This window comes from Salvelinus namaycush, chromosome 5 (assembly GCF_016432855.1).
Source record: "Salvelinus namaycush isolate Seneca chromosome 5, SaNama_1.0, whole genome shotgun sequence".
NCBI lineage: Eukaryota > Metazoa > Chordata > Actinopteri > Salmoniformes > Salmonidae > Salvelinus > Salvelinus namaycush.
The window spans coordinates 55983336-56042792 of record NC_052311.1 but is presented as its reverse complement, the minus strand read 5'-3'; the positions used below and the strand labels follow the sequence as shown (position 1 = coordinate 56042792).

At 44.8% G+C, this 59457-nt stretch overlaps 2 protein-coding genes across 2 annotated transcripts; one reads left to right on the top strand and one right to left on the bottom strand.

The window, feature by feature from the left end:
• Positions 1-649: 649 nt before the first annotated feature.
• lars2 (leucyl-tRNA synthetase 2, mitochondrial) lies at positions 650-42748 on the bottom strand. Its single transcript, XM_038994580.1, has 21 exons — positions 42605-42748; positions 38104-38366; positions 34785-34916; positions 28841-28932; positions 28683-28743; positions 28455-28544; positions 27740-27883; positions 25075-25182; positions 23927-24086; positions 20797-20901; positions 19797-19912; positions 19289-19572; positions 16075-16173; positions 12815-12952; positions 12458-12561; positions 9414-9596; positions 9037-9206; positions 6417-6494; positions 6232-6343; positions 3645-3772; positions 650-1035 (listed from the first exon to the last, which is right to left on the bottom strand). The coding sequence occupies exons 2-21, from the start codon at positions 38353-38355 to the stop codon at positions 856-858; spliced, it is 2736 nt and encodes a 911-aa protein (XP_038850508.1). The 5' UTR covers positions 38356-38366; positions 42605-42748; the 3' UTR covers positions 650-855.
• Positions 42749-57591: 14843 nt separating this feature from the next.
• LOC120047200 (transmembrane protein 158) lies at positions 57592-58287 on the top strand. The gene has a single exon (XM_038992732.1). It carries the CDS (start codon positions 57592-57594, stop codon positions 58285-58287), a length of 696 nt encoding a protein of 231 aa, XP_038848660.1.
• Positions 58288-59457: the final 1170 nt, after the last annotated feature.

The window sequence follows — 59457 nt, the reverse complement described above, 5'->3', positions numbered from 1 at the left end:
CTCTGGTCTGGCTGACTCACCCTGTCCTGATCCCTGTCCCTGTCCCTGCTGCAGTCTGTCTCAACAACATACATGAAGTTCTGTGTGGTTATGGAATTAGTGTTCTGAATGGAACGTGATTGTGTTCCCACTGAGGCCAGAGGTCCTGGTTCTGGAATGCTCATCAGCACTTCTGTTCGAACTGGAAGCCACTGATGGAGAGGCCAACATGAGTGGGACCTAATCACATCACAATATCAGTATTTATCAGTGGACTCTCCGTGGCTTAACCCTCACTCACCTGTTGAATAGCTGGGGAGAGATACACTGAGACACACTGGAGCCATATCACCTCGTAACTATGCATGACCGTATATTAACAAGGTGACTTCAGATTGCAAAACAACCCTCTGCACTGGAGTAGAGTCTGGTGTCACCATGGTGACAAGGGGAAAGTGATACACATGTCATCCAGTCTGAAAACACTTCTAGATTCATTGTATGATTCCTGGTATCACAACTGACAGGCGGATGTCCCATTTCACTCATCAGCTTTTCATGATGCTAGTTTCAGCACTATGTTCTGTAGGCTCTATAGCACATACTGTGTGAGCACAAACACCACACTTTCATCTTCAGCTTTATACATTTCACAAAAGATCAGACCAAATGCAAAATATATCATTTTATTCACATCCTAAAGATGTTTTTCTTTTTTAAACAAAAATGTCTGTTCATACTAGTTATTGTTTTAATTTTCAAATAAATAGTCTTTCATCCCTCCGTTCACATGATTTCCCCGCCTTCAAGTCTGTGAGTGGCTGCGGTCTTCTGATTGACACGACAGTCCACCAATCAGCATCCAGGATTGAGTGGTCACTCCTCTATGAGGAAGTTGATGAGGGCGGTCCTAGGGGACAGAATGGCCTTCTTGATGGTCCGGTCTCCTAGGAGACGCTGTCCCAGCTCGCTCCCCAGAACCAGCGCCTGTACATGCTCCGTATCCTGGGCCACCTGTCGAGGCACCAACACCGTCCCACACACCTTGTTGTTGATCTGAGAGGTGAAAGGGAGAGATGGAAGGGAGGAGGAGAGAAAACCCAAAAGGTTAAGAGCACAAACCTGATTACTTTGACCTCCTCCCATAAAATATTCCACATCACTAGTTAACATTGAGTGAGAGCAAACTTTGGTCCAGACACATTAAATAATGTACACTGACTGAGACAACTCTTAGTGGAGGCTGTGGCTGCATCGAAAGCACTCTAATTACATCAGGGACTATAGAACATGCATATGCCTTTCCTCCACTCCTTTCAGTAAACTGTGTGTGTAACCTGAGCTGTCTAAAAACAACCAGCTTGTGGTGAAAATGGGCTGGGCAGTCACAGCTGAGTAGGATGAACCTTTATTCCTCATTTCCAGTCTTTGTATGTTTGTGTATCAGTGTGTGTCTGTTTGGGTCAAGCCTAAGCTTTCTCCCAATTATGAGTGTGTGTATTATGTGTGTGTGTGTGTATGGTATCTGTATATTTGTGTGTGTTAAGATAAGCTCATAATTAATCAGTGCATGTGTGCACTTTTGTGTGTGTGTGAGAGAGAGCGAAAGAGAGAGTGCACGTGTGTGTGTGTTGGCCTGCTCTGTGGGCCAAACCCAGGCCTTAGTCTGTCATTAGAGTCCCAGTGAGATGGAGGTTAGCGCTGCTAGGCTGGGGAAACACACATCAAGGCCTCAGTCTGTCAGAGTCCCAGTGAGATGGAGGTTAGCAGCGCTAGGCTGGGGAAACACATCAAGGCCTCAGTCTGTCAGAGTCCCAGTGAGATGGAGGTTAGCGCTGCTAGGCTGGGGAAACACATCAAGGCCTCAGTCTGTCAGAGTCCCAGTGAGATGGAGGTTAGCGCTGCTAGGCTGGGGAAACACACATCAAGGCCTCAGATTGTCAGAGTCCCAGTGAGATGGAGGTTAGCAGCGCTAGGCTGGGGAAACACATCAAGGCCTCAGTCTGTCAGAGTCCCAGTGAGATGGAGGTTAGCAGCGCTAGGCTGGGGAAACACATCAAGGCCTCAGTCTGTCAGAGTCCCAGTGAGATGGAGGTTAGCAGCGCTAGGCTGGGGAAACACATCAAGGCCTCAGTCTGTCAGAGTCCCAGTGAGATTGAGGTTAGCACCGCTAGGCTGGGGAAACACATCAGGGCCTCAGACCAGATCCCAACCAACACCAGCATCATCATACAGGTGCCAAAGGATCAATGGGAGAAATAGTATACGTTTGTGTGTCTGTGTGTGGGGGATGATCGTGTACCGTGGAAAGGTAAACGGTTGTGTGTCCTTAATGTGTGTTTGAAAGGATTACAGCTCCCTCATGGGACAGGCCATGAGAGGAGGAAACCATCTACTTCAGATGAGCGCAGTCTTTAGCTGGCTATTATCCATTATCGGAGTCAATGTTTAGACATGTGTGTGTGTGTGTGTGTGTGTGTGTGTGTGTGTGTGTGTGTGTGTGTGTGTGTGTGTGTGTGTGTGTGTGTGAGGACTCCGATTCCCCCCAGCAGGGCTCTCTCAGAGACTTTGATCTTTGAGCAGCTGGCTCTGTGACCCCGCCCATCACAGCTGGACTGCCTGCTGATTGCCTAGGCATCCTGGGCTGCACGCACACACACACACACTTTCCCTCTCAAGCCATATGATCATAGGCTCTGTGTAAATTACAGACAGTGAGCGCATGAATGGGGCTATGGCTGTTTTGGTTCAAGGGAGTGCGAGTGCAATTTTGAGTATTTACACAAGAGTATGCCTGTGAGTGTGTGGGAGTTCTATTTTCTTTCAGTCTGTATCATTTTCTGTAGGGGTGTATGCCTTGGCATGTGTATGGGCATGTGTGAGAGTGAAAGGGGATTGAGTGTGTGAGAGGTGTGTGTGTGTGTCAAATCAAATCGATGTTTATTTGTTGCGTACACAGATCAGCAGATGTTAAAGCAGGTGCAGGGAAATGCTTGTGTTTCTAGCTCCAGAAGTGGAGTAAGTTTCTAACAGTACAACACTAACACACAAACACACAAATAATCCCCCCCAACAAGAAGAAACGAGCATGTCATAGTTCGCAATATAAACACGTGATGTGCATAGACAGTATGAACAACATACAATGTATAAGTAGGAAGGTATGTACAGCAGTAGTTATATGGATGAGCTATGTTGAGAATACAGTATGTACCTATAAAGTAAGTCATCAACTAGCTTTATTTCTCAGCGATCCAAATAAATGATTTCGGAGCAATACGATTTCAGAACAATAAACATTATAGTGACCAGTGTTCAATGACTATGTACATAGGGCAGAAGTCTCTAAGGTGCAAGGTAAAAATCTGTCGTTCTGTCCCTGAGCAAGGCAGTTAATCCACTGTTCCCCGGACGCCGAAGTCGATTAAGGCAGCCCCCCGCACCTCTCTGATTCAGAGGGGTTGGGTTAAAAAAAATGTTTTATTTTATTTGACCTTTGTTTAACGAGGTAGGCAAGTTGAGAACAAGTTCTCATTTACAACTGCGACCTGGCCAAGATAAAGTGCGGAAGACACAGTTCAGTTGAAGGCATTCAGTTGTACAACTGACTAGGTATGCCCCTTTCCCTTGAGTACCGGGTGGTAGTGTGCGTTTGACAGCCTCACCCGTACAACCAGCTCCAGGGTGTCAGGGGTCTCCAGGTACAGAGGGTCTGGGGTGGGCCAGGGCTGCTGCAGCACGTCTCCTCCGTGGGAGAGGAGAGGGCTCAGGGGGTTCCTCACCTGGCTCAGCCCTGAATGGAGGGGAAGACAACAAGTTACAAACTAGCAATCAACCAATCAAATTCGATTTTTATAGCCCTTTATTGTACTTTACAGACACCCAGCCTAGACGCTCCAAGTGTCAGCCACTACAAAACTTCACTTCACTGACTGACCATCTCACCACTGTGAGCTCTATGGTCATGCCTCAAGTAATAGGGGACATTAATACTTTTGAAAACTCTATGGAGCATTACAGGAAAGCTGTCAAGAGCTCCCTACAGATTGAGGATTAACAACAGTCCTTCTGTTTGCCCACCCACCGCCTCCTTACGCTAATGTGGGGGGGATCCACAGGGGGCTTCCATGAAGGATATTAACTTACTCTAGTCCTTTCTGTCTATGAGGGAGAGATAAAGAGAGAGAAAGCGAGCGAGCGAGAACCACACACACATAATTTATCTTGTCAATGTTCATCCCTCAGATTCCCTGTGGGTATCAGCTGGAGGATTGCCTTTTCCTGCCTTTTCCCAAAAAGCCTCACTCCTCCATCCCCCTACTCCCAGTCCCCCACTCCTCCCAGCCCCCTAGCCCCTACTCCCAGTCCCCCACTCCTCCCAGCCCCCTAGCCCCTACTCCCAGTCCCCCACTCCCCCCCCTAGCCCCTACTCCCAGTCCCCCACTCCTCCCAGCCCCCTAGCCCCTACTCCCAGCCCCTACTCCCAGTCCCTGCCCCCCACTCATCCCAGCCCCCTAGCCCCTACTCCCAGTCCCCCACTCCTCCCAGCCCCCCACTCCCAGTCCCAGCCCCCCACTCCTCCCAGCCCCCTAGCCCCTACTCCCAGTCCCAGCCCCCCACTCCTCCCAGCCCCCTAGCCCCTACTCCCAGTCCCCCACTCCTCCCAGCCCCCTAGTCCCTACTCCCAGTCTGAGTGTTGGAGTGTGCCCCTGGCTAACCGTACATTAAAAAAAATACACACACACACACACACACACACACACACACACACACACACACACACACACACACACACACACACACACACACACACACACAATATATATATTGTGTGGTTTGCTTAATATAAGGAATTTGAAATTATTTATACTTTTGATACTTAAGTATGATTTTGCAATTATATTTACTTTGATACTTAAGTATATTTAAAACCAAAAACTTTTACTCAAGTAGTATTTTACTGGGTGACTTTCACTTTTACTTGAGTAATTTTCTATTAGGTCTCTTTACTTTTACTCAAGTATGACAATTGGGTACTTTTTCCCACCACTGCACCCAGCCCCCTAGCTCCTACGCTCAGCCCCCAGTCCCCTAGATCCTACTCCCAGCCCCCCTAGATCCTACTCCCAGCCCCCCTAGATCCTACTCCCAGCCCCCCTAGAACCTACCCCCAGCCCCCCTAGAACCTACTCCCAGCCCCCCTAGATCCTACTCCCAGCCCCCCTAGATCCTACTCCCAGCCCCCCTAGATCCTACTCCCAGCCCCCCTAGATCCTACTCACAGCCCCCCTAGATCCTACTCCCAGCCCCCCTAGATCCTACTCCCAGCCCCCCTAGATCCTACTCTCAGCCCCCTAGATCCTACTCCCAGCCCCCCTAGATCCTACTCTCAGCCCCCAAGCTCCTACTCCCAGCCTTCAAGCTCCTACTCCCAGCCCTCCCAGTCCCCTAGCCCCTACTCCCAGCACGCCAGTCCTCCCAGCCCCAGATTACCAGTCCTACTCCCAGCCCCCACAGCCCCTATTTCCAACCCCCTAGCACCAGCCCCCAGTCCCTCAAGAGAGGGCTTGTTTCTGTGTATTTGACAATAGGGGGATGTTCTACTGGACAGTGCGGGGGCACACTTCCTCTTCTGGCTATTTTTATACCATCAGATCACATGGGTCAACCTTTGTCCTGACTCAGCATCAGCTACATTGTTCATGTGATAGGGCTGGGGTTTCTTAGTTTGGGTCAGGGGATATTTAGTCACAATCACATTCTGGAGGAGATTCCTGTGAAATTACTATGTACTGAACTCATAGACCTCGACTTTGCATAGCTTTTCATGCCTATTTTGGTTCATCAACTCAGATTCTTGAAGTATTCACATGGGTACACCACACACAAACAAATTATCTCAATGAACTGTGATGACATCACCAGGGTGTTGCAGAGCGTTGTGTGTGTTAGATAAGAGGCCCCATCAACATGACACCCTGAGGTAACTTCCTGTTGGATTCCACATCATCATTCCAGACGGTCCTCTCATCTCCTCTCCAGTCAGTCTCTGTCTCACTAGGAGTGTAGCAGACTATTCCTTTTCCCTCTCTGGAATGGGATCATCATAGCAACACTCACATGACAACACATGTGACACCACATCATGTGACACATCATTCATCTTTTGATGAAAACAAATATTCATATTATTGTCCATTATTAATTAATTAATTCATTCATTCATTCCCACAATGTGTGTGTGTGGCCCACCTGCCCAGAGTTCGGAGGCCAGGTGTGGGGCCATGGGAGCGGTCATCACACACAGCGTGGCGAGAGCCTCCTCAAACTCCACACTGTGCTGCAGCACGCGAGACGACACGTTCTGAGAGTGACAGAGAAAGATGTCAGAGGTCAGATTGAACGCACACGCACACACACACACGGTGTCTACTCACAGAGAGTGTGTTGGTGAGTCCCATGAGTCGAGAGATGGCTGCATTCAGGAGGAAGTCTTCTGTGAAGTGACCTGTGACCTGGAAACACAAGACAGGTTGGTCACAGTGGCATCATATCCAGCCATACTGTCTCTCTGTGTGTGTGTGTGTGTCTCTCTCTCTGTGTGTGTCTCTGTGTGTGTGTGTCGCTCTCTCTGTGTGTCTCTCTCTCTCTTTGTGTCTCTCTCTCGTTCTCTGTGTGTGTGTGTGTGTGTGTCTCACTCGCTCTCTGTGTGTGTGTCTCTCGCTCTCTGTGTGTGTGTGTGTCTCTCTCTCTCCCTCTCTGTGTGTGTGTCTCTCTCGCTCTCTCTCTGTGCGTGTGTGTGTGTGTGTGTGTCTCTCGCTCTTTCTGTGTGTGTGTGTGTGTCTCTCTCGCTCTCTCTCTCTGTGTGTGTGTGTGTGTGTCTCTCTCGCTCTCTGTGTGTGTGTGTGTGTGTGTGTGTCTCTCTCGCTCTCTGTGTGTGTGTGTGTGTCTCTCTCTCGCTCGCTGTGTGTGTGTCTCTCGCTGTGTGTGTGTGTGTGTGTGTGTGTGTGTGTGTGTGTGTGTGTGTCTCGCTCTCTGTGTGTGTGTGTGTCTCTCTCTAGAACAATGTTGCCCTATGGTAAGGGATAGTATCAGGGAGGACCTCCCAGCTGCCTGTGATGGTTCATGTTGATGAATGAAAAACAAAAATAGGACCAGAGGATAAAAGCTTTTTTTCCATGTCATCACTATACATGGTTCTGATAACTGGTTGGCTCACACTGTGTTTAAAAACAAGAAGGCTGTGCATGTGAACATTCCACAGTTAAGTCTTCTGGGAAAGAGAACCCTTTTTGGCACGGGCCTTTGGGAGAAGGTCAAAGTCAGAGGGTGGATCAAAGGATGGCCGTGGCTTTGGGGGGGGCTTAGGGTGTGCCGGGTCATACACACGCGCACACGCACAGGGCCCTTTAACAGCACGGACTCTGAATCAAACCCCACCGGCCACACTGAGGGAGTCGGAACAGAAGACGGCTATTTATAAAGTGTGAAAGCGTCACTATTGGATATCAAATCAATTTCCATTCAGACCTGAGAGTGGTCTCAGGTTACTATATAGATCCCAGGATGAAATGACAACAGCAGCTTCTCCTGTTATGCAACGCTTAGGCTAAAATGCACAGTATGGACGTAGCCTATAATTCCTCATGGAATACGATAAGGTGCTATAGTTAACACAGCGTCATCATCTTTTCTTATTTGTATATTATTTTATAAAAATAAAAATAAACTTTTCCTCCCCAATTTCGTGGTATCTAATTGGTTGTTACAGTCTGGTCTCGTCGCTGCAACTCCTGTACGGACTGGGGAGAGGCGAAGATCGAGAGCTGTACGTCTTCCCCGAAACACAACCCAGCCAAGCTACACTGCTTCTTTTTTTTCTTTTTACATTTTTTTATCCCCTTTACTCCCCAATTTTCGTGGTATCCAATCGCTAGTAATTACTATCTTGTCTCATCGCTACAACTCCCGTACGGGCTCGGGAGAGACGAAGGTCAAAAGCCACGCGTCCTCCGAAGCACAACCCAACCAAGCCGCACTGCTTCTTAACAAGCCAGCCGCACCAATGTGTCGGAGGAAACACCGTGCACCTGGCCCCCTTGGTTAGCGCGCACTGCGCCCGGCCCGCCACAGGAGTCGCTGGAGCGCGATGAGACAAGGATATCCCTACCGGCCAAACCCTCCCTAACCCGGACGACGCTAGCCCAATTGTGCATCGCCCCACGGACCTCCCGGTCGCGGCCGGCTGCGACAGAGCCTGGGCGCGAACCCAGAGACTCTGGTGGCGCAGCTAGCACTGCGATGCAGTGCCCTAGACCACTGCGCCACCCGGGAGGCCCTAAGCTACACTGCTTCTTGACACAATCCCCGCTTAACCCGGAAGTCAGCCGCACCAATGTTTCGGAGGAAACACCGTACACCTGGCTACCGTGTCAGTGTGCACTGCGCCCTGTCCGCCACAGGAGTCGCTAGTGCGCGATGGGACAAGAACATCCCTGCCGGCCAAACACTCCCCTAACCCGGACGACGTTGGGACAATGTGTGCTGCCTTATGGGTCTCACAGTCGCGGCCGGCTGCGACAGAGCCTGGACTTTAGGATCTTTAGCGGCACAGCTAGCACTGTGATGCAGTACCTTAGACCACTGCTCCACTCGGGAGGCCTCCAGTGTCATATTCACACACCACAAATAAAGGTAAAATACGTTTTTGTTTTTTTAAATAAGTGAAACCTGCAGCACTAATTGAACATTTGATGACAAGCTCTGCAGTGGGAACATAAGAGAGAGACTAATACTGGTATGACAAATACCCATTTCAGATGTCACACGTAAGAAGACCTGTATGATACAAATGTTCAATGCATTTACATATTCAGGTATAATGTCTGAGCATGATAAGGCAGTTTCAGTCATCTACAGTGACTGCAGTTAGTGACACCTACTGGTAAAGGTGGGTAGTACAACACAAACAATAGAATAATGAAAACAAGACTTCTCTGCGTTTAGGAATGTTCAGTAACATTCTAAGGGTGTTGATATGTAGCGTGGATATTCTACCTGTTCCACGGCAAAGTTCTTGTTCTCCCAGATTTTCCTGGCGTCTGCCTGCTCCTTCCTCTTCAGCAACGAGGGGTTGGGGACGTCCCCATCCTGCCGAGCACTCCTCAGCTTGGTCACCAGCCCCCACAGACGAGACTGCCATCGCAGTACCCCGGGCAGAGCGTCCGCTGAGGGGACAACACAAATACTCTTTACACCATAGACAAGACTGCCAAAACACATTATAAACATCCGTACTGGACCATTAAAAACCTTTTAATTAAACTCCCCCACAACATACAGTAATTTGACTGCAAAATAAATAATGCTATGCCACAGTCTATTGTTGGTTGGGTAGAGGTGGGGGTTGGGGTCACCAGGTGCGTGTAACTCACTCTTGACGTCCCAGAGGATGTCCTGTTCAGGGGGAGCAGCGTAGAGGATGTAAAGACGGACAGTGTCGATGCCATACTGCTTCACAACCTCCTGAGGGTCCAGGCCGTTGTGTTTCGACTTGGACATCTTCTCCCACGTCACCTGCAGCCCGGCCTTACTACCCACCTGCACCGGCTCCTCACCTGACACAGGGGACAAGGCAATGGTTAGCACTGGACACCTCTATATATCTCTAGCATACTGGCCGTTGTCTGAAATGGCACTCTATTACTACTTTTGATTTGCCTGCAGGTATATGTAAAAAGCAAATACTGACAGTAGAAGATAAATCGTTTTTAAAGAAAGCCTCCTGAGAAACAGACAGATAGAAACAGACAGAACGATCTTTCAGTCAATTCCTTGATCAGTCTGTTTACTCAGAGCTAGAACTCATTTGTGTGTGTGTCCAGTGTGGAAGCCCTCAGAGAGTGATATAAAGCCTCACCTCTATGAACGGAGCCAGTGTCCGTGTTTACCCAGTTGCCAAGCAACGGGAAGAGGAGAAAAGCCACACAAAAAAAGCCACAAAAAAACTCGGAGAAAGATCTGGCTTTTAACCCTCTAGTCTAGGAGTCTAAGCCCCGTCTTAGCCCACGGGGGTGGGGGAATTGTTTTAAGATACCAAGGATCATTTAGCTATTTGATTTAGAATTTTAAGAAGGTATCAAAAAATATTATATATATTTTTTAATGCATTACTGCTATTAGCCAATAGAAACGCAGTGAATGAGTCACTACATGGAACAAGAGATAGTAAAAAAAACAAAAACAAAAAAACAAAAAGGAACTTTGTTCTGATGTGTCTGTCCTATATCTGAGAGATACAAGAAAGATCAGGTATTTACAGTGCCTTCGGAAAGTATTCAGACCCCTTGACTTTTTCCACATTTTGTTAGGTTACAGCCTTATTCTAAAATGTATTAAATTGTTTTTTCCCCCTCATCAAACTACACACAGTACCCCATAATGTTTTTAGAAATATAATTATATTAATAATTATTATTCATACCCTTTAAATCAGGAATTTGTTGCTGCCAAAGGTTACAGCCTTGAGTCTTCTTGGGTATGACACCACAAGCATGGCACACCTGTATTTGGGGAGTTTCTTCAATTCTTCTCTGCAGATGCTCTCAAGCTGTCAGGTTGGATGGGGAGCATTGCTGCACAGCTATTTTCAGGTCTCTCCAGAGAAGTTAGATCGGGTTCAAGTCCTGCCATTCAAGGCCATTGTCCCGAAGCCACTTCTGTGTTGTCTTGGCTGTGTGCCTTGGGTCGTTGTCCTGTTTGAAGGTGAAGCTTCGCCACAGTCTGAGGTCCTGAGCACTCTGGAGAAGGTTTTCATCAAGGATCTCTCTGTACTTTGCTCCGTTCAGCTTTTCCTTTACCCTGACTAGTCTCCTAGTCTCTGCCTCTGAAAAACATCCCCACAGCATGATGCTGACAACACCATGCTTCACGGTAGGGATGGTGCCAGGTTTCCTCCAGACGTGATGCTTGGCATTCAGGCCAAATAGTTCAATCTTGGTTTCATCAGACCAGATAATCTTGTTTCTCACGGTCAGAGTTATTTAGGTGCCTTTTGGCAAACTCCAAGCGGGCTGTCATGTGCCTTTTACTGAGGAGTGGCTTCCGTCTGGCCACTCTACCATAAAGACCTGATTGGTGGAGTGCTGCAGAGATGGTTGTCCTTCTGGAAGATCCACCCATCACCACAGAGGAACTCTAGAGCTCTGTCAGAGTGACCAGAGGGTTATTGGTCACCTCCCTGATCAAGGCCCTTCTCCCCTGATTGTTCAGTTTTTTTGGCCGGGCGGCCAGCTCTAGGAATAGTGTTGGTGATTCCAAACTTCTTCCATTTAAGAATGATGGAGGCCACTGTGGTCTTGGGGACCTTCAATTCTGCAGACATTTTTTGGTACCCTTCCCCAGATCTGTGCCTCGACACAATCCTTTCTCGGAGCTCTAGAGACAATTCCTTCAACCTCATGTCTTGGTTTTTGCTCTGACGTACACTGTCAACAGTGGGACCTTATATGGACAGGTGTGTAGCTTTCCAAATCATGTCCAATGAATAGAATCTACCACAGGTGGACTCCAATCAAGTTCTAGAAACATCTCAAGGATGTTCAATGGAAACAGGATGCACCTGAGCTCAATTTCGAGTCTCATAGTGAAGGGTCTGAATACTTATGTAAATAAGGTTCCTGTTTTTTATTTCTAATACATTTGCTAACATTTCTAAAAACCTGTTTTCACTTTGTCATTATGCGGTTTTGTGTGTAGATTGCTGAGGATTTTAATTTATTTAATCTATTTTAGAATAAGATCTGAATACTTTCCGAAGGCACTGTATCCCCTTATTTTAGGAACTCAACCATCTCCATATACTGTACTTCCAGAAATGTTTTAAACTGGTACCGGGGACCTTCAGACAAATCTGTCTCAGCTTTCCACAGACGTGTTAGCTTTCCACACACGCACACATTAGCGTGTAGCCCAAATCGTTCAGACGCTACAGACAGAAGTTGGCAGAGGAGGCTGTACCGACTTCAGATGAGTCTTGTGAGGCTTGTGGTCGTCCTAGAGCAAAAGGGAGAACACCACTGTGTTCGTGAGAGTCTCATCTTAGAATGGTCATAATAGTTTGTAGGCTTAACTGTTTGGACGCTACAGACGTTTTTGTGAGAAGACTGATTTTCTGGAAGTCTCATGGTCTGACAAACACCGCTGTAGCAAAACCACCTTTCACCATAGATGCAGAAGGACAATATCTCTTGCTTAAACAGAAATATTTTCATGGGTATTTTTTGATTATGTTAATTTGATTTCTACGGGGACGCAGAAATTGTAGGCTAAGGGTTAAGACGGTGCTTCTCCATTCTTTCTTCTAGGACCTGACAAGGAAAAACTTTTGAACAAACCTCAGGAATCCATCTGTGAGGGATGTCTACTAACTCTAACCTGTGACTGCAGGCGTGTAAAGTCCCCACCCTGCTGTGCCCACCTGTGAAGTCGATATCGTCTCTCTTCAGGTACTGTCCGCTGTCTGCAGCTCTAAATGTCTGGCCCTTGATGAGGCCCTGCACCAGCAGCTTCTTGAAAGGCTCCCTGGATTGGACATTCACATACATTTTTTACATTTTATTTCTGCAGGGGATAATTATACAAACGTTACAAAGACGTTTTGGCAATGGTGCCTTCTTCAGTTAGCTTCCACTTACTTTTAAGTGGACATTTTCACTTGATGTCAATGGGAGACTAAGTACAAATTCAGTTTCATTGGAAGTTAGGATTCACCCCTAAGTGGGTACAACCTTTTGGCACAATAGTTCTATTGACAAGTGAACAATAGTTGCTGTACCTGTGTCCCACTAGGCCCTGATCCCTACAGAAGTGACTGAGGAAGCGTGCATAGTACAGGTGCATAACAGCATGCTCCTTCCCCCCAATGTACACGTCCACAGGAAGCCAGTGGTCTGCCAGGGAGCGCTCAAAAGGCCTGGGATGTAGAGAGGGGGCACAAGTTAGTTTGAGTGAAGTAAACTGTTATCACTCCAATTTATATTTGGTGTTTTCTGTCTATCTGTTATTTTTGAAACTTTTTGTTTTTACAGTATAGTGAGAGAATAATAATCATGGGAAGGGATTCACCAATATAGTAGCTCAACTATAGAAGCTGTTATAGTAAATACGACTACATCATGTGTAAGGTGTCTGGTCTTTGATATTATATGTAGATATATCCTCTAGGGGGCAGCCTGGGCCTTATGCAGGCTGCACAGGTAGCTACCATAATAACATCTATCCCACAAGTCAGACGAGGGGCATCCTCCTGAAGGCACACACACACCCACCCACCCACGCACACACACAGACACACACACAGACACAAACATACATGTACATCCTGATGATGAGTAATCAGAGCTCAGAGAGGAGAGGTAACCCTCCCTCTCAGATAGATCCTTCAGATAGGAATTGTCTGGTTGTAGATCTGACCAAGTCACCAGACAACAATGAGGAAGAGGATGGAAGATGTTAGTTTGGCCGGCTGGGAAAACACTGTACCTCGGCTCAAAACTCCTAATGCTCCTTAGATAGTGCTATATCACTCTGAGTGTGTGTGTGTGTGTGTCACCTTACACAGTACACACAGTCCTCTCTGCCAGTGGATGATGTCTCAGGATAATTGAACTGGCTAAGCGAGTTAGACTCACTGGGCAGAAAATGACCTACCCTCCCTGTATCCTGGTGTCAGGCCAAAAAGACATGCACACACACACCCGCGCACACACACACAAACACACTAACCTCTTGGTGGCCCCCACCCTACCAAAACCTCAGCCCAGGCCACAGCAAGCCAACAGGATGCGCAAACAGTTTAATTGCTTTTTCAGTTCTGGTATAATCTGTCCAGCTAAGAAATAAAATAGGGAGAGGCCAGCACCCTCTTAAAGCAGCTTTACAGCAGGGTAAATCCATTTGAATTCAATCCATTTTTGACAGCATCCATTTTGATTTGTTTCTAGCAGACCACCATAGTACCTGTGCGCAAGAAAGTGAAGGTAACCTGCCTAAATTATTTCTACCCCGTAGCACTCACGTCAGTAGCCATGAAGTGCTTTGAAAGGCTGGTCATGGCTCACATCAACACCAAGACCCACTCCACTTCGCATACCACCAACAACAGATCCACAGATGACGCAAATCATTGATTGGATTCCAATCAAGATGCAGAAGCATCTCAAGGATGATCAATGGAAACGGGATGCACCTGAGCTCAATTTCGAATCTCATAGCGAAGGGCCTGAATTCTTATGTAAATAAGGCATCTGTTTTTGATTTTTTTATACATTTGCAAACATTTCTAAACACCTGTTTTTGCTTTGTCATTATGTGGTATTGTTTGTAGATTGATGAGGATTTTTTATTTATTTCATACATTTTAGAATAAGGCTGTAACGTAACAAAATGTGGAAAAAGTCAAAGGGTCTGTATACTTTCCGAAGGCACTGTACGTTGTAGCTCAGAGCATATTTCACATCATCTGAGGTTTTTGTGCTGTGTCAGCCATCGGTTGACCACAACATACTCTTGAATACTACTATAATAATACTAATAAATGGTGGATTTCATTTCAATCATAGAAATAGAATTCATAGAATGGACCAATTTCTTCAGACCACTGCAATTTAGCTGGTACACCATTGAAATTGAATTGAATTTACATTTTAACATGAATTACTACCACAAAGATGACCGCTCATTTTAGTACATTTATCAGCCAAAACATGACACCCATCCTGTATTCAAGAGCATGTTGTGTCTCAACCGATGGCGGGTACAACACAAAAACTTCAGATGATGTCAAACAGGGTCTAAAATACAAAATATGTGAATATCCCAAAAATTATAATAAAAAATAAAAAATAAGAATTCCATAAATTATAAAATAGTTTGACAACCCTGTTTGTAAGCATTAAAATGATATCAATCTCAACTGTTTATCTTTTCCAGTGATGAAGACTTGGATGTATTCTGGTATTGTGCCATATACAACAATGAGTCAACTTTGAGCATCTTTATCGCAACTGTTTGGGCATTCAGATCCAAAATGTCACTTTCTGAGCACTTCTACAAATGGGCTAATATGTATGTAAGGTTTTGTTCGAATCAAAAAGGGTGCTGTCAAAAAGTGATTGAATTTAAATGGATTTACCCAGCAAGGTCATTGAATGAAAGACAAGTCCTGCCTTTGGGAAATTAATCTCTTTTGTTAAAGCTCTGGGTATCGCCACCGCCCCAGCAGCTAACGGCCAGGAGTTTATAATCTCCATCAGCAGGGAATACAAGTTAACGGTATGCGTGCGTGTTTGTATGTGTATGAAATTGACTGTTTGAGAGGAAGTGTAAAATGGTGCGCTGATGTGTGAGTGGAAAAAACATTTGGCAGTGATTAAATGGACAATGCATATTACATTTGTAATATTTGTCTAGATTCTCGTTGTCTACAAAACATTGTAACATATGCATTGTAACATCACTCGTGGAGAGTAGATTACCTAAGGTGACTGTTTTGTAGACAACGAGAATCTAGACAAATATTACAAATGTAATATGCATTGTAACATCACTCGTGGAGAGTAGATTACCTAAGGTGACTGTTTTGTAGACAACGAGAATCTAGACAAATATTACAAATGTAATATGCATTGTAACATCACTCGTGGAGAGTAGATTACCTAAGGTGACTGTTTTGTAGACAACGAGAATCTAGACAAATATTACAAATGTAATATGCATTGTAACATCACTCGTGGAGAGTAGATTACCTAAGGTGACTTTTATCTCTACTGCGGTTTCATTTTGGAACAGTCCCAAAAAATATAATCTCTAATCTTTCCTTTTAAATCAGTCAGTACCAGGTCCTACAACACTCCCTCTCCCGCTCTCTATCCCTCTTTCATGTTGTAGGACCTGGTACTGACTGATTTAAAAGTAGAGATTATATTTTGGGGGGGGATAGGAAGATAGATAAGACAAACAGAGAGCGATACTACAGACAGAGGAAGAGAAAATCCCAGGTCACTTGTCTTGGTTGTGGGGGTCAGTGTATCTCACCTGTCTTGGTTGTGGGGGTCAGTGTATCTGAAATAGTACCAGGATGAGTCCACAAACGTGTCCATGGTGTCGGTCTCCCTTCTGGCCGGCCCTTTACACCTGACAAGACACAACAGGAGAGAGAGGTCAAATAGAATCAGAACAAACTTGATTTAAAGTGCATTTAAACACTGCATCAAATGTAACAGTTAGTGCTTCAACCTAATTTCTGCAGGAAGGAGATATCGCTGGAGGGAGATATGACTCCAAATGTCAAACACAGTATAATGATTGAATATGACACGGCTCAAGTCTTAGTGGATATTTTGTCATGTAGCTACAGTAGCTAGCTGGTTTGAATCACCGTTTCTTATTCGTAGTGACACATGAAAGAGGTAAGAGTGCAGTCATTTTAGAAATGATAAACGTCTACCCCATTGTCCTATTGTGAAATTACTTTTGTTAGTTTCGTTTTGTTAGTTTAGTTTGTAGGCATAAAGTGTCCAGAGGACTGGCCTGTGTAGTGTGTATCTAATGTGAGCTGGAACCATCTGTCTGTGGAGGTCATGTCCCGTAGGAGTTGCCACAGTGAGGCTGGAACCACTACACTACACAGCCATCAGATCCCTGCTCCTGTGCCCTGACTAAAGAGCACTGCCAGAGGGACACAGAACCGGCCAGCACCATGCCAGCTTGGTGGGTGGGTGGGTGTGTGCTCCAGCTTGGTGTGTGTGTGTGTGTGTCTGTTGAAAGTGCCATCCCAGGCCCTTTTCATCCAATCCAAACAGAGCTCTCTGTACACACTGCTCATCTGTCAGCCTCACTGAGAGAGCAAAACAGGACACTGGCAAAGGCGAGTGACAAAAAAATCTACTATTTTTTGTACCTACTTTCAACATGCCCATTGGAACTGAGAATGTGTCTCACTGTTTAATGAGTCTCCATAGAATAGAACCACCCAGTCAGAATCACCATGCCAGGAAGACAATCAGCAACACTAGAGAAGAACACTACAGCATCATACCTGGTCCCCTGTAGTACAATGTTTTTAATAGCGCAAACATGCACAAGTTGTCACACACAAGCATATCAACACACCCTCACACTTTTACTCTGAAGGTGAGATTCCCCCTCTTCACAAACAATCACACACACACACACACACACACACACACACACACACACACACACACACACACACACACACACACACACACACACACACACACACACACACACTATAATAAGGCAGAAGGGTTGCTTAGCAACAAGGCTAAGGTGTAGCAGGTTAATACCCAGGTGCCATTTCATGAGATCAAAATGCACCATCATACCAAAGAGCCTTTCATGACAAAATAGCTGAATAAATGGAAAACCCACACAGAAGAGGCATTATAGTATTCCAAGAATTCCATGTGGCTGCACACCGCTCTCCTGTGGTTTTCCCTCTCTTTTCCAGATCGACCATTCAGGGTACAGATTATTGTCATTTGACAGACAGACAGTTTCAGACTCCTGGGGGGCTGTGATTGCCTGGACACGTGCTATCTATGACTATGGTTCTGTCCTGTCCTGCTGTATATAGGCTGATTTCAGGAATGACTGGGAGTAGCAGAGCTACAATTCCAACCAGATAGTAAAATGAAACTGAAATTGCATTGCAGGTGTGTGTGTGCCAGATTGGGGAAGTATCCCCTCAAACAGATGTGGCATCAGAAGCAAGAACAATTTAGTTCCTTACTGTAATAGTTTTGCATTAATAGCTTTTTTCTCAAGCAAGAATTTATCTAAGACATATGGGAGTGAAGGACCTAATTGGAGGAGCCTAATGGGAGGGATATGTAACATGATAACTAGCTGCTATTGACAGAGAGGTTTGGAACTCTTTGTTATTGGTCTATTAACTTATACCGCCTGGTGATGTCACCAGGCAAGCCAAAACGGGAATCAAAAACACTATCCTGGTGTAGCAAGCTAGCTGGACTAATTACACACAGGGTTCAACTGAGGGTCCAATTCTCAGCAGTAGGCAGACAGGGAGCAGAGACAATATCAGCGGTGGAGGAAATGACTTCTCAAGGGCGAGACAGACAGATAAAACTCCATCTCCCCCACCATCTCTCATCAAACACCTTCTGTACACTCCACCCGACGGTTAATTGGACATGATCGTTGAGTTAAGTGAGTGTTGAGTGAATTTCCTCTGACGCTGTCAACAAGAGATGGAGAGACAAGGAAGAGGAGGAGGAGACCGTCCCTGGATATAGCCGTCAGACCAGACAACCCCATCTCTCTCTCTGTATGACTGTCTGGCTGAGCTGTTGAAACAGTATTTCCTAGTTACTGTACCACAATTCCACGTCCAATCATGGAACTATAATGTTTTTCAAGGAGCAATCTCCCCATGAAGAAATCCTGTTGGTGAGGGTCTTCATCATGAGAAGCTGGGATTGCCCTGTGGACCTTGACCAATAGTAGTGCACTATATAGGAAATAGTGTGCCATCTGGGATGCAACCGCCGTTTAACGAGCAGCAGGGAGCATTTTCACACATTTCATTGACAGTCACCGTCTGCCTGTCTCTGTGTGTGGTGGGGGCATAGACATGCCTGGCATGTAGGCCTCAGCTGGTTTATATAACCACTGTGACATCTGTCACTCATTACATAACCCTGGTGCCATGTGTGTGTGTGTGTGGTGTGGGCATAGACATGCCTGGCATGTAGGCCACAGCTGGTTTATATAACCACTGTGACATCTGTCACTGATTACATAACCCTGGTCCCTGTGTGTTAAAAACTAACCGGTATTCATATCCTCGATACACAGTGGTTGAATCACTTTATCCTGACTTTTAGTACAGGTAGAAAGGGGGAACTGATTGAGTAGAAAACTGAAAACAATGGAAATAATTGCCTGAATCTAAGAGCAAGAGAGAGAGAGTTGCTGACTAATCATTGAGAAAGATATACGACCTTGAAAAAATGATTTGATTTTAATATAAGTGGAATAAAGTGAACTCCATCACTTATGTTTGTGAACTAGCTATGAACTTCCAATCCAACTGACAGCACCAGCATTCATTTCCAAACTGGACATTTGACCGGATGGCATTAGATTCTGACCCAAGCTGATGGGTCCTGGTCAAGTGCAGTGCCCTACGTAGGGAATAGAGTGCCATTTGGTATACAACTGAAGTGTTCTCACACCTCACTCAGTGTCAGTGTGTTCTCACCTGGGACAGGTACAGCTGATCCAGTCATCAGCGTGCTCCAGAGGGGATGCTCCCTTCCCCGTGATGGACGGTAGTTTGGGGAGGGTGACTGGAAGTTGCTCCTCAGGGACTGCCACAGGACCACAAGACCCACAATGCACCATGGGGATGGGCGTGCCCCAGTACCGCTGCCGGGAAATCAGCCAATCCCTGAGCTTGGTGCTGGTCAGGTGGCCGCCCACTTTTCTCTCTCTGGCCTTCTGGGTGATGGAGTCAAAAGCGTCCTCCCTGCTGAGGCCTGTGAACTACACAGAAGAGGGGGATGGACGGAGAGAGAACAGGATAACAGTTTAGAAGCTCAAACACACATGAATTCAACAAAACTCAACTATTTGCCGATACTTCATTCAACCATAAATAAGGGTCTTCCATTAATAGCCATAAAACAATATGTAGAATGACTGAAATGCTGGTTTACTGGTAACGTTGTGTAGAGTGACAGTGTGTGTTGCTGTGTGTCCAGACAGACCTCAGCAGAGTTGAGCAGTGTGTGTCCTCCATCCTCCTGGCCCTTCAGGACTGGGCTCCAGCTCAGACCCAGAGCCCTGGCCACAGAAGCATCCTCCACACGGCTGTCAGGGATACCTGCCAGGGACACACACGATACATTTGTCACACACACTTGCACACCACCATGTCATTTTATAACACTAATTTCCTGCAATTCTACACATTTTGCAATAGAGTGGAGGCAAATGTTTGCAGTTTTGAATATGATAACTGATAAACAATGAGCCCCACCGCGGTCGTTAATTCAACCTTGCTTCCTATAACTTTAGATAGCAGGCCGCAAGACTAACTTACCAACCTACATTTTTTTTGCTGACATGGGCTAATTGAGTGACTGCTGATGCACAACCACATTTCGAAAATACACCTTGTGTATTCTATTATTCTAACTCTCAACAGTAAGTTGAGACCCCGACTGAGTTGAAATTGCTCCAAGGGCCTCCAAAAAAGAGGGGGCCGTGGGTTGCTGAGATATGGCTAGTTCCTCATGGGTATTGCCTCCTTGTGGACTCGTAGAGTGAGACAAACACCCAAAGCACCAAGCAGGGAACTCCTTCTAGAGAGTTAAAGTTACATCATTCCAACAGCAGCCAAACGCCCAGTGTACGACAGAGACACACTGCAGGCTCAAGGACACACTGGCACAGTGGCATCTACAAACATGTACAGGACACAGGGAAAGGCTAAATGTGATTCATTACATTTTCCTAACCACCGTGCTTCTACATCTGCATTGCTTGCTGTTTGGGGTTTTAGGCTGGGTTTCTGTATAGCACTTTGTGACATTGGCTGATGTAAAAAGTGATTTCTAAATACAATTGATTGATTGAAATTTGATTGAAATAGAGAGACGAATAAAAGCACAAGAACAAAAGCTCAGAGGTCAATAAAACACAGTGAGTACATGAGTGTATGTGCAAGCCATGTGGACGTTCAAACCCACAAACACATCCACGTACCTATGACAGAATCTAGATGACCTTCAAACTGCTGCTTGCTGGAGATCACCAGGGGAAGTTCCTGACCGGTAAATAGGTTGTGGGCGGTGACCTCTGTCAGGCAGTCTGGGGGTCAAAGGTCAAGAGTCAGCGAGGGAGAGCTTCTCCCCTGGTGCCTCATTATCAACAATCAGAGAGGGAATAGATAAAGAGAGAGAGAGAGAAAGCGAGAGAGAGAGAGAGAGGGCAAATAGATAGTGAGAGAGGTGGGGGAGTGAGAGAAAGCGAGCGAGACAGATAGATAAAGAGAGCAATTCAGGGGAATCCCAATAAAAACACACAGAGGCAACAGGAGAAGAGCAACACATACAGTTGAAGTGGGAAGTTTACATACACCTTAGCCAAATACATTAAACTCCGTTTTTCACAATGCCTGACACTTAATCCAAGTAAAAATTCCCTGTCTTAGGTCAGTTAGGATCACCACTTTATTTTAAGAATGTGAAATGTCAGAATAATAGTAGAGAGAGTGATTTATTTCAGCTTTAATTTCTTTCATCACATTCTCAGTGGGTCAGAAGTTTACATACACTCAATTAGTATTTGGTAGCATTGCCTTTAAATTGTTTAAATTGGGTCAAATGTGTCGGGCAGCCTTCCACAAGCTTCCCACAATAAGTTGGGTGAATTTTGGCCCATTCCTCCTGACAGAGCTGGTGTAACTAAGTCAGGTTTGTAGGCCTCCTTGCTCAAACACGATTTTTCAGTTCAGCCCACAAATTTTCTATAGGATTGAGGTCAGAGCTTTGTGATGGTAACTCCAATACCTTGACTTTGTTGTCCTTAAGCCATTTTGCCTCAACTTTGGAAGTATGCTTGGGGTCATTGTCCATTTGGAAGACCCATTTACGACCAAGCTATAACTTCCTGACTGATGTCTTGAGATGTTGCTTCAATGTATCCACATCATTTTCCTGCCTCATGATGCCATCTATATTGTGAAGTGCACCAGTCCCTCCTGCAGCAAAGCACCCCCACACAACATGATGCTGCCACCCCCGTGCTTCACGGTTGGGATGGTGTTCTTCGGCTTGCAAGCTTCCCCCTTTTTCCTCCAAACATAACGATGGTCATTATGGCCAACAGTTCTATTTTTGTTTCATCAGAACAGAGGACATTTCTCCAAACAAGTACGATCTTTGTCCCCATGTGCAGTTGCAAACCGTAGTCTGGCTTTTTTATGGAAGTTTTGGAGCAGTGGCTTCTTCCTTGCTGAGCGCCCTTTCAGGTTATGTCAATATAGGACTCGTTTTACTGTGGATATAGATACTTTTGTACCCGTTTCCTCCAGCATCTTCACAAGGTCCTTTGCTGTTGTTCTGGGATTGATTTGCACTTTTCGCACCAAAGTACGTTCATCTCTAGGAGACAGAACGAGTCTCATTCCTGAGCGGTATGACGGCTGCGTGGTCCCATGGTGTTTATACTTGCGTACTATTTTTTATACAGATGAACGTGTTAGCTTCGGGCATTTGGAAATTGCTCCCATGGATGAACCAGACTTGTGGACGTCTACAATTTGTTTTCTGAGGTCTTGGCTGATTTCTTTTGATTTTCCCATGATGTCAAGCAAAGAGGCACTGAGTTTAGAGGTAGGCCTTGAAATACATCCACAGGTACACCTCCAATTGACTCAAATTATGTCAGTTAGCCTATCAGAAGCTTCTAAAGCCATGACATAATTTTCTGGAATTTTCCAAGCTGTTTAAAGGCACAGTCAACTTAGTGTATGTAAACTTCTGACCCACTGGAATTGTGATACAGTGATTTATAAGTGAAATGAATCTGTCTGTAAACAATTGTTGGAAAAATTACTTGTGTCATGCACAAAGTAGATGTCGTAACCGACTTGCCAAAACTATAGTTTGTTAAGAATAAATTTGTGAAGTGGTTGAAAAACAAGTTTTAATGACTCCAACCTAAGTGTATGTAAACTTCCGACTTCAACTGTAACATATCTTGGAGGGTATACCCATGCACAACTGTCTCTTTCTCTCTCTACACACACACACACCTACCTCTATCTGGACATAAAATAAACATTGATATACCTGTGTTGCACTGTGTTTCAGCTTAGCGTCAGCAAGCACTAAACTCAACATCAACATGGACTGCTAACAGCCAGTACTTCTCTATACTACACAGAACAAAAATATAAAAGCCCCATGTGAAGTGTTGGTTCCATGTTTCATGAGCTGAAATAAATAACACAGAAATTTACCATTCACACAAAAACCTTATTTATCTCAAATCTTGTGCACAAATTTGTTTACATCTATGTTAGTGAGCATTTTTCCTTTGTCAAGATAATCCATCCACCTGACAGGTGTGGCATATCAAGAAGCTGATTAAATTTCAACGTCATTACACAGGTGCACCTTGTGCTGGGAACAATAAAAGGCCACTCTAAAATGTGCAGTTTTGTCACACAACACAATGCCACAGATTTTTCAAATTTTGAGGGGTCGTGGAATTGGCATGCTGACTGCAGGGATGTCCACCAGAGCTATTGCCAGAGAATTTATTGTTCATTTCTCTACCATAAGCCACCTCAAATGTTTAATGTTTTAGAGAACCGGCCTCACAAATGCAGGCCACGTGTATGGCGTCCTGTGGGCGAGCGGTTTGCTGATGTCAACATTGTGAACAGAGTGCACCATGGTGACGGTGGGGTTATGTTATGGGCAGGAATAAGCTATAGACAACTAACATAATTGCATTTCATCGATGGCAATTTGAATGCACAGAAATACCATGAAGTGATCCAGAGGCCCATTGTGAGGCCCATTTCTTTTAAGGTATCTGTGACCAAGAGATGCATATCTGTATTCCCAGTCATGTGAAATCCATAAATTAGGGCCTAATAAATGTATTTCAATTGACTGATTTCCTTATATGAACTGTAACTTAGTAAAATCTTTGAAATTGTTGCATGTTGCATTTATAATTTTGTTCAGTAAAACGTGCCATTGCTCTGACAGAGTCACAATGGGCCACATACACTAAATATTTACTGTAAGCCACTTTGGATAAAAGCGGCACTTAAAAAATGACCACAGACTACCAGGTCTGGACAGTGGTTCCTTCCTACCTCTGCCTGTCTGCAGGACTCTCTCCAGGGCTGAGCGGACTGGGCTGGTACCATGCAGCAGTCTGTGGGAGGGGAGGATGGACAGGTAGGCAGCCCCAAACACTGCCTCTGGGCTGGAGGTGTAGCCTGCCAGAGTCTCCCCCGTCTCCTCCCCATTCACCTGCATGGAGGAAAGGATAGAGAGACACACACACAGTTTATGGATAAATACATGACAGGAGAGTAACTTGGTTACATTTGTTGTTGAGCAGGGTAAAGTAGGATAGTTAAAAAACGAAACAACACTAGTTGGTAAGAAAAAAAGAACACTGTAGTACGCAATATTTAGCAATTGATCATGTTTTAACGTTAATCAGTTAACATGCTATCGCCTGACAGAAACTAAATTGGCACCAAAAATACAGAATCCTAATACAGCTACTCTAGGAGTCATTTAGTACAGAACACCCTTGACAATGTTAAAGATGTAACGGGACTGGTTCCTGCTTCCCATCTACAAAACCACCGCGGGCACTACTTTTAATTACCCCACTCTGCCTGGTTCTGACTGATTTATGAGAACCACCCTCACTCTCTCGCGCACACACACACACACACACACACACACACACACACACACACACACACACACACACACACACACACACACACACACACACACACACACACACACACACACACACACACACACACACACACACACACACAGAGAGAGAGAGAGAGAGAAATTCACAACCCCCCCTTTACCAGAAATTTGATTACAATTTTAATAAGGAAGGAAGGCATCAACCGAATACATTTCCTCCGTCTGTTGCAAGGAGTTCTATGACTGGGGTGACTGGAGCTCACAATAGGCTTTTAGCGAAACCATTTTAGAATGTCAATACTCTATTCAACATTCTAAAAGTGCATTTGGATAGTTCAATGGAAATAAACACACAGCCAATATGTTTGATTAAATTGCTGCTTGCAGAGAGACGACTGGTGCTGCTAGCTGAATGAGAATGATGTAGCAGGTGAGAATCTCTGCGCTAATCCTAGTGATAATCCCAGAATACCTTCAAATGTTTATACCTGGAAGACTAGGTAGTCTAAACTAAACCAGGATGGACTGACAAGAAGGAACAGATGAGACATGTGAGTCTAACCTTGAGGTGGAAGTCAAAGTAGCAGCCGGTGCAGTCTCCAATCCAGTTGGCCTGCATGGCCTTGACCCCGTACCACTCTGGCAGCTCCGCCAGGGCGTCCAGGAGGGGCTGGGAGAGAGAAATACATCATAAAAAATGTTAAATCATATTGACGCTAAATAAATCATAAAGACGTGATATCATATTGTAATGTCAGATGTTTAAGTTTAAGTCCCAGATCAGCACATCATTTACTTCTCCTCTTTACCCTGAGAGGCTCTTCCAAAGCTCAGCCAATCTCCTGGCACAACACCAGTCTACCTCGTCTCACATTATGTAGTCAAAGAGGGATTTTAGAAATCCTGACCTCCACACGCCCTACTTATGCGTTTATCGCAAAGCAAATCGCTCATGACTCAACAACAGTTTCATAACGAGAGAGAAAGAGAGAGAGAGAGAGAGAGAGAGAGAGAGAGAGAGAGAGAGAGAGAGAGAGAGAGAGAGAGAGAGAGAGAGGAGAGAGAAAAAGAGAGAAAAAGAGAGAGACACACACACACAGATTTTTAAAAGGAAGCTATGCATAACAACAAGGCGCAGGCCAGAAAGTCCCAGCTGGGTTCCGCTTCTGTCTGAATTGAGAATATAAAAAGGCAGCACCAATTTGATATACCTCTCCCCCACTATCACAACCCATTCCCAAACCACCCTCTGAGATCTCTACCCAACACACTGTAATAACACTAATAACAGCAATACAACCAATACTAACAATGGCGATAAGGATGATTGTAATTGCAGTGTGTATCAATGTTATTTCACTGTTTCTCAAGCATGGATGGAGAGAGAGAATGAAAGACAGAATCGGAGAGAGTGAGAGATTGGTGTCCTGCCATAAATGCTGGTGTCTTTGTGTCAGTCAAGCAGCCTAGCAACAACGCCAGTGTGAGCGTACAGCCTGGCTGCCAGCAGGCTGTGGTGTCTGAGACACCCCGCCTCGAGGTGTCACAGCGATGTCACCAAGAACAAACACCCGCTGAGAGGAACGGAGGTGAGGTGGTACTCAGCTCAAACCATGAGAAGAGAAAAAAACTCAACTAAACAGTGTTTTTGTCTCCAGAAAAGAAGCGACATCAATGGAGCCACATAAACCTGAGGGTTTAACCAGAGACGTAGGCCTATGGCTGGGCCAATTCCAAGGGTTTCCATGGCAACCTAGCAAAGCTATAAAATTCTATATCAATAAAATGAGGATGGCTAAGGTTTTTTGTGTGTCCGTGTCAATGTCCGTGTGGGTGGGCGTGAGTGTGTGTTTCCCTGCATCTTTTGGATACATGAAAGATTTGATGACACATGCATGTGAATATACCTGAGGCTGCCTATGTAGCAATCTAGCAAAGCTTACTAGAGTGTGTATGTTTGTATGCCTGTGTAAAATGATGAATGTATGTGTAAAGTCTGTGTGAGGCTGGTAATTGAAGTGAATGCCATTGTGTTGATTTACATGACACTACAGTGTGATGTGTTCAAATGAGTGAGTCCATCAGTGTGTGTGATTATGCATGAAATAGAAAACATCTATTGTCAATGTAATTATTAACTGTGTTCATCGTGTGTGTGTGTGTGTGTGTGTGTGTGTGTGTGTGTGTGTGTGTGTGTGTGTGTGTGTGTGTGTGTGTGTGTGTGTGTGTGTGTGTGTGTATCTCAGAGATAAGTGGAGTGACAGGGTCATACTGCTGAAGCCTACTGGTTAATGTGTGAGTGACTAGTGTATGTCTTTACCAGGGGAAACTGGAAATGTTAACAGCATGCATGCACACATCAATCAACCCTTATCAATCAAGGCTCTAGCAGCACAGGGAACCTGACCTTCTGGCCCACCAATCAGACCGGTTTGGAAGGCTTCCACTCAGAGCCTCTCAGTACCCACCATTCCTCATCTGGAGAGGTTTGAATCAGCACACCTTCAGTTACTCTCACTCCATGTGCCCAGGTTCAAGCTGCCTCTCTCTCTGTGTGTGTGTGTGTGTGTGTGTGTGTGTGTGTGTGTGTGTGTGTGTGTGTGTGTGTGTGTGTGTGTGTGTGTGCCCATCCCATGGGTGAAATAAATCTCCAGATAGGGTAATTTCAACCCAGAGGGTAGCTGGTAGTGGCTGGTAGTGATTATGAGACCCTGCTGCTGGAGACGTGGAGGTTTCTCATCAGTCAGACTGGCCAGGAACGGCGAGGCCAGCCTGGGAATGACACTCTCAGCAGGCTGCTGATTACACAGCCAGGGCTGGGTTCAAGTAGTATTTATTTTCTTTCAAATACTCTGAGCATTTGATTGACCCAGTCTGAAGTGCCAGATGAGTGGGCTTTGCAGTTTGCACTTTTGGAACTATTACATTGAGTGATCTTACCTGGCACAATGGAACCAATCACAGCTAAAGTATTTGAAAGAAAACAGATCCAACTTGAGCCCAGGTTTGTTCCACAGCCAGGGCTGAAGCGGCTGCCATGGTTTCTGCAGTGATTGACATTAGAGGGGTCTACCCCCCTTCCATTCTCACACAGCCTCTAATGTAGCCAGCCAATCAGATTATGCCAAAAGGCGCAGGTGGTGAGATTGATGTGATAGGACGCCCTTTGACCCTTGACGGGCTTATCACCAATACACCCTCCATGCGCACGAGACACACACACCTACCTTGGCGTAGTTGGTGGTCTTAATGAACCACTGCCTGAGTAATTTCTGCTCCACCAGAGCTCCAGACCTCCAGGAGCGCCCGCTGTCATCCACCTGCTCATCAGCCAACACCGTCTGGTCCACAGGGTCCCAGTTCACCACCGCCTGGAACACACACACACACACACACACACACACACACACACACACACACACACACACACACACACACACACACACAGATTACAATTACTACAAATACACACAGACAAAGACAGACATAAGCCAACATCACAGGAGCTGATCAAATCAGAGAAAGAGACAGATGTCTACTGATACAAGTGCCAAAATACCTTGCATCTGATTAAACTACATGACCCCTCCACTACAGCACAGATTTTCCGATTCTCTGTAATCTACTACACAAAATGTGTTTTCCTCACAAAGCCACAGGAGGCTCCATAGTTACTGAAGACTGTTCCCCAGGCCACTGAGCTTCTGTGGCCTGCCTGAGAGTGTGTCATCCTCCTGGGGTGTGTCTCCCTCATCCTGCCTCCCTGGAGCTCTACACACGGCCCATGACAATACCAGGGGCATGACTGCATCACATTAGTCCAAAGTGTCTTCATCTCCTCGTCAGCAGAGATGGAAAGGAGATGAAGACAGGAAACCACTTTGGACTATTGAGACACAGCCTATGACAAGGATTGGACAGACTCAAGACCCCCGAATCTACCTCTTTCTGATAGGCCAGTCCTGCCTTGAAGAGCTTGACAAACAGCCACTGGGTCCACCTGTAGTAGTCTGGCAGGCAGGTGGTCACCTCCTGGTCAGAGGAGAGGGAAGCAGAGGGATCCACAAGATGATTCATACACACACGCACGAGAGAAAAGAGAGTCATCCACCCACACAGAGCCTCCCACTGGAAGGTTAGAGGTGGTGCTCAGCTCCTCCCATTACTCACCTTGTCCCAATTAAAGCAGAGCCCTAGGCTGTCGAGCTGCTCCCGCATGGACTGGATATTACTGGGGACGGAGACAGACAGGGGAGAGGAGGATGTTAGGGGGAATGAGAGAGAGAGAGCGAGAGAGAAAGAACTTTGTGTCATATCTTGTATTGTACCTCTTAGTCCATTCCTCCGGGTCAAGGCCTCTCTCGATGGCAGCGTTCTCTGCTGGGAGTCCAAAAGCATCCCAGCCCATTGGGTTTAGCACCTAAAAACAGTTACACAGAAATCAGTTACATATCATACCTGGCTGTTCTTCCCTGCCCATTGGGTTTTACACGTTACACACAGCCCCCAAGATAACAGTTCAATTCAATTTAAAATACTTGATTTGTCCCCTTAGGCCGGGCATTTACTAATACAGCTATAGCTGTGCTTCAGACAACAGACCGGCACAGATACCATATCATACCTGACTTTTCAGTATATCCCTTTAACACAGGCCGGTTTGAGAGTGCTTACAAGGCCCGAAGGCTGTACAAGAGCATTTGACCGTAATACTGTCGTGCATGCATCTTTAAACATGCACAACAGTGTCTACCTTTTCCATCTCATTATCCATAATCTCTCTTCTATGCCAACCAGCGTGTAAGGCAGAGAGGTGAGGGAACATAACATCTAATGCATGTAGAGTGGCTGTGCACAGGCCCATAAAGGCCTAATGTTGTAATGTGAGTTATACATTAGAACAGGAGGGGAGGGAACATACTGGCGCTGGTCTGATTGGATGTGTTAAATGGAGGATGGTAATTGGAATCAAGGCCTCTCTGTTTGCATCATCATCATCATCATCTATATTTCATTCACACTAGAATGGGGATGTTGTGTTGTAAGGCATTGTACTTTGCAGCACTAACAGATGTGATCAGAGGTTTATACAGGCTTCCAGCTTTTGCTTGCTTGCAGTCAGTCAGTCAGTCAGTCAGTCAGTCAGTCAGTCAGTCAGTCAGTCAGTCAGTCAGTCAGTCAGTCAGTCAGTCAGTCAGTCAGTCCCACCCTTCTCCTCCTCATAATGTGTTTTCTCACTTATTTCCACTTCTTCATACCAGTGTCTCCCTCCTTCCCTCCGCTTCTCACAACACTATTAAGAATTGATAACCTCTTTTCACCCTTCACTATTCCTTCTTGATCCTTCACGTTTCTTCCACCCATACCCTTACTGAAGAGAAAGAAAACAGAGGAGAGGCAATGAAGGCAGGAGTGGAGAAGAGAATGGAAGAGCAGTGGAGAGAGAGAGAGAGCGAGAGAGAGGTGAGGGGGACAGGAGAGTGGAGAGGGAGTGTGTATCGACTAACGAGTCTGGCGCTTCAGACAAATCGGTATCCTTGGTAACTGCCTGGGCCTAATTTGTAAAGCCGAGTGATGGATGATATCAGTCTAAGTGAGCGCCTTCGTGCCGAGGTAAAATATACAGACATTGACTAGAGAAATGAGTACCTGTAGATCTAGAAATATAAAGAAGTCCCTACGGTCATTAAAATAGATGTGCTTGCCGTGTTAATACACTGTTTTTTCATTTTAAATGTGTCCACTATCTATTGTAGTGAGGAGAACCTTTGGCAGACCTGTTGTTGAGAAGAGATGAACTCCTGACGGACAGGACAGTCTGCCTCGGTTCATTTCTCAAAGTTACATCAGCACAAAGAGACTGTCAGAGGCAAACCATCATCCCTTTTTAACAGTCGATGCTCCACAACAACCCCAGGGCCAAAGTCAAGTCTCTAACTCCCCCACTACGACTGTATTGCCTACATTTAACCTATGGATAACCTATGGATAGAGGAGGAACTAAGAGAGAAACCTGCCCACAGAGTGGACTAAGATGTATATTAGGGAGTGACTTGTCCATCCAGGCCAGCAGGACAGCCTGACAGACAGGAGTCCCAGGGGAGGGGGCTGATTTTGGGCATGCAACACATTGGCATGGCTATGCTAAAGTGTATGTGTGTCCACCCACACACAAATCCCAAAAGCTCTGGTTCCATCTGTGAAGAGATGAGCTGCAGGCTGAAAGCAGAGCAGAGCCAGAGGCAGTATAACCACTAAACATCACACCACAACTAGACTACAGGGAAGGGATTTTACTAAACATCACACCACAACTCGGCTACAGGGAAGGGATTTTACTAAACATCACACCACAACTAGGCTGCAGGGAAGAGATTTTACTAAACATCACACCACAACTAGACTACAGGGAAGGGATTTTACTAAACATCACACCACAACTAGGCTACAGGGAAGAGATTTTACTAAACATCACACCACAACTAGGCTACAGGGAAGGGATTTTACTAAACATCACACCACAACTAGGCTGCAGGGAAGAGATTTTACTAAACATCACACCACAACTAGGCTACAGGGAAGAGATTTTACTAAACATCACACCACAACTAGGCTACAGGGAAGGGATTTTACTAAACATCACACCACAACTAGGCTACAGGGAAGGGATTTTACTAAACATCACACCACAACTAGGCTACAGGGAAGGGATTTTACTAAACATCACACCACAACTAGGCTGCAGGGAAGAGATTTTACTAAACATCACACCACAACTAGGCTACAGGGAAGAGATTTTACTAAACATCACACCACAACTAGGCTACAGGGAAGGGATTTTACTAAACATCACAACTAGGCTACAGGGAAGGGATTTTACTAAACATCACACCACAACTAGGCTACAGGGAAGGGATTTTACTAAACATCACAACTAGGCTACAGGGAAGGGATTTTACTAAACATCACACCACAACTAGGCTGCAGGGAAGGGATTTTACTAAACATCACACCACAACTAGGCTACAGTGAAGGGATTTTACTAAACATCACAATTAGGCTACAGGGAAGGGATTTTACTAAACATCACACCACAACTAGGCTGCAGGGAAGGGATTTTACTAAACATCACAACTAGGCTACAGGGAAGGGATTTTACTAAACATCACACCACAACTAGGCTACAGGGAAGGGATTTTACTAAACATCACAACACAACTAGGCTGCAGGGAAGGGATTTTACTAAACATCACACCACAACTAGGCTACAGGGAAGAGATTTTACTAAACATCACACCACAACTAGGCTACAGGGAAGGGATTTTACTAAACATCACACCACAACTAGGCTGCAGGGAAGAGATTTTACTAAACATCACACCACAACTAGGCTACAGGGAAGAGATTTTACTAAACATCACACCACAACTAGGCTACAGGGAAGGGATTTTACTAAACATCACACCACAACTAGGCTACAGGGAAGGGATTTGACTAAACATCACACCACAACTAGGCTACAGGGAAGGGATTTTACTAAACATCACAACTAGGCTACAGGGAAGAGATTTTACTAAACATCACACCACAACTAGACTACAGGGAAGGGATTTTACTAAATATCACAACTAGGCTACAGGGAAGGGATTTTACTAAACATCACACCACAACTAGACTACAGGGAAGGGATTTTACTAAACATCACAACTAGGCTACAGGGAAGGGATTTTACTAAACATCACAACTAGGCTACAGGGAAGGGATTTTACTAAACATCACAACTAGGCTACAGGGAAGGGATTTTACTAAACATCACATCACAACTAGGCTACAGGGAAGGGATTTTACTAAACATCACAACTAGGCTACAGGGAAGGGATTTTACTAAACACCACAACCAGGCTACAGGGAAGGGATTTTACTAAACATCACACCACAACTAGGCTGCAGGGAAGAGATTTTACTAAACATCACACCACAACTAGGCTACAGGGAAGGGATTTTACTAAACATCACACCACAACTAGGCTGCAGGGAAGGGATTTTACTAAACATCACACCACAACTAGGCTACAGGGAAGGGATTTTACTAAACATCACACCACAACTAGGCTACAGGGAAGGGATTTTACTAAACATCACACCACAACTAGGCTACAGGGAAGGGATTTTACTGAACATCACACCACAACTAGGCTACAGGGAAGAGATTTTACTAAACATCACACCACAACTCGGCTACAGGGAAGGGATTTTACTGAACATCACACCACAACTAGGCTACAGGGAAGGGATTTTACTAAACATCACACCACAACTAGGCTACAGGGAAGGGATTTTACTAAACATCACACCACAACTCGGCTACAGGGAAGGGATTTTACTAAACATCACAACTCGGCTACAGGGAAGGGATTTTGTCTCTACAAGTGTAATCTCCTTGAACGAATGAACTAGTTGAAGACAACTTGTTCTCTCTCTGGTGTGTGTGTGTGTGTGTGTGTGTGTGTGTGTGTGTGTGTGTGTGTGTGTGTGTGTGTGTGTGTGTGTGTGTGTATGTGTGTTCACAGTAAATGGATTATCTTTCTCTCTGACAGATGCTGACAGACAGATATCGCCTTGGGCAGCAGCGTGTAGCTGTCAATCCACGACGGTCCATACGACAACTAAAATAGTGGTTAGGAAGACAGCATTATAGCCTTACTGCTGGTAGCCCAGATACAGCCTACCTGCTAAGAAAAACCATATGAAGACAGAAATGTAGCCATTTCTCTCTGAGTGGGAGGGAACAAAACCCTGCTGCTTACAAAACAATGACAGGCATGTTGTGCCACACTCACACAACACTGACATCACTTTGTCAGGCTCCATTAAAATAAACCCCTGAGGATTCATCCAAAATGGCACCCTATTCCCTATATAGTGCACTACTTTGGACCAGAGCCTATGGACCCTGGTAAAAAAAATAATGCACTATAAATGGAATCTGGTGTCATTTGGGACGTAGCCTGAGAGAGGAGGGCCTACAACACAACACACACCAAACGGGGGGGGGGGGGGGGGGGGTTGTTATTGTGACAAAGGAGAATGGCTGGAGTAATGGTTTAGAACAGTATACAGTACAGAGGAAGGGAGGGTAAGAGAGGGGGGAGAGAGAGAGAAAGAGTGGGAGGAGGGGAGAGGGAGAGAAAGAGAGAGAGAAGAAAAGAGAGAAAGAGTGAGGTAAATGAGTGAGGGTCACAGTGAATTATTTAGTAACCATTTCAAGCTATGGGTGACTGGATGCATTAGGGGACACAGTGACAGACAGCCCCTGGTCCCGAATGGTGTCTCTGGGGAGTCATTTGTCACCACTGGTTTGTAGGACACCAACGGTCTGATCATCATATCTCTTAAACACCAACACACATCTTTCACACGTTTCTATGAGGAGGAGAGTCGTCAACACATTAGAATGGATAGTGGGAGCTTGCTTCCCTCCCTGTCTTACCCCTGCAGAAACACTTAAAGGCACATGTCTTAGAGGGGCTCACCAACTGAAAGAGTCATTGTTTTGACATTAAACCTTTTTATGCCGTAATCATGTCTGGTAATGTGCCATGCGTAGGTAGTCCCACTGAAAAGTGGTCTTGTGGCTAAGAGCACTTAGATAAGCACAGTGTAGCGTAGGGCCAGGGAGAATGGGGGCACTCTCAAAGCTACAATATGCAAATCCTTTTTCAGAAAAATGGCAGCCCCACCAGTTGATGCTGGTGAAATGTCCTTTGAAATGACAATTGAACTCATTCCCAGATCCCAGTTCGACCTTTTAAGAGCGGCGTTAGAAGGCAAAGGCAGAGCAGCATCTCTCTCAGTTTAAACAGCCTCCACACACACACCTCCTGCAGAACAGATGCCAACTGTGATTCAGACTAGACAGAACATCAAGGCCGTAATGACGATGGATCAGGGCTTCCATTACAGAGAAGATGTAAAGAGAGCGAGAACGGACGGTGACCTTGTGGACTGCACACAAAGTGCTTCACAGCTGTATGCTTCTACGTGACTCACCTGGAATCGTGGCAGTACAGTTTGTGTGCATGCATAGAGAGCGAGCGAGAGAGAGAGAAAGAGAAAGCCATAGAGACAGACATGCATAGAGGGGTGGAAAGGAGAAATGCTAAAAGTTACCAGTATGGGCAGCTTAGCTTTTCACAGTTGTATCTCCAGCTACTAATCAGGACCAGTCGCTTTGGCTAAAAGAATCTGCTAAATGGTATATATTATTATTACCTGGTGGCCCCTCATCCTCTGGAAGTGTCCGATGGTGTCACTGATTGTGTAGACCCGTACATGGCCCAGGTGGAGACGGCCGGAGGGGTACGGGAACATAGACAGGACATAAAACTTCTTCCTACGGGAACTCTGGGGAATACAACAAACACATGCTCAGGGAAATAGATTTCATGAGGCTTGTGAGAGCCTCACAATCAATAATTATACAAAATGTTTGACAGGAACTAGCCCTACAAATCTGTGTCTGGCAACATGTGATTAGCGCAACGAACACTGTAGGAATACCAGTCGTATAGTTTATGCATTGTGGGTTTGTAACAATGTCATGACAACATTGGATGTCAGGGTCAGCTGCAGTACTATTTGCCTTGGAGGACTGTTGATGGTACATGCCAGTGTTATAAAAATTATTGAAAACAAAAATGTGCTTTTTGGTCTTAATTTAGGGTTAGGCATTAGGATTAGCAGTGTGGGTGAGGTTAGCGTTAGGATTAGGTTTAAAATCAGATTTTAGGATTTTGTGGTTAAGCCCCTAAGGGTTATACAGCCTGGGTCAGTGCTAGACTACACTTCTAGCTCCTGGATTCTTCTGTCTGTATGTCTGGGTGCAGCTGCAGCAGGTTTCCAGAGTGTGTGAGGCAGCACTGATTCCCAGTGTCTTTGAGAAAGGCCAGCCAGGCCAGATAGCCCCTCACTCTGCCATCACTCTGCCATCAATCTGGACTACACACAGTCTCCGTCCCAAATGGCACCCTATTGCCTACAAGCCCTGGTCAAAAGTAGTCCAATACATGCAGGTTAGCATTTTTCATCATGAATCTTGTTCTGGAGGCAGCTCTGCATAGTGGTCACTAGCTGGCACAGCCACACAAAGCCATAAAATCTGATTTCAAACTTAATCTTAACCCTTACCTCACCCACACAGCTAATCCTAATGCCTAACCCTAAATTTAAGACCAAAAAGCACATTTTTGTTTTCATACATTTTTACAATATAGCCAATTTTGACTTTGCAGCTGGCCTATCTAAGGGGCAATCGCTCAGTTCTGCCTCCATGACAAGACTCATGACAATAAACATTAACCTGCGCAAAAAATAGGAAATAGGTTGCCATTTGGGACTTCACTCTGTATGAATCACCCAAGGCCAAGAGGGGCCTGAATAACTCAATGAGCTCAGACTGACTAAACAACCTTTACATGGGCAAAAACAACAGCTCAAATTATCTTGAAGGAGCTCATTGATGGACTGAAGACTTTTTGTGTGGAAAGCCTGGGCTGAATGATGATGCATTGTGGGTTTGTAACAATGTCGTGACAACATTGGATGTCAGGGTCAGCTGCAGTACTATCTGCCTTGGAGGACTGTTGATGGTCGTGACAACAGTAACCAAAAACAGAGACAGACAAACAGGAGACTGTGAAAAGGTTACTTCATTACTAAGCATATTACGCCTATGAGTCAAGAATATTAGACAGTAAGAGAATGATTTAATGAATGTTTGAGTCTACGCAAACCAGAAGGCCTCCCAATGGGAACACTAAGCAGGGTTCAACCAGACAGACACACACAAACTCAAAAAAATAAATGTCCTCTCACTGTCAACTGCATTTATTTTCAGCAAACTTAACATGTGTAAATACTTGTATGAACATTAGATTCAACAACAGACATAAACTGAACAAGTTCCACAGACATGTGACTAACAGAAATTTAATAATGTGTCCCTGATGAAAGGGGGGGTCAAAATCAAAAGTAACAGTCAGTATGTGGTGTGGCCACCAGCTGCATTAAGTACTGCAGTGCATCTCCTCCTCATGGACTGCACCAGATTTGACAGTTCTTGATGTGATATGTTACCCCACTCTTCCACCAAGGCACCTGCAAGTTCCCGGACATTTCTGTGGGGAATGGCCCTATCCCTCACCCTCCAATCCAATGGGATTGGAGGGTGAGGGATAGGGCCATTCCCCCCAGAATCCAATGAGTGCTCAATGGGATTGAGATCCGGGTTCTTCGCTTGCCATGGCAGAACACTGACATTCCTGTCTTGCAGGAAATCACGCACAGAACGAGCAGAATGCCTGATGGCATTGTCATGCTGGAGGGTCATGTCAGGATGAGCCTGCAGGAAGGGTACCACATGAGGGAGGAGGATGTCTTCCCTGTAACACACAGCGTTGAGATAGCCTGCAATGACAACAAGCTCAGTCCGATGATGCTGTGACACACCACCGCAGACCATGACAGACCCTCCACCTCCAAATTGATCCCACTCCAGAGTACAGGCCTCTGTGTAATGCTCATTCCTTCAACGAGAAACGCGAATCCGACCATCACCCCTGGTGAGACAAAACCACGACTCGTCAGTGAAGAGCACTTTTTGCCAGTCCTGTCTGGTCCAGCGATGGTGGGTTTGTGCCCATAGGCGACGTTGTTGCTAGTGATGTCTGGTGAGAACCTGCCTTACAACAGGCCTACAAGCTCTCAGTCCAACCTCTCTCAGCCTATTGCAGACAGTCTGAGCACTGATAGAGGGATTGTGCGTTCCTGGTGTAACTCGGGCAGTTGTTGTTGCCGCCATCCTGTACCTGTCCCACAGGTGTGATGTTCGGATGTACCGATCCTGTGCAGGTGTCGTTACACGTGGTCTGCCACTGCGAGGATGATCAGCTGTCCGTCCTGTCTCCTTGTGGCGCTGTCTTAGGCGTCTCACAGTACGGATATTGCAATTTATTGCCCTGGCTACATTTGCAGTCCTCATGCCTCCTTGCAGCATGCCTAGGGCACATTCACGCAGATGAGCAGGGACCCTGGGCATCTTTCTTTTGGTGTTTTTCAGAGTCAGTTGAAAGGCCTCTTTAGTGTCCTAACTTTTCATAACTGTGACCTTAATTACCTACCGTCTGTAAGCTGTTAGTGTCTTAACGACCGTTCCACAGGTGCATGTTCATTAATTGTTTATGGTTCTTTGAACAAGCATGGGAAAGTGTTAAAACCCTTTACACTGATGATCTGTGAAGTTATTTGGATTTTTACGAATTATCTTTGAAAGACAGGTTCCTGAAAAAGGGATGTGTCTTTTTTTGCTGAGTTTATAAACATAGCAATAGGCCCAGGTACTAATGTCCCATAATGACTATGGTTATTCTGAAGGATGCTTAATTACCAGAGTATGGTTGAATATTAGGCTAGATTATAATTGGAACTAAAGCCAGGGGTGTTTTAAAATATTCATCTGACAATCTTTCCCAGAAGCCTCTACTAAGGGCCAACAGAAAGCAAAGAGAGAACTTAAGAATTGCTGCCAACTCACCTCCTCCAGCGTATCCCTCCGCCACTGCTCCATGATACGGGGGTGCCACCACTGCTCCACCCTACGTCTGGTGTCCGCTTTATAGTCCCTGTCCCAGACCCCTGTCTCGCTGAACAGGGTCCGAGCCCCGTCTCTGGGGCAGGGGGAGAGGAGGAGGGGCAGGGGGGCACGGTCAGCCCTGGACCTGGGTCGCCCCAACCCCAACAGGATACTGCCACGCGGGCAGAGAGACACTCTGGCTGCCATCTGCATGGCTCTGTTACCTAGGTAACAGGACAAGGTTCTATTAGTCAGTGCTCTGCTCACAAGAAAAGACAGCAGAGCACACAGAAGCTGCAGCCAAAGCCTCAGTCAGCTCGTACCCATTCTTAAGGAAAATAGGCTGCTAGGAACAGGATGAAAATAACAGTCTGGAGTTTGATTCTGGTTAACAATAGTTGTTGAGTAATACCTGTTCATTAGCACAGTAATAGATGTTCAATAACACCTGAAGGCATCAGGTCACATAAGACTTTCACGCAAAAACTTTGCTGAAAAAAGGCACACACACACACACAGTCGCCAAGGTAACCCAATAAGATATTATAGGGTAAATCCATTTGAATTCAATCACTTTTTGACAGCACTCCTTTTGATTTGAACGATATCTTCCATACATATTTGCCCATTGTAGAAGTGCTCAGAAAGTTACTTTTTGCACCTGAATGTACTCAAAGTTGACTCATTTTGCATACCCCACCATACCATGAGAAATCCATGTCTGCGTCACTGTAAAAGATAAACGAGGTTGATCAAATTTAAAAGCTTACAAACAGGGTTGTCAAACTATTTTATAATGTCTGGGATTTTCGTAATTTTATATGTATTATTTATTATTCATATTCACATATGTTGTAACTTAGACCCTATTTTACATAATCTTAGGTTTTTGTGTTGTGCCTGCTATCGGTTGAGAAAACATTCTCTTGGATAAAGGGGTGGGTGTCATGTTTTGGCTGATACATTTACTAAAATGGGTATAAAATCTATTTTAAACTTTCAAATGGTACCACAGAGATGGTTGGAGGTCCACACATCAGAGAATGTTGACTTGAAATATCAGTTGTTTTATATTATACTGTCAATCCTCCATAGAAAACCTATTGAACTCATAGAAATATAGACAACAGAATAGCCATGACCATTTAAGTTGACATTCGACGGTGGGTGGACTGGCAGTCATCACTGTGGTAGTAATAAGATGTTAACATTTGTATTTCATTTAAAATGTCAATGGTGTACCAGTCAAATTGCAGTGGTCTGAAGGGATAGGTCCATTCTAGGAATACTATTTATATGATTGAAATGAGACCCACCGTGTATTCTAAGGCATTTTGTGTCTAAACAGATGGCAAGAATAACACAAAATCCTCAGGATGGTGTGAAATAGGGTGTAAGCTTCAACATATGCAATTATAATTTGTTGAAATCTGAGTTTACGTGTTTTATTACAATTGACGTTCAATTTGTATATGTATATATATACAGTACTAGTCAAACGTTTGGACACACCTACTCATTCAAGGGTTTTTCTTAATTTTTTACTATTTTCAAAATTGTAGAATAATAGTGAAGACATCAAACTATGAAATAACACACATGGAATCACGTAGTAACCAAAAAAGTGTTAAACAAATTATTCAATGTAGCCACCTTTTGCCTTGATGACAGCTTGGCATTCTCTCAACCAGATTCACCTGGAATGCTTTTCCAACAGTCTTGAAGGAGTTCCCACATATGCTGATCACTTGTTGGCTGCTTTTCCTTCACTCCAACTCATCCCAAACCATCTCAATTGGGTTGAGGTTGGGTGATTGTGGAGGCCAGGTCATCTGATGCAGCACTCCATCACTCTCCTTCTTGGTCAAATAGCCCTTACACAGCCTGGAGGTGTGTTTTGGGTCATTGTCCTGTTGAAAAACAAATGATAGTCCCACTAGGCGCAAACTAGATGGGATGGCGTATCGCTGCAGAATGCTGTGGTAGCCATGCTGGTTAAGTGTGCCTTGAACTTGAAATAAATCACAGATAGTGTCACCAGCAAAGCACCCCCACACCATCACACCTCCTCCTCCATGCTTCACGGCAGGACCCACACATGCGGAGATCATCCGTTCACCTACTCTACATCTCACAAAGACACAGCGGTTGGAACCAAAAATCTAAAATTTGGACTCATCAGACCAAAAGACAGATTTCCACCGGTCTAATGTCCATTGCTCATGTTTCTTTGCCCAAACAGGTCTCTTCTTCTTATTGGTGTCCTTTAGTAGTGGTTTATTTGCAGCAGATCGACCATGAAGGCCTGATTCACACAGTCTCCTCTGAACAGTTGATGTTGAGATGTGTCCGTTACTTGAACTCTGTGAAGCATTTATTTGGGCTGCAATTTCTGAGCTGCAGTTAACTAATGAACTTCTCCTCTGCAGCAGAGGTAACTCTGGGTCTTCCTTTCCTGTGGCGGTCCTCATGAGAGCCAGTTTCATCATAGTGATTGAAGGTTTTTGCGACTGTACTTGGAAGAAACTTTCAATGTTCTTGAAATTTTCCGCATGAACTGACCTTCATGTCTTAAAGTAATGATGGACTGTCGTTTTTCTTTGCTTAGTTGAGCTGTTCTTGCCATAATATGGACTTAGTCTTTTACCAAATAGGGCTATCTTCTGTATACCAGTACCAGTCAAACTTTTGACTGGTACTGTATATATCTAAAAATAAACGTATATCCCCTACCTTGTCACAACACAAATGATTGGCTCAAACACATTAAAGGAAGAAATTCCACTGTTTAACAAGGAACACCTGTTAATTGAAACGCATTCCAGGTGACTACCTCATGAAGCTGGTTGCGAGAATGCCAAGAGTGTGCAAAGCTGTCATCAAGGCAAAGCGTGGCTACTTTGAAGAATCTCAATACAAATATTGATTTGTTTAACACTTTTTTGGTTACCACATGATTCCATATGTTTTATTTCATAGTTTTGATGTCTTCACTATTATTATACAATGTAGAAAATAGTAAAAATAAAGAAAAAACCTGGAATGAGTAGTTGTGTCCAAACTTTTGACTGGTACTGTATATATCTAAAAAAAAAAAAAAAAACGTATATCCCAGGGTGAGAGAAGGACAATATGAAAATCTGGATACTGCCCAACACTACTTTCTATCCACTTCTGCCATGCTGGGCAAACAAGTATAGAAAGTTGTTGAAATCCAAAGGGATGCAGTCAAAAGGTGATTTAGATAGATTTAGCCTACATTATTATAATAATAACACAACAACCTAGGGAACAGAGGCCACACTCACACATAGACAGTCAAGTGACACAGATGCTGCTGACATGACACGTCATGAAAATATTTACCAAGAAGTGTTCCATCCCACACAGCATATAAGTCAAGGCCCTTGGTAACACAAGGCCCTTGGTAACACACATTATTATAATAATAACACAACAACCTAGGGAACAGACGTGTCAACCTACACCTGCCTCTAGTAATAGGGTATTTTCCTGGTCACTAAATCATCATTGCAAGACTGCCATAGAAGACATCGAGTGGTTCTCACTCTATACAGTATGCTAGACTATATCCCTGAGCTGGTGGGCTGTGCCTATGAAGGGACCCCTGGGAACTTCTCTAAAGAGCCTATAGCCTAGTGGTAGTTAGCTCGTACATATCTATACAGAAGGTGGCACACTGATAAACTCAATTAATCTGTAAGCCTACTGATATGGATAACTTGAAGGAGTTGGTTTCACATAAGTTATCTATCTTTGAGAATTCAACAAAATGTTTAGTACCTCCAAATATATCAAACAAATCACAAAATAATCACTACATGCACAAACAGTATATGTCAGTTTCTTTCATGCACGACCAAGTCAATAATATTGAAACATTTGAAATTATGATTGTCTGCAGACTGTAGAGCAAGTGTTGCTTGCTCACCAGCCAGCAGCATTCATTCTCCTCAAACACCCACTCAAACCATAGATAGAGACATCTGCTCTGCTGTAGCCGAGCTACTATAGTCTCTATGGGACAATAAACAAGGTTGTGTCTGTGCATATGAGAGTGTGTAGGAGAGAGAGATAGAGGATGAGATGTTTCTATGGTTACATTGACCCTTGTGAATGCCATATCTTTACCATGGAGAGCCTTGCATACACCTTGAGAGATTCAGGCGATGCAAATCACGTTGTTCCAAGTTCACATAGGGTAAATACATTAGCATTTGTGTAAGATATTAATGTTATGTGCTTGTTAGTTATTCAAGAAATGAATCACGAATACAGTTAATAAGAAACATAGCTAGCTAAGTTAGATCGCGACTCGAGTTATCCATTCTTGACATGACACTGACAGCCACATTAGCTAGCTAGTGACATTTGTAAGCTAGATGCATTGTTGAACGTCTGTGAAAAAAATGCTTTGATCACAGGGTTTGAAGTTACTCACTGTGTTCAATTTCCAAATCCTTGCATTAAGCGATATGACTTTTATCATGATCCATTATCTATATCAGATTAAAAATGTTATTGTGCACGTAAAGTCGTGCCCCTGTTGCCATAGCTCACACCTCCAAGTGCGCCGCCATGTTTGTTTTTAAAAGCTTTATTGACAACTTCCTCTTAGAACATTGTAACAGGCGGGTTCCAAAGTACTTTACTGATAAACACTAATGTGTTTACAAACACTTTTTTTTATTTTTTATTACTATGAATGTTAAATTAAGAGGTTAAATATACATTTGATATATCATTATGTGTTTTTTTTATACATGTAGGGATTAATGGGTTCTTCAGTTGTCCCCATAGGATATCCCTTTGAAGAACCCTTTTTGGTTCCAGGTAGTACTCTTTTGGTATTAGGTGGAACTATTTTGGGTTCCATGTAAAAACCCTTTCCACAGAGAGTTCTACATGGAACCCAAAAGGGTTCTACCTGGAACCAAAAAGGGTTCTCCTATGGGGACAGCCGAAGAACCCTTTTGGAACCCTTTTTTTCTGAGTGTAGAATGTTACGTGTCATCTGTGTGGCAAATCAAATCAAATGTATTTATATAGCCCTTCTTACATCAGCTGATATCTCAAAGTGCTGTACAGAAACCCAGCCTAAAACCCTTTTGCAGGACCCTAGACTTTATTTTATACCCAACAGTCATCCAAAACGGGTCTGGTCTGTTCCACAACTCAACTGTATGGGCAACCTGGTGAGTTAGGGGATCTCTCTTACAGTGTGTGGCTATATTTTTCTGCAGGTGTGCTCATATATTGATTTTGTGTGTGACTGTGTGTGTGTGTGTGTGTGCGCGTACGTGCGTGTGTGCGTGTGTGTGCATGCGGGCGGGCATGTGAGTTCATCTGAGTTCCTGTGTGTGCCTACCTGACAAGACATCTTGTTATTATTCCCAAAATAAAAACATATCAGTTAACTGAAACCAATCAAACATGACGGATAAATGTATATGCAAATGTGAGCATTTTGGATACTAAGAAATATAAAAGTCTATTTGAAGTTTTGGATGAAGTTAGATGGGATAGGAGTGAGACTATTTTCTCAAGGTCAGCACGTCCTAGTTTCACAGTCAGCTCTACTTCTTGTTTGTTCATTGTTGTCAATGTGCTGTGAATCTCCTTCAAACAACAAAACTTTTCTCTGTTTCACTGTCATAACAGACACCATACCCACTGATACAAATTCAGTATAGGCATTCTCAGTGTCGCCTTGATGCAATTTTTCCCATAGTTGTGATCTCAAAGGGAAAAGCTTGCAGTTGCATTCTCAAATGACATGGTTTCTGCCCACATTGTCAACCTGTTTTATTGCATGATGATATCCTCAGAAACCAACTGAAAGAAATACATAGTCACTTTGACAATAACAGTCAGCAATGACCAAGATATATTGTGTAGTCAACCACAACTTCTGTCTTCTAATTTAGTCTAATTTACATTCAGTGAGTCTGTATTACATTCAGTGAGTCTGTATTACACTCAGTGAGTCTGTATTACATTCAGCGAGTCTGTGTTACATTCAGTGAGTCTATATTACATTCAGTGAGTCTGTATTACATTCTGTGAGTCTGTATTACATTCAGTGACTTTGTATTACATAGGTTATGGAGTATTTTGTGTCAATAAAGGGAAATTGTTGACTTTAGGCTACACATAAGTTATTGTTCTCATTCAAATTAAATAACTTGGATCTAACAGCTAAATATTGAGCTATACATGTTAAAAGTTCAAACTTTACACTACAGCATTTGCTTTATTTTATTAATTGCAATGTTTGGCAGGCACGAGACGGTTCTGCTGGTTACCTTAGCAACCCTTTTATCTCCACGCCAGATTATTTTCAGTTAAAGGATTTAGATTTGTGGAACGGGGAGTTAGGCGAACCAACAAACACACACACTCACACACACATACACACACACACACATAAAGGCTCTCCTCAAACTTGTTACAGAGTGAACGATACAAAATCACTAACAACTACACAAAAACTGAAAGGCCTTCTGTTATGTCTTGCAGTAGCACGTGCCTCTTTGATGTCGACTTCCATGGTAATATGATGACTGTACAGAGTACGGACTAGTGTTTCCATGCACTCCATCTCCATTACAGAAGAGATAGATCCAACGTGGAGGAGGATGCCTCGTCTAATCAGAGGCATTTCTCTATGAGCGATCCCCTGAGCATGCACCTTTGATCTGACTGACTCGCATACAGAGGGAAGGAACACAGAAAAAGGGAAAAAGAAGTGAAAGATGGAGACGGGTGGGTGGTGGAGGTCTGGTGTGGTGTGGTGGGAAGGATAGCGAGCGGCAGAGAAACAGCACAGAACAGAAAGGCTCTGCACTATCCATAGTCTGACGTCAGTGTGCTAAACTAAACCTGGGGTGCCGTGGCTGCTCTCCTTTCATGTTGTATATCAGAGTCAAGAGGACTGCGTCCCTGCCCAGGGCACAACTCACAGGATGGGGTTATGAGGAGAAAAAGATGGAAGCGGAAAATGGGGTTTTGACACTATTTAAACAGTTTTCTCCTACTGCCCTTTGAAAGAATAAGCTTCCTTCAACTGATCACTGATGAATGAATGAATGAACGAACAGGACACTGGGCACATAAGTACAGTACTTATGTACTTGATACATTCATGAAGGTCAAAATTCTCCTTCGATTCAAGGTGGATTGAGTACTATTCTATCATCTGATCATAAAAACAAAGAAAAGAGGCCAATATGAGGATTGTTATGAAACTATAACAGGATTGCCTATGAGTTGTATAGATAGACAATGGATTGTATTTAGAATATTGAGAATAGGATGGGTTTGTCTGAGGGTCACTAATCCTGATGTCAATCTCCATTGATGTGCTTTGATGTTGTGGTTCAATACAGACCCTTAGCTAAAGACACAAGGTGAAACAGCCTGGGAGTTAACATCACAGGTTGAGGGAGTTCTCTGTGTGGGCAAGGGATTTATCTTCCTGGACTCTGTACTGTTAAAATAGAAAGCCTCAAAACACTATCATTGGGTAGTAAAACCATAAATAGTGCACTTGAACTGAGATCTGGTGTTTGGAGGGTGTTTGAATGTAAACTCAATGTAACTGTTCTGATAGACTGAATGGATTTCAAAACAGAATGGAAGGACCCTGAAACACCAAAGTGGTTCTACAATCTGAATAATTGTGTTTTTAAGAGGGTGGTGTTGTATTTTTAGGAGTGTTGTGAAAACCCTTTTTGTGTTTCAGTGCATGTAAAAGGCAGCATCAAAACACAGAAATAATGTTTTGTTAGACTGTTTCTCTCATTCAATCAAATGGTTTTACATTTCTAATTGGTTTCTAGCATAAATATTGATTGATCATTTTCAGTCAATATTTTGATTAACATTTTAAAGAAGACTATGAAATGAAAATTGTTCCTATATGGTAGACTTTGGGACTTGTTATAGGCCACAGTTGCCAGGACCATTGTGAGATTATAAATAATGTTACAATCAAAATGATTTAAATTATAGCAGAGGTAACACTGGTATTCATGTGAGAAGGTACAGTTGAAGTCGGAGGTTTACATACACCTTAGCCAAATACATTTAAACTCAGTTTTTCACAATTCCTGACATTTAATCCTAGTAAACAGTCCCTGTCTTAGGTCAGTTAGAATCATTACTTTATTTCAAGAATGTGAAATGTCAGAATAATAGTAGAGAGAATTATTTATTTCAGCTTTTATTTATTTCATCACATTCCCAGTGGGTCAGAAGTTTACATACACTCAATTAGGATTTGGTAGCATTGCCTTTAAATTGTTTTACTTGGGTCAAACGTTTCGGGTAGCTTTCCACAAGCTTCCCACAATAAGTTGGGTGAATTTTGGCCCATTACTCCTGACAGAGCTGGTGTAACTGAGTCAGGATTGTAGGCCTCCTTGCTTGCACAAGATTTTTCAGTTCAGCCCACAAATTGTCTATGGGATTGAGGTCAGAGCTTTGTTTTGGCCACTCCAATACCTTGACTTTGTTGTCCTTAAGCCATTTTGCCACAACTTTGGAAGTATGCTTGGAGTCATTGTTAATTTGGAAGATCCATCTGCGACCAAGATTTAACTTCCTAACTGATGTCTTGAGATGTTGCTTCAATGTATCCACATAATTTTCCTCCCTCATGATGCCATCTATTTTGTGAAGTGCACCAGTCCCTCCTGCAGCAAAGCACCCCCACAACATGATGCTGCCACTCCCGTGCTTCACGGTTGGAATAGGATTCTTCGGCTTGCAAGCGTCATCTCTAGGAGACAGAACGCGTTTCCTTCCTGAGCGGTATGACGGCTGCGTGGTCCCATGGTGTTTATACTTGCGTACTATTGTTTGTACAGATGAACGTGGTACCTTCAGGCGTTTGGAAATTGCTCCCATGGATGAACCAGACTTAGAGGTCTACAATTGTTTTTCTGAGGTCTTGGCTGAATTCTTTTCATTTTCCCATGATGTCAAGCAAAGAGGCACTGAGTTGGAAGGTAGGCCTTGAAATACATCCACAGGTACACCTCCAATTGACTCAAATGATGTCAATTAGCCTATTAGAAGCTTCTAAAGCCATGACATCATTTTCTGGAATTTTCCAAGCTGTTTAAAGGCACAGTCAACTTAGTGTATGTAAACTTCTGACCCACTGGAATTGTGATACAGTGAATTATGAGTGAAATAATCTGTCTGTAATCAATTGTTGGAAAAATTACTTGTGTCATGCACAAAGTACATGTCCTAACCGACTTGACAAACCTATAGTTTGTTGACAAGAAATTTGTGGAGTGGTTGAAAAACGAGTTTTAATGACTCCAACCTAAGTGTATGTAAACTTCCGACTTCAACTGTAGATGTGAACACCACCTTAGTTCATTTGAACAGTGTGGGGGGTTATATGAGATCAAAGCAGGAGGACTGTGGGTTCTTTCAATGGCTGCAATGAACCAGGAATGTCATTTTATTGTGGTTGTTGGAAGGTTGGTTTTGGTTTGGAGGGAACACACAGGATAACTGACTCAGTGGTTGGGACTCTCTTTTACCCTTCATTTATTTTTCTCTCATTCTCTCCATCTTAGTTTCACAATTATTACATGATTCCACTTCTTTAATTTGCAATTTAAGTAATAGATCTCAAACCAATATAGTAAAATAACACAGCTATCTATTCATCAACAATTACTCTGGGATGAGCTAATGACTGACAGATTTGATCCACTCCCTCTTTGCCTTTGAATGTCATTTCAAACACTGATGCCTGTTTTCAAACTAAAGTAATCTCTCCTGCAAGCAGAAGTCTACCTCCACCCACACCCCTCCTCCCTCCCTCCCACCCACCTCTCAGGATCAACCATGACAAACAACCCATGTTAATCACACCCTCTCGCCATGTTTCGGAGGGTGGTTACAGTTCACACACACACACACACACACACACACACACACACACACACACACACACACACACACACACACACACACACACACACACGTGCACAGAACCAGAAGACAACCGATCACACAGCATCAGAGAGAGAACGTTCCTCCTCTGTGTGACTGGATAGAGGAGAGGATGCGTTGGGGTGGTGGGTGGAAGGTGATGGGGGGGGACTGGTCGGTTCCAACCTATCAAAAGGTGACCTTTTGGGGGACGGCCGTGTGATTCACGTCCACGTCGGCCACACTGAGAAGTGGCAGCATCGGCACAGGCAAGAAGCAATCTCACACCATCTTGGCTCCCAGAATCCAATGAGGAAGGGCCTGATCAGCCTCTGGCTGTGACCATTGTTCAGAGGGTTTGATAAGTGTGATGTTATTTCCAGGGCCTATTTCACGTCGACAGCCCCTCAGCAGGCGCCCGGCCGGTCGTGCACTGTGTCCTTCATTGATCTTTTCCCAGAGAAGACAAAGATAGATAAAGAAGAGGAACACCGTGGTATGGTGAAGATGGACGGTTCTGAAAGGCAGAAGGAGTAGAATTGTTAGTTAGAGACCATAGAAACGTCGGGGACACCGACATCCAAGCTCATTACCATGTCAACTGTAACATTTCCCTTGGTTTTCAAGCAAGTGTGTTAAGTATGACCCCGGTGTTCTTATTTGTCAGGTGGAACAGCAAGATCAGTTCTATTTTGAGAACAATTACTTCTCAGAAGCATTGTTATACAGTTTCTTACTTTTCATTAACAGTGGTATGCATTCTGACAAACCATCATAGTACTGTATTAAGAAACTGCATAACAATAAACTCAGATACAAAACTGAACAAAAAAGTAGTTTGGTACTAGTGCCTATACGTCACATGCCAGTACATGAGAAGTTTCTAATCAAATCCATAATTTACCCCAAACTATATTGCCCCATACTAACCCTTTCAGCCCACAACAACCACTGAATCTCCTGAGAGGGCCTTATTAAGAAACACAGAGACATTATAGTTGGTATCGTTCCTCTGATCTTGCCCAGTGCTATTATAACAGGTCGACACGGGAGTAGAGATTCACATCGTCTTGTTTTAATCAGAGTTTTGATGTTGAGTGTCTAATAAACTGTGTTGCTTTGCCTCATCAAGACTGGTAGTTCTGTTTCCTGTGAGAGAAATGAGCACCTCCACATACAGTACATAACAACACAACGCTTCCTTCCTTCCTCCGCCCGCCATCCCGCACGGCTCCTAACAGGACTCCTCGGTAGTTAACGCTACTAATTAGTGCTCCTCTCTGCTATGGATCCATCTGCAGTCTCACAGACACAGGGGGAGGAGGAGGAGGGAAGATTGTGTGTACCCCGATTTCTGCAGATCGAAACATTTTGCTACTCACCACAATCACGGTATATGTTGGGGGCATTTGAGTCCGCCTGTCCAACTTCTCAATCTAAATAGTAATCCTTTTGATTTGATTGGTTTATTTGAATCCCCATTAGCTTTCACAGGGGCAGCAGTATTCTTCCTGGGGTCCACAAAAAAAAAATACTGATAGACAGTCACACAAGGACAGTCACACAAATTTAAAATACATCGATATACAAACAACACAACAAAAAATAATGTATGTGTTAGAGTGTCTGTGTGTGTGTGTTGGTGTGTCAGTCCCCTCATTTATAGTGGTGTTGTCACTGTTGTTGTTTTTTAAGGCATGTACAAATGTAATCATATCAAACCTCTCATTCACTGTATGAGTACACAACCACACCAGCCACATTGTCTCACGTCAGATAGCGTCCCTCCTCCACGACGCTCATCCCTCAATCGGTGCAGGTGGAATCAACGTGCTGATGTAAGACAATGCACCAGACATGCAAGTAGCTATAGAAACTAACATAAACCCTAACCTGAACACACATCCTACCCAGAGGCACTTTACGTTTCTCCTAAAGATAGAATCAGATGGACATTAATAATATAACTCCTCTCTAAATCTCTCCACTTCTAAATTGTCCCTCATCTCAACCAATAAGTAAAGGTCAGCTGGTTACCATGGTGATGGGTCAGGGGACTTGCCTTGCCATTGTTGGAATGAAAAGGAACAGCAGAAGTAAGAAGTATCAAGGGACTCAGTCACAAGGCTCAGATCCACAAAATGAGTGAGAGCACGGAGGATGTGAAGACAAATTTATCCAATATCTAATTAAACAGGTTGTCTGTGTGAGCCTATAGTACAGAGAAATAGTGCCTGTCTGCTCCTGCACAGTGAGAGTGGATGGAGGAGAGACCAGAAGCCACGAACAGGTCTCTTTTTAGCAAGGTCCCCGGTAAAAAGAGACATTTTGAGAAAATTAATCTTTTATACATTCTCCTTTGGCACAAGAGAGACTTTTATCTCTGTCCCATTAGCATTTTTGGCGCTGAAGCAATTTACATTTTTATAGCATAATTAATGAACAAGAAAGTAATTTACATTTTCGCTCCATTCGCCGGGCACATTGTCTGTCTGGAGCATATTTGATATTTGGAGGGGGATGTATTTGGGAATGTGTGGGTGAGTTTGTGTGTCATTGTCTCTGTATTTGTGTGTGTCAATCAGTGTGTCAAGCAATGTGTGTGTGTGTGTGTGTGTGTGTGTGTGTGTGTGTGTGTGTGTGTGTGTGTGTGTGTGTGTGTGTGTGTGTGTGTGTGTGTGTGTGTGTGTGTGTGTGTCAAGCAATGGGTGTGTGTGTGTGTGTGTGTGTGTGTGTGTGTGTGTGTGTGTGTGTGTGTGTGTGTGTGTGTGTGTGTGTGTGTGTGTGTGTGTGTGTGTGTGTGTGTGTGTGTGTGTGTGTGTGTGTGTGTGTGTGTGCAGTGGGGAGGAGTGTGTGTGGAAGTTTAAGGAAAAGATGGAACAGAATAGGCCTTAATAAACAACAGGGGAGGAATAGAGGAGGAGAGGTGTTTTCAGGTGCAAATTGAGGCCAGAGGCGACCTGTCTTTTACTTCAGCTGGTGCTCACATCAAAAGGCTGGAGGCAGTCCTTCACAGCAAATTAAACCATTCAAGCAGCTCAAAGGGAAATATAATTCATACAAGTGTCATACATATTCCCGACAAACATAAAAAGAGAAACTGTGTCATTGTTTTGCTTTTTTCCCTCTCCAGGTTGATGACCCTTGTGACGGTTAACCCTGTAAAGCCTGGCTCTTATCTTTTGAAAAGGGCTCTCACGTTGATAGTGGTTTTCTGGCTTAAACATTAAAGGAAAGTTAGAATAAGGAATATCCCATATAACATTAATGTATATCAGTGAAAGAGAGCGACCCGGCTCTATGTATTTTACTGGTTTGTGACTCACTGACATCGTCCCCTGGTTAGATGGGAATAAAGCAGCCCAAGAGTTAACACACAGGAACTTTATTTAAACACACTGAGGAAGATTAATATTGGGATGCACATGGGAATGTACATTGGGATATAAAGTGGGAAAGATAGTGGAATGGTACACTCTTAGAAAAAAAGAGTTCCAAAAGGGTTATTCGGCTGTCCCCATAGGAGAACCCCTTTGGTTCCAGGTAGAATCCTTATTGGTTCCAAGTAGAACCGTTTTGGGTTCCATGTAGAACCCTCTGTAGAAAGGGTTCTATATGGAACCCAAAAGGGTTCTACCTGAAACCAAAAAGGGTTTTTCAAAGGGTTCTCCTATGGGGACAAACGAAGAACCCTTTACGGTTCTAGATAGCACATGTTTTTTTCTTAGAGCATAGTGGTTCTGTAATGACAGAAACAGAGGTAATTAATACACACATACCGAATGAATACACCAGGGCACAAATGCATAGATACAGAATATAGCAGTAGTAAATGTGAAAGGACTGTATAGATTGCATATGTCATCTGCAGAGTAACACACAGCACAGTAAATTCAACATACAATAGACAATAATAGTAAGTAACTATGAAGAACAATATACAAATGTCACACAACTCACTTTGGACACCCACACCATCCCACCAGTCCAGAGATATGAGTGAGTCCAGATGTTGATGTGCAGAGACAGATTTTGCTCTCTGCCACTGCTTGAGGGAGACTGACAGTATAGTGTTGTCACGATCGTCATAATAACACTCGGACCAAAGCGCAGCGTGAAATCGGTTCGACATATATTATTTGAAGTGAACCGCACAAAAAACAATAAAGAATTGTCACACCCTGGCCTTAGTTATCTTTGTTTTCATAATTATTTTAGTTAGGTCAGGGTGTGACATGGGGAAGTTTGTGTGTTTTTGTATTGTCTAGGGTGTTGTAATGTTTAGGGGGTTTAGTAGAGTAGATGGTTTAGTGTTCAGTGTAGGTGTCTAGGAAAGTCTATGGTTGCCTGAATTGGGTCTCAATTAGAGACAGCTGGTTATGGTTGTCTCTGATTGGGAGCCATATTTAAGGCAACCATAGGCTTTAGCTGTTTTGTGGGTAATTGTCTATGTCTATGTGTAGTGTTTGTGTCAGCACTATTTGTATTTATAGCTTCACGGTCGTCTGTTTGTTGTTTTGTTTCGTTTTTTCCTTCTTATAATAAAGAGAAGATGTATTTTTCACGCGCTGCACCTTGGTCCTCTCTCTCTCCCTTTGACGATCGTGACAGAATTACCCACCAAACCCGGATCAAGCAGCGTGACAAGCGGCAACAGGATCAAGGCATCAAGGATTCATGGACATGGGAGGAGATATTAGATGGAAAGTGACCTTGGGCACAACCGGGAGAATATCGCCTCCCTCGTGAAGAGCTGGAGGCAGCGAAAGCCGAGAGGAGGCGATATGAGGAGGCAGCACGGAGGCAAGGCTGGAAGCCCGCGAGTACTACCCAAAAATTTCTTGGGGGGGGGGGGCTAAGAGGTAGTGGGCCGAGGGCAGGTAGGAGACCTGCGCCCACTTCCCAGGCTAACCGTAGAGAGCGGGAGTACGGGCGGACACCGTGTTACGCAATAGAGCGCACGGTGTCTCCTGTACGTGTTCATAGCCCGGTGCGGGTTATTCCACCTCCCCGCACTGGTAGGGCTAGATTGGGCATTGAGCCAGGTGCCATGATGCCGGCTCAACGCGTCTGGTCTCCAGTGCGTCTCCTCGGGCCGGCATACATGGCACCAGCCTTACGCATGGTGTCCCCGGTTCGCCTACATAGCCCGGTGCGGGTTATTCCACCTCCCCGCACTGGTCGGGCGACGGGGAGCATTCAACCAGGTAAGGTTGGGCAGGCTCGGTGTTCAAGGGAACCAGTACGCCTGCACGGTCCGATATTTCCGGCGCCACCTCCCCGCCCCAGTCCAGTACCACCAGTGCCTCCTCCACGCACTAGCCCTATGGTGCGTGTCTCCAGCCCTTTACCACCAGTGCCTAAACCACGCACCAAGCCTCCTGTGTGTCCCCAGAGTCCTGTGCGTCCTGTTGTTGCTCCCCGCACTAGCCCTGAGATGCGTGTCCCCAGTCCGGTACCACCAGTTCCGGCACCACGCACTAGGCCTAATGTGCGCTCCCAGGGTCCAGTATGCCCTGTTCCTTCTCCCCGCACTAGCCTGAAGGTGCGTGTCCTTAGCCCGGTGACTCCAGTTCCGGCACCACGCACCAGGCCTACAGTGCGCCTCATCCGGCCAGAGCCATCCGTCTGCCCAGCGCCATCTGAGCCATCCGTCTCCCCAGCGCCATCTGAGCCATCCGTCTCCCCAGCGCCATCTGAGCCATCCGTCTGCCCAGTGCCGTCTGAGCCATCCGTCTGTCCCGAGCCATTAGAGCCGCCCGTCTGTCCCGAGCCGTCAGAGCCGTTAGTCAGTCAGGAGCCGCTAGAGCCATTCGTCAGTCAGGATCTGCCAGAGCCGCCAACCAGACAGGATCTGCCAGAGCCGCCAACCAGACAGGATCTACCAGAGCCGCCAACCAGACAGGATCTACCAGAGCCGCCAACCAGACAGGATCTGCCAGAGCCGCCAACCAGACAGGATCTGCCAGAGCCGTCAGCCAGCCATGAGCAGCCAGATCCGTCAGCCAGCCATGAGCAGCCAGATCCGTCAGCCAGCCATGAGCAGCCAGATCCGTCAGCCAGCCATGAGCAGCCAGATCCGTCAGCCAGCCATGAGCAGCCAGATCCGTCAGCCAGCCATGAGCAGCCAGATCCGTCAGCCAGCCATGAGCCGTCCAGCCAGGATCCGCCAGAGCCGTCCAGCCAGGATCCGCCAGAGCCGTCCAGCCAGGATCCGCCAGAGCCGTCCAGCCAGGATCCGCCAGAGCCGTCCAGCCAGGATCCGCCAGAGCCAGCCAGCCAGGATCTGCCAGCCAGCCAGGATCCGCCAGAGCCAGCCAGCCAGGATCCGCCATTCAGTCCGGTGCTGCCCTTCAGTCCGGTGCTGTCCCTCAGTCCGGAGCTGCCGTCCCTCAGTCCGGAGCTGCCCCTTATCCTGGTGCTGCCCCTTATCCTGGTGCTGCCCCTTATCCTGGTGCTGCCCCTTATCCTGGTACTGCCCCTTATCCTGGTGCTGCCCCTTATCCTGGTGCTGCCTCTTAGTCCGGTACTGCCCCTTAGTACGGTGCTGCCCCTTAGTCCGGTGCTGCCACTTAGTCCGGTGCTGTCCCTTATTCCAGTGGGGTTAAGAAAGCGGGTAGTGACTATGGTGGGGTGGGGACCACGACCAGTGCCAGAGCCGCCACCGTGGACAGACGCCCACCCAGACCCTCCCCTAGACTTTATGCTGGTGCGCCCGGAGTTCGCACCTTAAGGGGGGGGTTATGTCACACCCTGGCCTTAGTTATCTTTGTTTTCATAATTATTTTAGTTAGGTCAGGGTGTGACATGGGGAAGTTTGTGTGTTTTTGTATTGTCTAGGGTGTTGTAATGTTTAGGGGGTTTAGTAGAGTAGATGGTTTAGTGTTCAGTGTAGGTGTCTAGGAAAGTCTATGGTTGCCTGAATTGGGTCTCAATTAGAGACAGCTGGTTATGGTTGTCTCTGATTGGGAGCCATATTTAAGGCAACCATAGGCTTTAGCTGTTTTGTGGGTAATTGTCTATGTCTATGTGTAGTGTTTGTGTCAGCACTATTTGTATTTATAGCTTCAAGGTCGTCTGTTTGTTGTTTTGTTTCGTTTTTTCCTTCTTATAATAAAGAGAAGATGTATTTTTCACACGCTGCGCCTTGGTCCTCTCTCTCTCCCTTTGACGATCGTGACAAGAATAAACGACACGTGACGCTATGGAGTGCTCACAGGCAATTACACATAAACAAGATCCCACAAAAACCAGTGGGGAAATGGCTGCCTAAATATGATCCCCAATCAGAGACAACGCTAAACAGCTGCCTCTGATTGGGAACCATACCAGGCCAACATAGAAATAAAACACCCTAGATTACCCACCCTAGTCACACCCCGACCTCACTAAAATAGAGAATAAAAAGGCTCTCTATGGTCAGGGCGTGACAAGTGTGACCTGCAGAGTCAAGACGATGGGCAGATGAATGTGATTTATGCATACCTGTGGTCTAAATGATTAAGTGTTATGTGGGGTAAATTATATCTGTTTTGAAACTGTCAATTGCAACAAGACAAGCAGTCAGGATGTGTTTTTTTCTCTTCAGCCAGACTTCAAGCCAGACATGTGATATAGACGTCCAGGGGACATTTTCCATTGAACTCTGTGACACTGCTATGTGTGTGAGCGTAATCTAATCAGGTCTGTACAAAACCTGAAGGCACAGAACAGAACAATAGCCTACATGGTGGCAGAGGGGAGATTTCGGACATTGTCACATGCCAAAATAGAACAGGTGTGCTAGTAAAATATGTAAACCTTGATTAAAAAAATAAAATCCCTGCCAACACTGCAGCCAGCTGTGTCCCAGTAACGTGGCTGTAATTCTAATCAGGTTTTCCCACTCACAAAATGGAGGTGTTCCTAACACATTGAGGTTCATTGTATTTTCCAACATCAAATACAGTCAAAAAGCAATCCTATGTGTCACAAAACAGCTGAGTCACTCTCACAAGGTGTCCTACCTACGCTTATAGAGAGAGACAGATGTTTACTGATGTGCCTGGCTACCCTTGAGTGCACCACAGCTACATGTCCCAGTAGAATTTGCCAGTAATGTTCCTCCATAACGGCTGTCTGTCACAAACTGTATATAGCCTCGTTATTGTTATGTCATTTTCTTGTGTTACTTTTAGATTTAATTTTTTAAACTTTTGTTTATTTAGTAAATATTTCTTGAACTGCAGGTGGTTAAGGGCTTGTAAGTAAGCATTTCACGGTAAGGTCTACTACACCTGTTGTATTGGGCGCATGTGGCAAATACAATTTGATTTGATGTGATCCCAACACTTGGCATTACTGAGTCTGCTGGTGGTAACACATCTAAACATGCACTCTAAGAAGTCTGACTGGGGCTGAAATATAATTAATTAAGACTAAATACATTATCATAAAGAGAGAGCATCTAACTTGATTACTTCCCCTTAAGGCAATTCATCTCCGGCACCTGCTTTGATTTGATATGCCTTGCTCCTGGCATCCTAAGGGGGATTTCATTGCCATCTTATGCTTGTGTAATTACCATCAACTGGTGTGCACACAGACTCACCCTGAAGGGGCATTTGAGGATAATCAATGGATTGACTGGTTCTGTTGAATGATCCTGGGTCAGTTTAGCATTTTCCTCACTAATGGGGTTGGGCAAGGGGAAGCTGATCCTAGGTCTGTACCAATGGGGAACGTCACCCTGGAGCGGAATTCTCCCTGTCCATTGTCTGTGGAATTCATGAGTTGCTGTCCGCTTCAATGGTGCTGAATCTCAAATCCGCTTTAGCACCATTGAACATTTTACTCTTTTGACAAAGTCCAAATTTGAGTCATACGGAAACATATTTTCCTGCATCACAATTCATATTACAGGCCTAGAGCATAGGGACTCAGTTGGCCAAAAAGAAAGCAATAAGGGTGATATGTTTTGGCACAATCATACATTACACAATAACTTATCCGTCCCAGGGTTGCAGATATCCTACAGGGGGGGAGGAAGAAGAGGGGGAATGCCTTGTATCTTCCTCCCACCCTGTCCCTGAAGCCGCGCACGTATTAAGTGAAGAGAGGCTCGAAGGTTGCAATGCATGTTCCCAGATAGGGCAACTCCTACTTTCCTTCCTCACACACCTGAGAGAGTACCAGGGTCCTCGCAGCACACCACAGCCTATCTCTTGCATGCAAAGTAGCGCCCAGTAGCAGTTTGGCAAGGAACCAGTTACTTTGGGAACCAAATCTAGGGCGGGGGGCGCGCACGGCGCGTGTGACGGACAGCTGACGTTTCCAACTGTCCTCTCCCGCAACGGAAGATGCACACTATGGATGTTTGTATAAGCGCTGGAGACGGCCGTTTTCTGCATTTTATTAACGACGGACACGCCTCGTCAGTTGCCTTGCATCCCCACGGAACATCATGCGAGTAGGAGCGACGCACCCAATGCCATGCTGAGCAACTCCCCGACTTTTCTGCTGGCCCTGACCACCGTAGCCGGACTACTCCAGCGGTGCCACGGCTGGAGCGACGAGGACCTCCTGTTACCCCCCATCAACTCCACCAACAGATTCTTGGCCAACTTGGAGGTGGACGTGCACTACTCGAAGAGATCCGTGGAGGAGAGCGAAGCCTCCTCGTCAGACACTTCGTTACAGCCGTTGCCACAGTGCAACGTCAGCGTGCAGAGACTTTTCCCCACCTCGCTGGTGGCTCGCTGGGACAGCAACTTCGGTTTCCAGTGCGATGTGTTTATATATACCGCCAATAACAATGGAAGGGCTTTTTTCTCTGCTGCTATCAACAGGGCCATCTCACCTGTTCTCATCGAACACCTCGGAGTCACCGGCGGCCAGCAGGAGTTTAGACTGTGTGTTGGATGTGGCATGTCACGATACCGGCGATTCGGCAAGTCAAAGGCTCAGCAGACGGGGGATCCCATCAATTTCTGCTGTGTTGACTTCAGCCTTGACGAACTAAATGGGGACAAAAGTTGGAGATTGAACCGTAAACCCATCGAGTCAACTCTTGTGGCTTGTTTCATGACTCTAGTGATAATAGTGTGGAGTGTGGCTGCCCTCATATGGCCGGTGCCTATTATTGCAGGATTTCTGCCCAACGGAATGGAACAAAGACGGCCGAGATAAAGAATGATCCAATTCTGGAGATAAGCCCCCAAGCCAATAGGCTAAAAATACTGTAGAATACATATTTAAACGGTTTTTTTTCACAGTCTACTCGTATAAAAGAATGTTCGTTTCCAATTTTACCGTTTAAAATGAAAGAGTGCATTTTTGGTTTTGGTATATTTCCTATTGATAGGCCTTCACTATAAGAAGACCAATAGTTTTAAAGATAGGTTGTGGTATTGTAAATCTAGCCTATGTATTACATTGTCTATAGAATAGGTGCATATGTAGAGTGTGTTAACAACATTTCACTGTAAAAAGTGTTTGTATGGTTTTAAATCTTTGTAGGATTATTGCCCATGGGCCTGGCAGTGGTGTAGTGGTGCCTGAAGAAGTGGGTATACTCTAATTTTGCCAAAAATGTCCCAAATGGCCCGCCCAGCGAAGGAAAGGTGCCCTGTGTGAAATATTCTATGAGAAACCGTGACATACATTCTGTATTACCTAAAATGATATATTCCATATTGGTCTTTCACAGTCAGGCCAACCCACGCTGTACTGTGCAAGTAGGCTAATTGTAGGCATACTATTGAAACAGATAAATTAGGCTGTCAACTGAGTCAGAAATCCAAAGGTTTCAGATCTATTTATTTATATTCAGATTTTCACTCTCAAAGTCACACTTTGTTTTATAGAAAAACAACAAAATTGGATGTTCTAAGTCCATAACAATGCTTTCAAAGTCCATAACAATGTCCATAACAATACCACATCAGGAGACCACTTTTGAGCTCTGGGAAATATCTAAGATAAAACTATTTTTGTGTAGTTGCCCTTTAATAATTCCAGTGTGACGGCACCTAGCACTGTTGTTTGTTAGTGGTGTTTCTGTAGCACATGAGATGGAGTTTGCAAAACAAATGGCCACTGGATTAATGCAAATAATCATGACATCATTCTGCCAGGTAGACGTAGGCTACTTTGTAGCTAGTTAACATTTCCCCGTTTTTGCAAAAGCCTTTCTGTCTACCAGAAGACGGCTAGGCCTATCATTAGCATCACTATATTTTTCCTGTTACTTAATTGTTTGAAACCTAGATGTTTTACTCCATATTATGAGGCATGTCTTACCATTTCTTCAAAGTAGCCTATAGCCAAAATCCCACCATAGAAAGGTGGAGGCAATTA

Coding starts and splice junctions, on each gene's coding strand:
- lars2 (XM_038994580.1), bottom strand. CDS start 38,355: ATGCAGATGGCAGCCAGAGTGTCTCTCTGCCCGCGTGGCAGTATCCTG. Junction 27,884..28,454: donor GACTGGCCTATCAGAAAGAG/GTAGATTCGGGG, acceptor TGTGTGTTCCAG/GCGGTGGTGAACTGGGACCC. Junction 25,183..27,739: donor AGACCACCAACTACGCCAAG/GTAGGTGTGTGT, acceptor TCTCTCTCCCAG/CCCCTCCTGGACGCCCTGGC.
- LOC120047200 (XM_038992732.1), top strand. CDS start 57,592: ATGCTGAGCAACTCCCCGACTTTTCTGCTGGCCCTGACCACCGTAGCC.